Below are 72,089 nucleotides of genomic sequence, written 5' to 3'. Positions count from 1 at the left end.
TGAGTTAGGAAACGTTTTTTTTTCCTTCCAAACTGTTACAGCAATATTTATTGTATTTGGTATTCTGTTTTAATTAAATTGATCAATCACGTATTATTTCTGCTCGACTTAAAAATTTAAACCTATTTAGAAATCAATTAGTTTGATTATTATTAACCCTGGTCGATACAGTTAGTGCTGAAGAAGAGGAAGAATATTAGGGAATAGAAAATACGATTTATAAGTTAATGGAATCTGATATCAATCAAGTAAACAAACTAGCTTGACTGGTTAAGCGTGTTTTCGGGTTAGCCATGGACCGGGGTTCGAACCTAGGCTCAGGAACTTATTTTGAGGTAGCCTTTATATATTTATTATTATTATCATTATTTTTAATATTTATTATTATTATTATTTGTTGTGATTATTCTTATTAATTGTTAATGTTGTTAGTATGATTATAATTATTACTATTATGAATGTTATTAATATTGTTATTATTAGAATTATAATACTTATCATTTTTATTATTATCATAGTCATAAGTATTATAACTAATATTATTATTATTGTAAATATTACTAATATTATTATCAATACCATTATTATTATTAAGTAGTATTAATATTGACATTATCATTTGTATTAATATTATTATTATTATTATTATTATTATTATTATTATTATTATTATTATTACTATTAATTTTATCATTTTAGTATTATTATCATTACTACGATATTGATTATTATTATTACGATTATTATCAAAATAATACAACTTATTATAATTTTCATAAGTATTAGCACTGGGGCCATTTTTAGCACTATTACTATTATCAACATTATCATTTGTATTAATAGTATCAATATATTTTTATAAAATAATAGGAGTGTTAATATTGACATAAGTAAGAATATTATCACGAGTATTATTATTATGTAATTAATAAAATCACTATCATAACTATCATTAACAGTAAAACTAATATTTTTACAATATCATTATTATTATCATTAATAGAATTATTAACATTATTACCTTTATTAGTAATATTAAGTATTATAATTAATATCACTTTAACCATTATTAATATTATATTAGTGTTATTACAATTACTATATTTTTTAACAAACAAACTATATATATTTAAATACATATAACATAACAAAAATAATATTTTCATATACAAAATGAATATACGAAACATACATATATTATTAAGATAAAAATGATATAATTAATAAAGTAAATATATATAAATTTATTCGATTACGATTATGTGTATTAATAAATATCCTAATAATATAGGTTCGTGAATCTGAGGCCAACCCTGCATTGTTCAATATAGTCATATGTATTTTTACTACAAAATACATTTGGTGAGTTCATTTGCTCCCTTTTACTCTTTACATTTTTGGAACTGAGAATACATGCGCTGTTTTTACAACTGCTTTATTAAATGCTTTTGAAATATGTTTTGAACTGCGAATACATGAAATGTTTTTATAAATGTTTGACGAGATAGACACAAGCAAAACATTCCTCGAACGAATTATTATGCAGACAGAAGTTCTGCGGATTATTATTGAATTATGTGGACATGATAATTGCCACCATTGAATTATGTGGACATGATAATTGCTACCATTGAATTATGTGGACATGATAATTGCCACCTGTTGATGTGAATGTTATATATCGAGAGAATGATTTTTTACACAGGTTATGTGTATGTTATTTTTGTGCACAAGATATGTGTACGGTTACTATGATTTATGAAAATGGTTTCGTACACGAGAAAGATGTACTGTATTTAAAAATATAGCATGTACATTACAGGTGGGTATAAGATTCGGGCTCATTTGTACCATGCAGCACTTAAATTTTGTGGTCTATCAAAATGATGAATTTTATTGTTTTAAGATAAACCTATGAACTCACCAACTTTTTGGTTGACACTTGAAAGCATGTTTATTCTCAGGTATGAAAGAAATCTTCCGCTGTGCATTTGCTCATTTTAAGGACATTACTTGGAGTCGATCATCGCTCTGGGATCAAATGTTGATGACTTCATCCAGATGGATTAGGACGGGGCATTTCAGTTGGTATCAGAGCAGTGGTCTTAGTGAACCAGATCTTGCATTAGTGTGTCTAACTGATAGTTGTTTAGATGCATTAGTGAGTCTGGACTTCGACCGTGTCTGCATGTCAAAAGTTTTGCTTATCATTTCGTGTCGAAAATTACCTGCTTATCATTCTTAGGGAATCACTTGCTTATCATCCTTAGTCTAGACACATCTTATTGCATTGATTGCATGTTTAGTGTATAGACAAAATTCATATCTTAGAATATCTGTAACTGTACACTTTGCCTGACAACTTCCGTAGATTCCTCCGTAACTTATGGGATTTTAGTATTATATATGGATATGTAAATTATGTATTTCAGGGTACTAATCTACATCCTATAATCTGTTTCTTATCGAAAATCCTTCATCTGATCGTACGAGGTGAATCCCTCAACTAGTTCGAGTCCCTCAGATTCCGATAGCTATTCCGATAGTTATTCCGACAGCTATTCCGACATGGATATTCACCTAAGCTCCGAAAGTAGTGTAAACGAAATGGATCAACCAACTAGTCATCTTCAATTCATTTGATGGGTTCGTAGTCGACTGAATCAATGGAGACGCGAAGAAGGCGATCCTTTCTATCAACCGAATTCACCTCTTGGTGAAGAACCTGAAACACTTACCGGCGAACTAGTCCGAAACACCATTTTCACTCTCATTTCCCGAATATCTCGCCAAGATTATATTCTATCAAAAATTTTAAACCTTATTCATTCGCTCGTTCCAACCGACAATCATCCCGGAATAATAAAAGAAGTCAACAAATTTCGCGCTCGAAAAATAAATTTGGAGAATATGGTGCAAAATTTACCAGCTTCAGCAACATCACCGGCACCAACAGTACCATCAATAACAGCACCACTATCATCAACAATCCATGCCTCAATTTCACCATCTGTACTTCAAGTATGATCTTCGTTCTACGTATCGTTCTACCTCATTTATCTTCGTTCGACATGACGATTATGTAATCTCTAATGTTTTAAAGATTATATATTCTTGTTCTAACGGTAAATCAAATGAGTTTAATATCATATTGACTCATTAAATCCATGATTACATCTGAAGAAAATATATATGTATATATATTTTCATAAGGATTGTAATTAAAAATTCTTTTGTACAAACTGTTAATGGTGAAAATATTTTAACGGGTAGGTAATACCCGAGAAATATTTAGATTTCACATTAATAAGTTACATTGTACATTCTTTGAATCTGATTCAATAGTCATTTTACTATCCTACTTACAACCACAGAAATACGAATCCGATCATCACAGAATAACCTTTTTCATTCAATTTCATATTTGAATTTTGACCTATCAGAATCCAACAAGTGGCATAATGAAGAAAACATTGGGCAAAATAAAATTTGTTAGAAACAAACAAATTAACTATGAGAAATTTTGTTAAGAATCCACGCTAACTGTTCCTAGCTAATTGTTCCTAGCTAACTGATTACATTTTATATTATCGTAATTTAATTATCGCAATTTACATTCTCGCAATTTTATTTATCGCCATTTAATTTCTGTTATTTACTTTACGCACCTTATTTATCGTTATTTAATTTCTGTATTTATTTTACGCACTTTAAATATCGGGACACGTATACAAGGTTTTGACATATCATATCGACGCATTTATATATATTATTTGGAATAACCATAGACACTCTATATGCAGTTTTGATCGAGTTCTCTATACAGGGTTGAGGTTGATTCTATAATAATATATATAATTTGAGTTGTGATCGAGTCTGAGACATGTACACGGGTCACGATACATATTAATTAATTCTAATATTATAAATTAAACTATATATGAATTATTGGACTGTTAACTGTGGACTATCGACTGTGGACTAAAAACATTGGACAATTAAAATGAATTAAAATACTGATTATAACATATGAAACTAAACATTTCTTCAAGTTTGCCACTTGATTTCATCCTAAACCTCATTTGTATCTTCACGATTACATTATGCATTCAAACCTTTCATGATTCTTGAAAACACCTCAATCGAGAGGATGAACCAACCGCACTTCATCTACGGAAGGAAAGATTTATGTATATAGTATTGCACCTGAGAAACTCTCGGCAACTGAGTAAAAGTTTAACACGTAGCCGCGTCAGATCCTTTGGCATTTATTAGCAAAAAAAAATAACTTTACAATTTCTTTTCAAATTAGCTAATTTTGTCACAGCTCCAGCAAATTAACATCGACCTTTCATTCGAATAAGTCTTATTACAACTTTGTTATATAAGTCTACCTTTCGTCATCATTACCGGAGAACCGTTTATATTCCACCACATTAGCAGTAAACTTACCAGCAACATCATTACTCATTGACTTAAGTCTCTCCGGAGAACTATTATATTTGCTCATTAAAAACCCTATCTTATACCCATCCGCATCTTGTAACGAGAATTGCCATACCAATTACCGGGAATCAGTAAATCTGTAATGTGAGTCTCACAACGTTTTCACATCAACAGTTATATGTATCCATATAACATTTATCTCTTAGAACTATGATCTTCCATTCTGAAATTCTGAAAAGCACCCAGTCTGTGAATTAATACTATGAATTTTGAAAAGTTGAATGAAGCAACAAAAACAGTAAACGACCTTAATCATCAGAAGTTTGATGATAAAGAATAGTATATTGGAAAAACTCAGAAAAAGTTTGAAACTGAAAAACTGATTGAGCAAACTACGAAGGAGTCTCTGAACAAATCACAAGGACTAAACTTGTACATTAAGAATCCTGATGATTCTATTTCTGATGAAATCTTTAGCGAATACCTTGCTTCTGACTCCAAACTCTTGCGGACAAGTTTTCTTCACCATCCTTCGATATTATAAATTCCAAGATATCATCGTATCTTTCATTATAAATATCCTCCATATTTCTGAAGATATTTTCATAACTATTCTTATCTGAAATCATTAATCTCTTCGCGCTATCAGTGTTACATCATATAGAAACTGTTAGTTTCTATATTCTGTAAACTTTCGAATTTAAAATATGAATGTTATTGAAGTAATGTTGGGAACTGATGCATGAGTTAGTATAATATAATGACACTTGATCAACGTGATTATATTACAGTAAGTCATGTTGAGTTTCTAAATGGAACATGATGATTCACAGATTATAACATCATCATGTGTCATATTACATAACTCTTTCATTCTGTTTAACTTCTGAACATATCAAGAAAATATGTTCTTGATAGTTATATTCTCAGTGATTCTGGTAATTTGACAAATCAAATCATGTGATCACGTTCTTTCTTGTTTGGAACATGGAGTTCATTCGAAACTCCATATTTATGAATTCTGGACCATTACTTGCGAAAAGAAAACAAAAGCATGAAGCTCCGAAATAGAAAGGGTGTATAAATCGCAGCAAAAAGAGAGAGCATTAACTGTGAATGACGATGATTATAGAAGACGGAAGCGGGGACTTCAAGGTATAAAGGAAAATATAAAACCCAACGACTCAGAAATTACAAACCGTGGATATTAATACGAATAGCAATATAAAGACACGGTATAATTAAGAATGGTATCACCCCAAGGTAAAAGTTGAAGTTAACAGATTTTTCTAGTGGAAGATTGAAAAGAAGGATGACAGAAATGGTAATTAGAAAAATATCAAGGATTAGAACGGAATTAAGCATTTTTCATAATCTTTTGGATGTATGAATTAAGAATGAAAGTATAGAAAATGGGAGTGGTGGAAAATAATGGAATGGAAAAAGTTTAATTTATAATGGAAATATCAGACAGAGTAATCGATACAGATCACCGTATTTAATTATAGAGATCTTAATTTCCTTACTTGCCGAAGAGTCAAATCTTTTAGGTTTCGAAGATTTTCTTAAAATCCCATGAATTCCGGAATTCAACCATGACTAGTCAAAAATTATGATGAAACATGTCTTTCTCATTTTACTATTTAGTGATAGCTTCACTCGTACTCTTCGAGTAATCGAACTATCTTATCCATATTACTCAACAGTAATAAAACTCTATTTATCAGCTCAAATTCATCATGAAAACATTTTTAATGTTAACTATGACGACCACGATCAAATTTTAGGACGAAATTTCTTTAACGGGTAGGTACTGTGACGACCCAGAAATTTCCGACCAAATTTAAACCTAATCTCTATATGAAATCGACACGATAAGCAATGTCTATTTAATTGAATCTCAAAATCTTTGAACATTATCATGTATTTATTTAAACTTTTAGCTGTGCCCGACGATTCACGAACATTTAGTTGTAAGTAAATGTGTATATATGTGTAAATGTAATAATGTGAAATAATAAAATACAAGATAATTAGTAGAGTTAAATATGTAATAAGATATATAGTAAAATTATTATTAAAAGAATCTATATATATATATATATATATATATATATATATATATATATATATATATATATATATATATATATATATATAAACATACATGATTACTACATATAATTATTATTATACATATATAAAAGATATAAACATTATGTGATGAAATTTATAATATCTATTTCTATTATAAAATAATACAATATAGTAAATAGATGTATAATACTCAAAGTTATAAAAATTATTAATATATTTATATTTACATATATAATATATGTTGTAACTAAAATGCAAACACAAATATATAATAACAAAATGTATAAATATTAAATATTATTAAACCTAGTATTTTCATTAAAGAGATCATTATTTTTTATTATTAATATTACCATATTAGTATTATTATTTATCTGTATCAATAATATTATTATTAATATTATTATTATTTATTATTATTATTATTATTAATATATTATTATTAACTAAACTACTGAAAATTTAATCAGTTAAAAAGTCAAGTTGGTTTAGCATCGCTATCATCTTTTTTCTACTTGTCTATGATTCGGCCACAATTAGGAAAATTAAGCCACAATAGAAACAAAAGTTGTTAGCACTCACAATCAACTTTTACTTCTTTATTATTTTTATTTATGTATTTACTTTGTCTGATTAATGGATGTTGTTGATTACTTATGCTATAATTCAACCAGTTTTAAATTGAGAAAGGAAATTCATACAACCTCACTTTCAACTTTTTATTTTTATTTTTTTTATTTTTTTTCCTGCTTGTCGTGACTATCTGTCGATCCATACCTATACTATATATCAATCAATAGCCTGAGGATATGTTAAAAACCATTCGATTAAACATCACCATTATCAGCTTTAATCACTTTAGTTTCCATAAGTTGAAGAATTAAACAGAAAACTCATTATTTTTTTTACGACCCCTGTTCTTCAGCCTTTGGACCATATATCGATTTGAAACGAATTTTCAAAAAGTAATATTGCTGTTGTGTTACGAATCTTTTAAACAAACTATCTGTGAAATCTCAGCTTTTAATTCCTTCTTTTCATTACGAATTTTGGAGTCAAAGTTCATATTTAAAAAGTCAACCAATCTGTTCTTCAAGAAATTCGATTGTTTTTTGTTGTTTCTGAACAAATTAAGTATTCACAAAGTTACTAGCAAGGATTTAAAACCTTTTTCAAGCAGAAAGTGTTGTCTAAAACATTCGAAAATGTCAATTTGATGTTTGAGTTAGGAAACGTTTTTTTTTCTTCCAAACTGTTACAGCAATATTTATTGTATTTGGTATTCTGTTTTAATTAAATTGATCAATCACGTATTATTTATGCTAGACTTAAAAATCTAAACCTGTTTAGAAATCAATTAGTTTGATTATTATTAACCCTGGTCGATACAGTTAGTGCTGAAGAAGAGGAAGAATATTAGGGAATAGAAAATACGATTTATAAGTTAATGAAATCTGATATCAATCAAGTAAACAAACTAGCTTGACTGGTTAAGCGTGTTTTCGGGTTAGCCATAGACCGGGGTTCGAACCTAGGCTCAGGAACTTATTTTTTTGTGGAGCTTATTTTGAGGTAGCCTTTATATATTTATTATTATTATCATTATTTTTAATATTTATTATTATTATTATTATTATTTGTTGTGATTATTCTTATTAATTGTTAATGTTGTTAGTATGATTATAATTATTACTATTATGAATGTTATTAATATTGTTATTATTAGAATTATAATACTTATCATTTTTATTATTATTATAGTCATAAGTATTATAACTAATATTATTATTATTGTAAATATTACTAATATTATTATCAATACCAGTATTATTATTAAGTAGTATTAATATTGACATTATCATTTGTATTAATATTATTATTATTATTATTACTATTAATTTTATCATTTTAGTATTATTATCATTCCTACGATATTGATTATTATTATTACGATTATTATCAAAATAATACAACTTATTATAATTTTCATAAGTATTAGCACTAGGGCCATTTTTAGCACTATTACTATTATCAACAATTGTGTTATTACAATGATTATCAATATTAGTATTATCAAAAATTATTATCATTTTAGTAAATAATAGTATCAATATATTTTTATAAAATAATAGGAGTGTTAATATTGACATAAGTAAGAATATTATCACGAGTATTATTATTATGTAATTAATAAAATCACCATCATAACTATCATTAATAGTAAAACTAATATTTTTACGATATCATTATTATTATCATTAATAGAATTATTAACATTATTACCTCTATTAGTAATATTAAGTATTATAATTAATATCACTTTAACCATTATTAATATTATATTAGTGTTATTACAATTACTATATTTTTTAACAAACAAACTATATATATTTAAATACATATAACATAACAAAAATAATATTTTCATATACAAAATGAATATACGAAACATACATATATTATTAAGATAAAAATGATATAATTAATAAAGTAAATATATATAAATTTATTCGATTATGATTATGTGTATTAATAAATATCCAAATAATATAGGTTCGTGAATCCGAGGCCAACCCTGCATTGTTCAATATAGTCATATGTATTTTTACTACAAAATACATTTGGTGAGTTCATTTGCTCCCTTTTACTCTTTACATTTTTGGAACTGAGAATACATGCGCTGTTTTTACAACTGCTTTATTAAATGCTTTTGAAATATGTTTTGAACTGCGAATACATGAAATATTTTTATAAATGTTTGACGAGATAGACACAAGCAAAACATTTCTCAAACGAATTATTATGCAGACAGAAGTTCTGCGGATTATTATTGAATTATGTGGAAATGATAATTGCCACCATTGAATTATGTGGACATGATAATTGCCACCATTGAATTATGTGGACATGATAATTGCCACCATTGAATTATGTGGTCATGATAATTGCCACATGTTGATGTGAATGTTATATATCGAGAGAATGATTTTTTACACAGGTTATGTGTATGTCATTTTTGTGCACAAGATATGTGTACGGTTACTATGATTTATGAAAATGGTTTCGTACACGAGAAAGATGTACTGTATTTAAAAAATATAGCATGTACATTACAGGTGGGTATAGGATTTGGGCCCATTTGTACCATGCAGCACTTAAATTTTGGGGTCTATCAAAATGATGAATTTTATTATTTTAAGATAAACCTATGAACTCACCGACCTTTTGGTTGACACTTGAAAGCATGTTTATTCTCAGGTATGAAAGAAATCTTTCGTTGTGCATTTGCTCATTTTAAGGACATTACTTGGAGTCGATCATCGCTCTGGGATCAAATGTTGATGACTTCGTCCAGATGGATTAGGACGGGGCATTTCACCTACAAACCCCGTCACTATTCAAAAAGACACGATTTTTTGAGCCCTAGTATAAACACCACGTCCCTATAAGAAAATGAAACCTCGAGCTGCTCAATCAGTTCATAAGCAGTCACTGCTTCCCCAATACCTTTCCCTTCCTAGCTTACGTTTATAATTTTTCACTTGCATCCAGAATCCACATTGGCGATTCATGATAGTAGATGTGACAGAATGATTGGTTGTTTTTAAGCTTGAATTGCTTAGTTTGTGGCCATAAGCAAGTCGTTTAACCATTATCAGTAATAATATGCCAAATATGATAAAAAGGAAGGTTAAAGTACATAAAAGATATATCACATGTGATTCACTCTTCTTATAGTCTTGACCAATCAGCCTGATAAAATCAAGAGTGTTAGATAGATGTTTTCTTTTTTGTAACGTGCACCCGTTTTGAAGTTTCAAATTCCTCATTTTAAGCAAAGCATCCTTGCAATTGAGTTGATATTGAATGTGATTTTAGCTGTTATCAGAATATATACGTATAAGATATATGCCACATCGATTTATGAAATTATAAAAAACAGGGCACTCAAAATATCTTATTACCTTCTGTTACCCTTCTGCTTTCTGCGGGTTGAACAAAAAATCTTTACCATTAGCCTAAAAGCACAATTAACTTAGTCATGCACTAAACCATGCAAAAAGGCTCGAGTTAAAAACAACAATATCAACTGTGTCAACACCTGAACAGAAAAACAATAAATTAGAACACAAAACTCACATTCCTTGAGATCTATTAGTGTCCTATTATAGTCTCGCTCGAATACATAAACTCACAATCTATGTAAAATTTTAGGAATTATCCATCCAAACAGTCTATCAATTATGTCGACTAAAAACGTATTATTTGAATAATACCTTTTTTCCCATGTCGACTTCTTTGTACTCATCCTCTTAATATCATGTGATTGTTATCCTTCTGTCCATACCATGCTGCACAAATAGAATCACAGAAGATGAATATCTTAATATCATAAACGAAGACAAAACAAATAAATGTGTGGAAACAATTGCTAAGCAGGATCTAAATAATGATTAAGAAATTAAATCCAAAAATAATACATTAATAATCTTCAGTAGGTTACCTGATCCTCCTTGTTAACCAAATAAAGAATCAAACGTGAAGAACCGTCATGTTAATAGATTTTCCAATGTTTGTAGGGTTTCAGGATCAAATTGATACATTATTTGGGAATCTCCTAAACAAAATTATATCTCTAGAGTTAAACTTATTTATATCGTCATATTCAGTCAATCAAAATAGCCCATCAAAACACCTAATTCTAAACTTAAATAAAAAGAAGATGTAATAATAATAATAAGAAAAAATACAACAAAATCCCTAATTACATATCGATGATGGCTATTTAAATACCGTGGAGAAGAGAAATAGAACCACCGATTATTTGACTAAAATCTTCATCAAATAATTTTTGCCCTAATTTTTTGAGAGGAACGTACGGGTAATTTTTTGGGTTGAGTATCCATTTGAAGGTGAAGGTCTACCCAATCTAGTTCTTTTACAATTATAAGTGAAGGTAACCCAATCTGTTTCTTTTACAATTGTAGGTGAAGGTATAACCTTCACTTGATTTCGTTAATGTCGCATGAATTTGACGGTGTGGAAGAAAAGACGATAAAGAGAGGAAACCCTAATTGAAATCTATACATACATCTATACGTATATAATTATTAAATTATAATTAAAAAAGAAATTAATTCTAATAATGACACATCATCTTAGATTAGTAAAAATCCGCGACATAAGCAAAATACTTTTTTGTATATATATATATATATATATATATATATATATATATATATATATATATATATATATATATATATATATATATATATATATAGTAAAGGGATCAAATGAGAACTTTTTGACCCTGAGAACCCTGAGAACTCTAAAATACACTGAAATTCGAACAAAAAAAATGTTGGTAAACAAAAAAGGTGAAATTCGAACAAAAAAAAGGCGGGCAAACATAAATATGAAATTAGAACAATTTTCTGTTCTACATTTTTGAAATTCGAACAAAAAATTGTAGAACATGTGAAATTCGAACAAAAAAATGAAATTCGAACAATTTTTTGTTCTACATTTTTGTAATTCGAACAAAAAAAAATGGCTCGCCCGTGTTTTTTTTGTGCTCGAATTCCTTGTTTTTTGCACGCCCGCCTCTTTTATGCTCGAATTTCAGTGTATTTTGGAGTTTTAGAGTTCTCACACTAAAAAAATTCTCACTAGATCCTCTCCCAATATATATATATATATATATATATATATATATATATATATATATATATATATATATATATATATATATATATATATTCCATGACTCACACTATTACTTGAACTCACAACATTTTCATCTACATGTGGACAAAAAACGCAAAAGTTTCATCTTTAAAGTTGATTTTGAAAAGGCGTTCGATAGCTTAAATTGGGATTTTCTATTGGAAGTTATGAAAAGTGTAGGTTTTGGTACAAGATGGATCACATGGATATTCGCTTGTATTAAATCGGCCTCGGTTTCGATCCTAATAAAATGATCTCCTACTAAAGAATTCTCACTTGAAAGGGGTGTTAGACAAAGAGATCCGTTGTCACCTTTTCTTTTCATTCTTTCCGCGGAAGGTCTATACATCCTAACAAAAGCCGCAATCGAAAATGGGATGTTCAAAGGGGTTGAGATTGGTGTTGAAAGGTATTGATCTCGCATCTTCAATATGTGGACGATACCATTTTCTTTGGGGATTGGAGTAAAGAAAATATTTTTAATCTTATGAAATTACTTAAGTGCTTCGAGTTAGCGTCGGGACTAAAAGTGAACTTCCAAAAAAGTTCCTTAATTGGTATTGGTACCACAAATGAAGAGGCCAGTATTTTGTCAAATCGAATTGGTTGTAAGTTAGATGCATTCCCTTTTATTTATTTAGGGATCCCGATTGGGGCAAAAATGAATAAATTGAATGCGTGGAATCCGGTAGTAGATAAAATAAAGGCCAAACTCTCAGATTGGAGGATGAAATCGATGTCGTATGGGGGAAGACTAGTCCTTTTAAAATCGGTTCTTTCGACTATCCCGTTGTACTATTTCTCACTCTATCGTGCTCCGCCTTGTGTCATCAAAATACTTGAGCGTGTGAGGAGGAAATTCTTTTGGGGCAGGTCGGGGTTGGGTTCCTACATGTCTTGGGTTAAATGAGATCACGTTTTATCTCCTTATGGGTCGGGCGGGTTGAATATTGGGTCTTTAAAGGGTAAAAATTTAGCTTTACTCAGAAATTGGAGGTGGAGGTTTTTAACTGAACCCGACACTTTATGGGTAAAACTAATCAAAAGTTTATACGGTTCACATGGTGGTTTCTCCCCAGGAAATTCCATCTCTAACCTTCGATGTACAGGAACTTGGTTCAATATTATATCCGCAGGTCAAGCCATCAAGGAATTGCAGGTAGCTTTTGATTCTTCGTTTATCTGCAAGATTGGGAATGGAGCTGACGTGCTGTTCTGGGAAGATAACTGGGTAGGTAATGAGAAATTTTGCACTCTTTTCCCTCGACTATTCAGACTCGAAAAATCGAGGAATGCTTCTGTCCAAGCCCGTTTACCAGGAGATCAATTCGTGGGGGACTAGATCAGAGATCCCACTGGACGAACTCGAGACGAATTAGTTTAGCTACTACAGATTGTTGCAACAGTTTCTTTGGATTCAAACAGGAAAGATAGCTGGTGTGATGACCCGGAAATTTCTGACCAAATTTAAACTTTATCTTTAAATGATTTAATGTTTCCGACACGATAAGCAAAGTCTATGAAGTTGAATCTCAAAATTTTAGAACTGTTTCATGTATTAAATTATATTTGAATGCTCTCGACGATTCATGAACAATTATATGTATGTATGTGTGTATATATATATATATATATATATATATATATATATATATATATATATATATATATATATATATATATATATGTACAAGTAAAAATGACTTTCCTACAGTAAAACACTATTTTCTCCATATTTCTGAAGATATTTTCATAACTATTCTTATCTGAAATCATTCATCTCTTCGCGCTATCTGTGTTATATCATAAAAGAAACTGTTTCAGTTTCTAAATTCTGAAAATTTCGAAAAATGAATGTCTTTGAAGTAGTGTTGGGAACTGAAGCATGAGTTAGTATAATATAATGACATTTGATCAACGTGATTATATTACAGTAAGTCATGCTGAGTTTTTAATGGAACGTGATAAAGGTTCACAGATCATACCCTCATCATGAACCATGTTACATAACTCTTTCATTCTATATAATCTCTAAATATATCAAGAAAATATATTTCTTGATGATTCGGTCTTTTTCGAGGTATTCTGGTAATTTGACAAGTCAGACTGTACTATTACCATTTCTTTCTTAGAACATTAGTTATGTTCATCTGAAACTTCATACCTACGAATTCTGGACCATTATCCGATTGACTTAAGGTCGGGAAGAGAAAACGAAAGCATGAAGCTCCGAAATATAATGGAGAATATAAAGCCCGATAACAACCCCGAAATTACAAACCGTGTATATCAATGCGTATAGCAATATAAAGACACGGGAGAATGAAAAACACTATAACCCTAAGGTAATAGTAGAAGAAAATAACTTCCTCTGGTGGCAGATGAAAAAGAAGAATGAAGGATACGATAGCTAGGAAAATATCAAGAATCAGAACTGGATTAAGCATTTTCACAATCTATTTGGATGTATGAAATAAGAAAGAAGATTATAGGAGTGGTGAAAATAAATGAAACGGGAGAGGTCAATTTATAGCGAAATATCAGACATAGCAATCGACGCAGATTACGCATTTAATCAAAGAAAATCCTAATTTCCGCAAATTCCGAAGAATCAAATTTTATTTAGATTATGAAGATTTTCTATTCCTTAAATTCCGGAAATCAATCGTAACTACGTCAAAAGTTAAGACGAATCTCTATTCTTTCATTTCACTCTTTTACGATAACTTCTCTCATACGCTTCGAGAAATCGGATTGTTTTATCCATATAATTCAACGGTGATAAAATTCTATTTATCAACTCATATTCGTCATGAAAACATTTCTATTCTTAGCCATGATGACCTCACTTAAATTTCGGGACGAAATTTCTTTAACGGGTAGGTACTGTGATGACCCGGAAATTTCTGACCAAATTTAAACTTTATCTTTAAATGATTTAATGTTTCCGACACGATAAGCAAAGTCTATGAAGTTGAATCTCAAAATTTTAGAACTGTTTCATGTATTAAATTACATTTGACTGCTCTCGACGATTCATGAACAATTATATGTATGTATATATATATATATATATAAGTAAAAATGACTTTCCTACAGTAAAACACTATTTGCTACAGTAAACACTATTTGCTACAGCGAAACCGTATTTTGCTACAGTGCTACAGTGAAAACAACTTTGCTACAGTGAAACACTATTTGCTACAGTAAACACTATTTGCTACAGTACACACTATTTGTTACAGTAAAACACTATTTGATGTCGACGAACTAGCAAACAAAAACAGGATAAGGCGGCCATGCGATCGCATGGCAAAAACACTGAAACCTCATACGATCGCATGAGGTACTGTAGCAGGCCAGAATCCTATAAAAGCTCGAGCTGGTCTCCACATTCCTCTGTATTATTTTTTATATTTATATTATTATTATTATTATTATTATTATTATTATTAAGATTAATATTATTATTATTAATCTTATTATTATTAGTAGTATTAATATTATACATAAAATACTACGACGAGGTATTGAGCGTATCACTTTCAAAATGGTTTTTCGAGCGGGATAGAACTAAGGAAATTATGGGTTATTGCCAAGGAGGTTATGGGTAATGTTCGGGGGTATATTTAACCTAGTGTTTATCATCTCCGTTACGTCTACGTACTTTTCTGAAATATTGAATCACAATATTGATACGTAAGCATTTATATTTTATCTTTTATAAATTAATAGTGTATACATGTCTAGTGCTCGAGTATATATATTTATACATGCTTGTATACTAAATTTCGTCGTTAAACAGTTTATAATAAATCACGAATTAAATACATATATGACGGGTAAAAGGTATATGATATACATGTTTTCGGAAAGCTGGCGAAAAATTAATAACTTTTCATTTAGATATCGAATAGTTTCGAGGAACGAATCAAAAGATATGGTCAACTGAATTATAATTGACATTAATTGAAATTGCTTTTTGAATCTGCAATTAATACTTAAACAACTTGTTTACGAGATTGATAAAATGGATTTTTGAATATTACCAACCGAGTAAATGAATCCTTATATAAGGTACGTCTCGTTTGTTGAACTATTGTCAAAATTGACTTTTTGAAACAACTTTGAATAACTTTTGTATGTCAATTTCGAGCATTAGGATTGTGATACACTATGACCTGACCTAGCTTGATAGACATTTATTGACCAACATATATTCTCTAGGTTGAGATCTACGGTTATTTGGTAATCCGAGTTTCAGTCACATTTTGGTGAACGACTTTATATGCTGCTAAGGTGAGTTTCATTTGCTCTCTTTTTAATTGCTTTTGCAATATATATTTTTGGGTTGAGAATAAATGCACTTTATTTTAAACGCAATGGATACAAGTACATACTAAATTCTACACTGAGTTTGAACTGAAAATCCCTTAACTTTGGTAACTAGTAACTGCCGGTTATAAGAACTGGTGGGCGCGAATAGTTGTATATGGATCCATAGGGCTTGATATCCCCGTCCGAGCTAGAGCACTAGCCTTTTAACGGACGTATGCTATTTGAGAATCGTACACGTTGGTTTGCGTGTATTTTTAAGATGATTATACAAAGGGTACAAATTATATATACGTTAAGTTTAGTTACCAGGGTGCTCAATTTCGTAGAATATTTTGATAAACGTTTCTGGATGAAACAACTGAAATCTTGTGATCCACCTTTATGTACAGATTATGCAAAACATTAAAACTATGAACTCACCAACCTTTGTGTTGAAACTTGTTAGCATGTTTATTCTCAGGTTTCCTAGAAGTCTTCCGCTGTTTGCTTATATGATAGAAAAGCTATGTACATGGAGTCTTATATGGCATATTTTTCAAGAAAATGTTGCATTCACCAATTTATCATCATGTACCTTATTTTGACTGCATTGTCAACGGAAGTACTATTATAAACTATTATATACGATGATTGTCTATATGTAGAAATCATCAGATGTCGAAAACCTTTGATTTAAATATTCATTTATGGTGTGCCTTTTCAAAAGAATGCAATGTTTACAAAACGTATCATATAGAGGTCAAATACCTCACAATGAAATCAATGAATGACGTGTTCGTCCATATGGATTTGGAGCGATCGTCACAGCTGGCGATGGTCATTCTCTTCGGATGGCCTCTTTACAGTGAGTATCCTTTCCAAATTAATTTATAAGAAATTGCTTGGTCTAAACAATGCGGCACAAGTGACCCTACGAAATAAACTAGTCCCAAGAAAAGTCGAGCTATTCGTGTGGAGAGCTTCAAAGGAAAGAATACCGGTAAGAATAGAGTTAGACAAAAGAGGGGTGGATCTAGATAGTGTCAGGTGTCCAGTTTGTGACGACGACGTAGAAACGGTCATCCATTCTATCGCGCTTTGTAAATGTGTAAGTGATGTTTGGTCGAGAGTGTTCAAATGGTGGAACCTAGGTAACGTTACACCTCGCGGTATCTCTGACCTCTTCATGATAGACAACGGGGTTCAAGGTTCGAAGCAAGGCAATCTCATTTGGCAAGCAACTCGTTGGATATGCTCGTATCTCATTTGGAGTTCGCGTAATAAACTCGTGTTCCAAAGGAAACAATGGAATGTCCCATGTATGCTAAATGAAATTTAATCCAAGTCCTTCGATTGGATTTCGCATAGATTGAAGGGCACAAAACTCGATTGGCATATTTGGCTCGCCAATCCGAATTGCTACTTCACAAAGGGTTAGGAATGACTTGGGTTGCATCCTTTGCACCTCATGTTTGCTTTAGTTTTCGTGTATTTTAGCTTTGGTATTAGATCTTGTGTAATTTTGTGTGTATATCGTGTTACTTCGAGCTATATTTTATATGAGATGAAAAAAGGTTAGATCGGCGGGGAACCTTTAACCCCGTGCACCCTTTGGATGCCAACTGCCTACCGGGTCGTGTGCAGTCCCAGGCAAGTGTGGTCGGAACCAACCCCTGTTCCAGCGCCAAGCACAAATGGTGGCCGATTCAAGAATCGAACCTTCGCCTTATATGAGATGAACAGCCATTTGACTTGGTCAACTGGACGTTTGCGGGGCACCCTGGCCACCCAGGCTATGCCTGGTGTTACTTCGAGCTATGTTTTGGCTCGTGAAACATTCGTGTACCTTTCATATTGATTCAATATTAGCTTGCTTTTCAAAAAAATAAAAAAATAATTGTTACTCGTAAATATAAGACATTTATTTATTATCTATACTATACAAATATATAAATAAATATAATATAATATAATATAATATACATAGATAGGTAGTTGTTACTCGTCATTATTAGAAGCCGTAAAACGTTATTTTTGATTTTAGACTTTGAATTTAATTAATATCTTATCTAAAAATTATACATATTTGATCAATAAATAGCTTTTTTTATTTTGTGTTTTTAATTAGAATTAATTAATTATTTTTAGCTAATTAATAACGACATCCTGATTAATTAATATATATAGATAGATAGCTGTTACGCGTCGTTTATACATATTCATTTATAAATAGCTTTCCTTTTTTATTTTGTGTTTTTTTAATTAGAATTGATTAATTAATTATTTTTAATTAATTAATAAAGACATTATGATTAAGTAAAATTAAAAGATAATTAGTGAAATGATGAAATCATCATTTAGTATTATATATATATATAGTCGTTTATACATATTCATTTATAAATAGCTTTCCTTTTTTATTTTGTGTTTTTTTAATTAGAATTGATTAATTAATTATTTTTAATTAATTAATAAAGACATTATGATTAAGTAAAATTAAAAGATAATTAGTGAAATGATGAAATCATCATTTAGTATTATATATATATATATATATATATATATATATATATATATATATATATATATATATATATATATATATATATATATATATATATATATATATATATCAGCCGACCTTCTTAATTGACAAAGATCTTTCAAAACATTTTTGTATATGTATGCGACAATTGCTTTATGTTGGGAAAATGAACATGTTTCTATCACAAGAGCATGTCATACGGAAGATTCAATCCGGATTGTATATACAAAAGCGTGTTAAAAGAGTAAAACAACGGGAATAAAATAAGAGACTCGTATTAGATTAGTACAAATAATATTAGGAGTGGTGTGATGTGGTGGTGGGAATTTCAAGGTATTCCAACAAATATTCTAACTTGTCATTATCTGTCAGACCCAAATAAACAAACAATCATTCATTCCACTCAAATCTTCCTTGGATCCTATCAAATTTGGCTCTTTGTTTTTTGCATACCGTATTTTATTCTATAAATCAAATTTTAAATTAATATATTTGTTTTCCATTATAACTGTTGTACTAATTATTAATTAATAATCAATTAATTGAGTAATTACTAGTACTCTAGTAGTACACTACTAGTAACCAAACAAGAACCAATCGTTAGTTTATCGTATAAGCGAAATTTTCATGAAACATAGAAATGGAAATGTTTTATCATATCAATCTTGTAAAGTTAGCTATTACTGTATAAATTACATTATATATAACCGTTATCTAGTATAAAAACCGTATAACATATAACCCCGACTATGTTTTGGCAAACTTCTTGCTAAATTGTTTTTAATACATTTTAACCACAAAGAAATACATATAACCATTGGTTAACATCCACATTTTCATATAAAACATTATATTCTGGATTTGAAGTCGAATAACCAACCGTTGCTAACTTTGCTATCTTCAGGCACTAGTGCATTACTCAATTGTATTATTCCATCCTTCTCAATAAAATAAAAAAGGTCATTATAGTATGATCTTGCCAAAATTTTAACAGCGGGATATCGCTTGAAGATTATACTTGTGTAACCGTTCTCATCAATTCAGTTAGATTATCATGTTCGGTAGCATCCATTATCTCAATTAGCGGCGAATAAGGGATCTAAATGGGTGGATCTTGGGTTGCTTTGTGGTTGAAAATTCAGCACTGTAATCCTTGACTTGCTCAGCTTGTTTTTCAAGTCAGTTCCTCTCTGGAATAAAGCCTTAAAAAAGATGTCTCGTTTTCTCTCCCACCCTATCCCACCCATTCCGACGTCTCCTTTCACGCCGGCAACCGCAAATCACCGGCAGTCGATCAATAATCACTACTATAATCGTGTTAAGACTAATCTATTCCATAATCAACCAAACAAACCCACGCGTTCTCAAGCGGATCAATCGACAAACCCTAACCCTATTAACGCCACTGAAGATGGTTGGAATCTGGTACAGCGACGGCGCAAAAACAATCAATCGTCTTCATCACCATCAACAAGAGCAAGAAAGTTAATCCATCAATTCGACGGCTGGAACAATAACCGATCAGATAAAAGCCAGCAGTGGGTCCCTAAATCCAATTTCAACCAAGCCGATCCTTTGAATTCCAAACGTCCCATTCCGGCTACAGATCCAAACAATATCCCTTTGAATCACAAAGGGACCAGATCAGCCTCTGCAAGCCCTCTTCAACCAGACAATGATAACGTGATGTCAATAATGTGTTTCGGATTCCCTGAACATTGGGAAAAACTTGACCTTCGTTCCTTCTTAAGCAGATATGGTAAGGTTACTGATATTTTCATTCCTTATTTTAAGAGATTGAAGAATGGTAGTAGATTCGGTTTTGCTAGATTCAAAGATGTGGATGATGTTGATTTCCTGTTAAAAAAATTGGGTTCCATTAATCTCGGGAATGGTTGGTTCAGGGCCTTTAAAGCGCTAGATAAAAAGTGTAACCAAAGGTCGATCCTGTGAATGACCACCCCCCTTCTAAACCGGAAACTGTGAAACATAATGAGGGTTGGACTAATGGCAGGAGTTACAATGACGTGGTTAGTAACAAAGGAAAACAACCTCTTGGCATACAGAATCTGGAAGAGTTCGGATGGTTCAACAGGTGGGACCATAATGGTAAATTCAGAGTGGTATCGGTTGATGAAAAAGATATTAATGTGAATCTTCTTAATAAGGCTATTATCGGTACGATTACCAAATTCGAGTACCTAGAGCACATAATGTTCTTATGTGACATGGAGAATCTACACAACGTTGAGGTCAAATACCTCGGGGGAATGGAAATAATGATCATATTCGATTCGGTTGAACAAGTAAATCAAATTATTAATGCTAAAAACCATTGTATCCACAAATGGATGACGAACATTCGACAGTGGAACACGAATCATAGTTTCCAAGGGAGAATTACATGGTTAAATATTACGGGCATCCCGGTCCAGTTTTGGAATGAAAAGACGTTCAAAGCTATTGCCGAGTGGTGGGGACAACCCCTAGATTTTGCTAATTGCTCGCTCAAGGGTAATCAAAACTTAGTGGTGGGAAAAGTCCTGGTGAAACTTACGGACGCACACTTAGTTCATGACATTGTTCGTGTTACTTCAGATTCGTCCATCTTTTTTACTTATTTCTCGGAAGAAGTGAATGGTATATTCGAAATAAATACTAAATATGATTGCGAAGGCGGGGATGGTAGCGATGGAATATCCGAGTCAGATGATTTTAAATCTATCGATTTAGCTAATGTTAGTGACGAGGAGAATATAGATTTTTTCGACGAATTGCTATTTAGCCGATTAAAAAGGAAAGATTATGTGGACAATGTGGAGGATTTACACTCTAAGTGCAGGGTATCTGAAAGTAATTTCATGGATAATGACACGGTTTCAGACGCAAACAATATTTCCCCTCCGACTCCAACTGTTGAGGTTCCTAATGATCACACATATTCAACAGAGGGCACGAAATATGTCAAGGGGAATGATGTGGAAAATGGGCAGAAGGTGAAAATCATGGGTGCCGGTGGGCCAATGCTGAAGAACAACCCAAGTCCGGCCCAAGATGATGATGGTCCTCCCCCTATCCCTAATTATGCTGGTAGCGATTATGTGCCTTGCAATACAAATACCGAACAAAATGGAACGACTGCTTCGAAACAAAACACGACACCAATTAACTCTGAAAAACAAAAATCGTGTAATTCCAGTGACGTCCCTCCAGGATATCAACCTCCTTCGTTATATAAGGATGATATACGTATATTCCTACCCAATTCTCAAGCGGATCAGGCGGGCGAGAAAAGTGCACCTCCAAACATATGCGATTGTAATAATATTCAGGTGCAGGTTTCGACGGTTGTGGACGAGATAAACAACAGGGTTAAAGACATACATAGTAATGGTAAGGTGAAGGTTCCTTGTAAGCCAAGTCTAAGCAACGATCGTGAACTCTCAAATGGTAGCTCAGGGTTAAAGGAATTCGGGATTGATATTGGGCTTGAATGGATCGAGCCACCGTCAGGGAAGTAACTCTTCTCCCACTTCGTTTTCTTTTTTAATTAATTATTTAAAATGAAGATAATCTCTCTAAATGTACGTGGGCTCGGGAAACTTGAAAAAGAAAAGTTTAATTGGTTAAAAAAATTAATTCATTTTCATAATCCGGACATCTTTGCCATCCAAGAGTCAAAAAGGAAAAATGTCACTGATTTTATGATTGAATCGCTATGGGGTAACAAAAACTTCGAGTATATATTTAAACCTTCGATGGGACTATCGGGTGGGTCAATAATGATATGGGACCCTTCTAGATTTCGTGTATCCGGGGCGGTTGAAAAAGAATTTTTCCTGGGGATTCGGGGTCGTTGGGCGGGCAAAAATGTTGACTCTATTATACTGAATGTCTATGGGCCACATAATGATACTTTGAAACAATTGTTCTGGGAAAGTCTTGATAATATTATGCAGGTTGATGTTGATGACTGGACTATTTGCGGGGATTTTAATGAAGTAAGGCGCAGGTCTGAAAGGAAAAATTGTGAGTTTATCGAAAATAGAGCAAAGATGTTCAATGATTTCATCGACAAGGCGAATCTTATTGAAATTCCGTTAGGGGGCATGAAGTTTACGAGAATCGGCGATGACGGGTTAAAATACAGTAAATTGGATAGGTTCTTGGTCTCGGAATCATGTTATGCATCCTGGGTTGGAATTACTGCGTGCACTCTTGACAGGGATTATTCCGATCACTGCCCCATCATCTTGAAAGATGCGAACATTGATTTTGGGCCAAAACCGACCAGGATCTTTAATAATTGGTTCGAGGATGAGAATTGTGTCGACTTGATAAAAGATGCATGGAATACCGACACTCGTAACCCAAGGGCGGATTGTGTATTCCGTGATAAACTAAAGAATGTCAAAACGGTGCTGAAAGGAAAATGCAACCCAAATTTTAACAGTCTAAATGTCGAAATCGACACCCTTCACAAAGAAATCTCTGATTGGAAAAATCTCATTGGCACTCGAGACCTCTCGGATGTGGAGATCGCTTCGTGGTTAAACTCAAAAAAAAAGTGGGCTCTTAAGGATAAGGAAAAAGCGGCCATATTAAAGCAAAAGGCTAGGATCAAATGGATTGTTGAAGGGGACGGAAACAACAAGTATTTCCACTCGTGTATTAAAAGGAGGCAAAACAAAAACAACATCAGGGGTATTAATCTAAATGGCTTATGGACGGAGAACCCAAATGAAATCAAGCTTGCTGCCTTCTCATATTTTAAAAATCATTTTAGCAACACAAATGAGCGTAGTTTCAAAATTCGAGGTCCATTAGAAAAAACGCTCAATATTGACGAGGCATCGAGCCTTGAAGTTCCATTCACACTCTCAGAAATACACGATGCCATTAAATATTGTGGTGGTGAAAAGGCCCCGGGACCCGACGGCTTCACTCTGAAATTTTTTACAACACATTGGGACGTAATAAAAGAGGACCTTCTTGCGGTATTTGCTCATTTTTGGGAGGTCGGTGAAATCTCTAAAGGTTGTAACTCTTCTTTTGTCGCTCTAATACCGAAAAAGAACGATCCACAAGGATTTGGGGACTATCGACCAATCAGCTTAAGCGGGTGCATATATAAAATTCTATCAAAAGTTCTGACTAAAAGACTTCAAAGAGTGATATCTTCTGTCATTGGTTTCGAACAAAGTGCTTATATTAAAAACCGGTATATTCTTGATGGGGTCCTAATCGCAAATGAAGTTCTCCATGACGTTAAGGTTCGTAAAAGGAAAGGCTTCTTATTTAAAGTTGATTTTGAGAAGGCCTTTGATAGTATCAGCTGGGACTTCTCGTTAGAAATCATGGAACTAATAGGGTTTGGTCATCGTTGGCGGAAATGGATTCACACATGTCTTTCATCCGCTTCTATCTCAATTTTAGTCAACGGGACCCCAACAAAAGAATTTCCTCTTCAGAAAGGTGTGAGACAAGGGGATCCCCTATCCCCATATCTTTTCATTATGGTCGCGGAAGGTCTAAACCACCTCACTAAATTGGCCGCCTCTCATGACCGGTTCTCGGGTATTCCTATTGGGCGGGGGGATGCTCGTGTCACGCACCTGCAATACGCGGATGATACCTTATTCTTCGGTGAATGGAACAGACGAAACGTGCAAAACCTTACTAAAATTCTCAAATGCTTTGAAGCGACTTCGGGATTAAAAATTAATTTCCATAAGAGTTGTGTGTACGGTCTCGGGGTATCCAATTCAGAAACTGAGAATATGGCAGCATGGCTTGGCTGTGTAGCAGGCACTTTCCCGATCACCTATCTTGGTCTTCCACTTGGTTCGTCTATGAAACAGTCAAAAGCTTGGGAACCGGTTTTCGAGAAGTTCGGTAAGCGGCTAGCGGATTGGAAAGCAAGATCACTTTCATATGGTGGGAGGCTCACTCTAATTAAAGCGGTATTATCTAGTCTACCCCTTTATTTTTTTCATTATATCTATCCCCATCATGTGTCATTGAAAAACTGGAGGGTATGAGAAGACGTTTCTTTTGGGGCGGGTCCTCTGAGGCATCAAAAATGGCATGGATTAAATGGGATTCATGTCTTTTGCCTCGTGAGCATGGTGGGTTGTACATTGCACCTCTTGCTCTTAAAAATCGTGCTTTGTTGTCAAAATGGTGGTGGCGATTTTATAATGAAAAAGACTCGCTTTGGGTGTCAATTATAAAAAACATCTACGGGGAGGACGGGGGCCTACTGTCTCCATCCTCTTCTCGGGTTTCTTCCACCTGGGCGGGTATCCTCAATGTGGGTAAAAGCATCTCTTTTAATAACTCAACTTTTGCTCATTCGTTTAAAAAAAGGATTGTTGATGGAGCTAGTACTCGTTTTTGGGGCGATTTTTGGGTTGGGGATTTTTTACTTAAAGATAAATTCAATAGACTTTTCCGACTAGATTCTAATAGAGATGCCACCGTCCTCGACCGCATCCGCTGGGTGGATACTAATATCCATACTTCCTGGTGCTGGTCAAGCGATCTCTCGGGGAGATTGGTGGGGGACCTCACCAACCTTACTAACCTTTTATCTTGTTTTGTTCCATGTAGCTCAGGTTGTGAAGAATGGTCATGGTCTTGGGGCAAGGACGGGTCGTTTTCGGTTAAGAAGCTCACCGACCTCTTAGTTCGGGCAAACCTACCAAACACCCCTCGTGCATTATGACGCTTCGTAACTACCTTGTCCCGCTAAAAGTCGAACTGTTTATTTGGCGCATTCGTCACAAACGGTTACCTACGCATGTGGAACTTGATAAGCGCGGGGTAGATTTGGGTACGGTTCGATGTCCGGTCTGTGACAACGGGCTAGAAACGGTGGAGCACTCCATTATATCATGCAGTTTTGCTAAAGAGGTGTGGATTAAGGTCTTCGATTGGTGGAATCTGGGTTCCCTTCCTAACTTGACTATTAATGAAGCATTTCTCGGGAATGGTCATAGTTTTACCACCGATGTTGGTAAACAATTGTGGCAAGCTACTGAATGGGTTACTGGTTATTCGATTTGGAAGAATAGAAACGCTTTCACCTTCACAAAAGCTAAACCGACAAGCACTATGATTTTTAAAGAAATCCAACTTAATTGTTTTGAATGGTTCTCCAACCGGGTAAAAGTGAAATGTCCCGTTCTTATTGATTAAAAACGTTCCATATTAATTGATTTCGTTGCGAGGTTTTGACCTCTATATGAGACGTTTTTCAAAGACTGCATTCATTTTAAAACAAACCATAACCTTTATTTCATCAATAAAGGTTTAAAAAGCTTTACGTAGATTATCAAATAATAATAATCTAAAATATCCTGTTTACACACGACCATTACATAATGGTTTACAATACAAATATGTTACAACAAAATAAGTTTCTTGAATGCAGTTTTTACACAATATCATACAAGCATGGACTCCAAATCTCGTCCTTATTTAAGTATGCGACAGCGGAAGCTCTTAATAATCACCTGAGAATAAACATGCTTAAAACGTCAACAAAAATGTTGGTGAGTTATAGGTTTAACCTATATATATCAAATCATAATAATAATAGACCACAAGATTTCATATTTCAATACACATCCCATACATAGAGATAAAAATCATTCATATGGTGAACACCTGGTAACCGACATTAACAAGATGCATATATAAGAATATCCCCATCATTCCGGGACACCCTTCGGATATGATATAAATTTCGAAGTACTAAAGCATCCGGTACTTTGGATGGGGCTTGTTGGGCCCGATAGATCTATCTTTAGGATTCGCGTCAATTAGGGTGTCTGTTCCCTAATTCTTAGATTACCAGACTTAATAAAAAGGGGCATATTCGATTTCGATAATTCAACCATAGAATGTAGTTTCACGTACTTGTGTCTATTTTGTAAATCATTTATAAAACCTGCATGTATTCTCATCCCAAAAATATTAGATTTTAAAAGTGGGACTATAACTCACTTTTACAGATTTTTACTTCGTCGGGAAGTAAGACTTGGCCACTGGTTGATTCACGAACCTATAACAATATATACATATATATATATATCAAAGTATGTTCAAAATATATTTACAACACTTTTAATATATTTTGATGTTTTAAGTTTATTAAGTCAGCTGTCCTCGTTAGTAACCTACAACTAGTTGTCCACAGTTAGATGTACAGAAATAAATTTGATAAATATTATCTTGAATCAATCCACGACCCAGTGTATACGTATCTCAGTATTGATCACAACTCAAACTATATATATTTTGGAATCAACCTCAACCCTGTATAGCTAACTCCAACATTCACATATAGAGTGTCTATGGTTGTTCCGAAATATATATAGATGTGTCGACATGATAGGTCGAAACATTGTATACGTGTCTATGGTATCTCAATATTACATAATATACAATACAAGTTGATTAAGTTATGGTTGGAATAGATTTGTTACCAATTTTCACGTAGCTAAAATGAGAAAAATTATCCAATCTTGTTTTACCCATAACTTCTTCATTTTAAATCCGTTTTGAGTGAATCAAATTGCTATGGTTTCATATTGAACTCTATTTTATGAATCTAAACAGAAAAAGTATAGGTTTATAGTCGGAAAAATAAGTTACAAGTCGTTTTTGTAAAGGTAGTCATTTCAGTCGAAAGAACGACGTCTAGATGACCATTTTAGAAAACATACTTCCACTTTGAGTTTAACCATAATTTTTGGATATAGTTTCATGTTCATAATAAAAATCATTTTCTAAGAATAACAACTTTTAAATCAAAGTTTATCATAGTTTTTAATTAACTAACCCAAAACAGCCCGCGGTGTTACTACGACGGCGTAAATCCGGTTTTACGGTGTTTTTCGTGTTTCCAGGTTTTAAATCATTAAGTTAGCATATCATATAGATATAGAACATGTGTTTAGTTGATTTTAAAAGTCAAGTTAGAAGGATTAACTTTTGTTTGCGAACAAGTTTAGAATTAACTAAACTATGTTCTAGTGATTACAAGTTTAAACCTTCGAATAAGATAGCTTTATATGTATGAATCGAATGATGTTATGAACATCATTACTACCTTAAGTTCCTTGGATAAACCTACTGGAAAAGAGAAAAATGGATCTAGCTTCAACGGATCCTTGGATGGCTCGAAGTTCTTGAAGCAGAATCATGACACGAAAACAAGTTCAAGTAAGATCATCACTTGAAATAAGATTGTTATAGTTATATAAATTGAACCAAAGTTTGAATATGATTATTACCTTGTATTAGAATGATAACCTACTGTAATAAATAAAGATTTCTTGAGGTTGGATGATCACCTTACAAGATTGGAAGTGAGCTAGCAAACTTGAAAGTATTCTTGATTTTATGTAACTAGAACTTGTAGAATATATGAAAAATACTTAGAACTTGAAGATAGAACTTGAGAGAGATTAATTAGATGAAGAAAATTGAAGAATGAAAGTGTTTGTAGGTGTTTTTGGTCGTTGGTGTATGGATTAGATATAAAGGATATGTAATTTTGTTTTCATGTAAATAAGTCATGAATGATTACTCATATTTTTGTAATTTTATGAGATATTTCATGCTAGTTGCCAAATGATGGTTCCCACATGTGTTAGGTGACTCACATGGGCTGCTAAGAGCTAATCATTGGAGTGTATATACCAATAGTACATACATCTAAAAGCTGTGTATTGTACGAGTACGAATACGGGTGCATACGAGTAGAATTGTTGATGAAACTGAACGAGGATGTAATTGTAAGCATTTTTGTTAAGTAGAAGTATTTTGATAAGTGTATTGAAGTCTTTCAAAAGTGTATAAATACATATTAAAACACTACATGTATATACATTTTAACTGAGTCGTTAAGTCATCGTTAGTCGTTACATGTAAGTGTTGTTTTGAAACCTTTAGGTTAACGATCTTGTTAAATGTTGTTAACCCAATGTTTATAATATCAAATGAGATTTTAAATTATTATATTATCATGATATTATGATATATTAATATATCTTAATATGATATATATTCATTTAAATGTCGTTACAACGATAATCGTTACATATATGTCTCGTTTCGAAATCTTTAAGTTAGTAGTCTTGTTTATATGTATGTAACTCATTGTTAATATACTTATGGAGATACTTACTTATCATAATCTCATGTTAACCATATGTACATCCATATATATATCGTCATGTCGTTTTTACAAGTTTTAACGTTCGTGAATCGCCGGTCAACTTGGGTGGTCAATTGTCTATATGAAACATATTTCAATTAATCAAGTCTTAACAAGTTTAATTGCTTAACATGTTGGAAACATTTAATCATGTAAATATCAATCTCAATTAATATATATAAACATGGAAAAGTTCGGGTCACTACAGTACCTACCCGTTAAATAAATTTCGTCCCGAAATTTTAAGCTGTTGAAGGTGTTGACGAATCTTCTGGAAATAGATGCGGGTATTTCTTCTTCATCTGATCTTCACGCTCCCAGGTGAACTCGGGTCCTCTACGAGCATTCCATCGAACCTTAACAATTGGTATCTTGTTTTGCTTAAGTCTTTTAACCTCACGATCCATTATTTCGACGGGTTCTTCGATGAATTGGAGTTTTTCGTTGATTTGGATTTCATCTAACGGAATAGTGAGATCTTCTTTAGCAAAACATTTCTTCAAATTCGAGATGTGGAAAGTGTTATGTACAGCCGCGAGTTGTTGAGGTAACTCAAGTCGGTAAGCTACTGGTCCGACACGATCAATAATCTTGAATGGTCCAATATACCTTGGATTTAATTTCCCTCGTTTACCAAATCGAACAACGCCTTTCCAAGGTGCAACTTTAAGCATGACCATCTCTCCAATTTCAAATTCTATATCTTTTCTTTTAATGTCAGCGTAGCTCTTTTGTCGACTTTGGGCGGTTTTCAACCGTTGTTGAATTTGGATGATCTTCTCGGTAGTTTCTTGTATAATCTCCGGACCCGTAATCTGTCTATCCCCCACTTCACTCCAACAAATCGGAGACCTGCACTTTCTACCATAAAGTGCTTCAAATGGCGCCATCTCAATGCTTGAATGATAGCTGTTGTTGTAGGAAAATTCTGCTAACGGTAGATGTCGATCCCAACTGTTTCCGAAATCAATAACACATGCTCGTAGCATGTCTTTAAGCGTTTGTATCGTCCTTTCGCTCTGCCCATTGGTTTGTGGATGATAGGCAGTACTCATGTCTAGACGAGTTCCTAATGCTTGCTGTAATGTCTGCCAGAATCTTGAAATAAATCTGCCATCCCTATCAGAGATAATAGAGATTGGTATTCCATGTCTGGAGACGACTTCCTTCAAATACAGTCGTGCTAACTTCTCCATCTTGTCATCTTCTCTTATTGGCAGAAAGTGTGCTGATTTGGTGAGACGATCAACTATTACCCAAATAGTATCAAAACCACTTGCAGTCCTTGGCAATTTAGTGATGAAATCCATGGTAATGTTTTCCCATTTCCATTCCGGGATTTCAGGTTGTTGAAGTAGACCTGATGGTTTTTGATGCTCAGCTTTGACCTTAGAACACGTCAAACATTCTCCTACATATTTAGCAACATCGGCTTTCATACCCGGCCACCAAAAATGTTTCTTGAGATCCTTGTACATCTTCCCCGTTCCAGGATGTATTGAGTATCTGGTTTTATGAGCTTCTCTAAGTACCATTTCTCTCATATCTCCAAATTTTGGTACCCAAATCCTTTCATCCCTATACCGGGTTCCGTCTTCCCGAATATTAAGATGCTTCTCCGATCCTTTGGGTATTTCATCCTTTAAATTTCCCTCTTTTAAAACTCCTTGTTGCGCCTCCTTTATTTGAGTAGTAAGGTTATTATGAATCATTATATTCATAGATTTTACTCGAATGGGTTCTCTGTCCTTCTTGCTCAAGGCATCGGCTACCACATTTGCCTTCCCCGGGTGGTAACGAATCTCAAAGTCGTAATCATTCAATAATTCAATCCACCTACGCTGCCTCATATTCAGTTGTTTCTGATTAAATATGTGTTGAAGACTTTTGTGGTCGGTATATATAATACTTTTGACCCCATATAAGTAGTGCCTCCAAGTCTTTAATGCAAAAACAACCGCGCCTAATTCCAAATCATGCGTCGTATAATTTTGTTCGTGAATCTTCAATTTTCTAGACGCATAAGCAATCACCTTCGTTCGTTGCATTAATACACAACCGAGACCTTGCTTTGATGCGTCACAATAAATCACAAAATCATCATTCCCTTCAGGCAATGACAATATAGGTGCCGTAGTTAGCTTTTTCTTCAATAACTGAAACGCTTTCTCTTGTTCATCATTCCATTCAAATTTCTTCCCTTTATGCGTTAATGCAGTCAAGGGTTTTGCTATTCTGGAAAAGTCTTGGATGAACCATCTGTAGTAACCAGCTAGTCCTAAAAACTGGCGTATGTGTTTCGGAGTTTTCGGGGTTTCCCCCTTTTCAACAGTTTCTATCTTTGCCGGATCCACCTTAATACCTTCTTTGTTCACTATGTGACCGAGGAATTGAACTTCTTCCAACCAAAATGCACACTTTGAAAACTTAGCGTACAATTCTTCTTTCCTCAATACTTCTAACACCTTTCTCAAATGTTCACCGTGTTCTTGGTCATTCTTTGAGTAAATAAGTATGTCATCAATGAAAACAATGACAAACTTGTCAAGGTATGGTCCACACACTCGGTTCATAAGGTCCATGAACACAGCTGGTGCATTAGTTAAACCAAACGGCATGACCATAAACTCGTAATGACCGTAACGTGTTCTGAAAGCAGTCTTTGGAATATCATCTTCTTTCACCCGCATTTGATGATACCCGGAACGTAAGTCAATCTTTGAATAAACAGACGAGCCTTGTAGTTGATCAAATAAGTCGTCGATTCTCGGTAGTGGGTAGCGGTTCTTGATGGTAAGTTTGTTCAACTCTCGGTAGTCGATACACAACCTGAATGTACCATCTTTCTTCTTGACAAACAAAACAGGAGCTCCCCACGGTGATGTACTTGGTCGAATGAAACCACGCTCTAAAAGTTCTTGTAATTGGCTTTGTAGTTCTTTCATCTCGTTGGGTGCGATTCTGTAAGGAGCACGAGCTATTGGTGCAGCTCCTCGTACAAGATCTATTTGAAATTCAACGGATCGATGTGGGGGTAATCCCGGTAATTCTTTCGGAAATACATCGGGAAATTCTTTTGCGACGGGAACATCATTGATGCTCTTTTATTCAGTTTGTACTTTCTCGACGTGTGCTAGAACAGCATAGCAACCTTTTCTTATTAGTTTTTGTGCCTTCAAATTACTAATAAGATGTAGCTTCGTGTTGCCCTTTTCTCCGTACACCATTAAGGGTTTTCCTTTTTCTCGTATAATGCGAATTGCATTTTTGTAACAAATGATCTCTGCTTTCACTTCTTTCAACCAGTCCATACCGATTATCACATCAAAACTCCCTAACTCTACTGGTATCAAATCAATCTTAAATGTTTCGCTAACCAGTTTAATTTCTCGGTTCCGGCATATATTATCTGCTGAAATTAATTTACCATTTGCTAATTCGAGTAAAAATTTACTATCCAAAGGCGTCAATGGACAACTTAATTTAGCACAAAAATCTCTACTCATATAGCTTCTATCCGCACCCGAATCAAATAAAACGTAAGCAGATTTATTGTCAATAAGAAACGTACCCGTAACAAGCTCCGGGTCTTCCTGTGCCTCTGCCGCATTAATATTGAAAACTCTTCCGCGGCCTTGTCCATTCGTGTTCTCCTGGTTCGGGCAATTTCTAATAATGTGGCCCGGTTTTCCACATTTATAACAAACTACATTGGCATAACTTGCTCCGACACTACTTGCTCCGCCATTACTCGTTCCGACACCATTTGTTCCTTTCGTTCTATTAACCCCTGGTCCGTAGACCTCACACTTCGCCGCGCTATGACCATTTCTTTTACACTTGTTACAAAATTTGGTGCAGAACCCCGAGTGATACTTTTCACACCTTTGGCATAGCTGCTTCTGATTGTTGTTGTTGTTGCGGTTGTTATTGTTGTTGGGATGATTGTTGTAGTTGATGTTGTTGTTATTGTTGTTGTTGTTGTTGTTGTTGGGCCGTTTGTTGTAGTTGCGATTGATGTTGCGATTGTTGGGATAATTGTTGCGATTATTGTTGTAATTGCTGTTGTTGTTGTATTGGTGATTCTTATCACCGTTTTCCTCCCACTTTCTTTTGACTTGCTTCACATTGGCCTCTTCAGCAGTCTGTTCTTTAATTCTTTCTTCAATCTAGTTCACTAGTTTGTGAGCCATTCTACATGCCTGTTGTATGGAGGTGGGCTCGTGTGAACTTATATCTTCTTGGATTCTTTCCGGTAATCCTTTCACAAACGCGTCGATCTTCTCTTCCTCATCTTCGAATGCTCCCGGACACAATAGGCACAATTCTGTGAATCGTCTTTCGTACGTGGTAATATCAAATCCTTGGGTTCGTAACCCTCTAAGTTCTGTCTTGAGCTTATTGACCTCGGTTCTGGGACGGTACTTCTCGTTCATCAAGTGCTTGAATGCTGACCACGGTAGTGCGTACGCATCATCTTGTCCCACTTGCTCTAGATAGGTATTCCACCATGTTAATGCAGAACCTGTGAAGGTATGCGTAGCGTACTTCACTTTGTCTTCTTCAGTACACTTACTTATGGCAAACACCGATTCAACCTTCTCGGTCCACCGTTTCAATCCGACCGGTCCTTCGGTTCCATTAAATTCCAAAGGTTTGCAGGTAGTGAATTCTTTGTAGGTACATCCTACACGATTTCCTGTACTGCCAGATCCAAGGTTATTGTTGGTATGTAGCGCAGCCTGTACTGCGGCTATGTTTGAAGCTAGAAAAGTACGGAATTCCTCTTCATTCATATTCACGGTGTGTCGAGTAGTCGGTGCCATTTCCTTCAAAATAGTCAAATGGAACAAGTTAATCATACAGAATATTAAGAGTAGTTAATAGTATTTCGTAGCATAATATGAACTCATTTATAAAAGCTTTTTCTTCATATTAGCATTTTATAAGTTTAAATTCGGGTAGTACCTACCCGTTAAGTTCATACTTAGTAGCTAATATACAATTCAACTACTACAATTCTATATGAAAAACTGATTATAATAATATTTCGCGTTCAAACTTTTACACAATATTTTACAAATTTACAATACCGCTTATTTTACATATAGCATGAAATATAGCACACAATAAATTTGATACAAGATGGTTGTGAAGATAATTCTAGCTAGTACACAAGTCGTTCAGCAAAGGCAATAAAGACACGTAATTCATACATCCAGAAACAAGTCATGCATTCTGGTTTTACTAGGATTACTTCCCATCCTTGGTCTTGTGGAACATAACCGTTATGGCCGTTGATAAGACAGCGTGTTGTAACGTCGTCAAAGGAACGAGGGTTACGTAATGTCCAACAATCCCGTAACAATCTAAAAACCTCATTTCTTACCCCAATTACCGACTCCATCACTTGTGGGAACGTTTTGTTTAATAGTTGTAGCCCGATGTTCTTGTTCTCACTTTGGTGAGAAGCGAACAATACTAATCCGTAAGCATAACATGCTTCTTTATGTTGCATGTTAGCCGCTTTTTCTAAATCACGAAGTCCAATATTCGGATATATTGAGTCAAAATAATTTCTTAACCCATTGCGTAAAATAGCATTTGGGTTCCCCGCAATATATGCGTCAAAGTAAACACATCGTAACTTATGGGTTTCCCAATGTGATATCCCCCATCTTTCAAACGAAATCCTTTTATAAACCAAGGCATTCTTGGAACGTTCTTCGAATGTCTTACAAACTGATCTCGCCTTAAATAGTTATGCCGAGGAATTCTGACCGACTCTAGACAAGATTTCATCAATCATGTCTCCGGGTAGGTCTCTTAAAATATTGGGTTGTCTATCCATTTTGTGTTTTTATACTGTAAAATAGACAAGAGTTAGATTCATAAAAAAAATACTTATTAATACAAGCAATTTTTACATATATCATAAAGCATACGCACACTATATTACATATATTACACCACACGAATATAACTATCTTATTCCGACTCGCTCGTTTCTTCTTGTTCGATTTTGGTTCGTTTTGCCAAGTTTCTAGGGATATATGATGTTCCCCTAATACGAGCCGTCGTTGTCCACATTGGTTTAGAAAAACCTGGTGGTTTAGAGGTTCCCGGGTCATTGTTACAACTTAAGGACTTCGGGAGTTGACGATACATATAAAGTTCATCGGGATTGGAATTAGATTTCTCTATTTTTATGCCCTTTCCCTTATTATTTTCTTTTGCCTTTTTAAATTCAGTTGGGGTAATTTCTATAACATCATCAGAATTCTCGTCGGAATTCGATTCATCGGAGAATTGGTAATCCTCCCAATATTTTGCTTCCTTGGTGGAAACACCATTGACCATAATTAACCTTGGTCGGTTGGTTGAGGATTCTCTTTTACTTAACCGTTTTATTATTTCCCCCACCGGTTCTATTTCTTCTTCCGGTTCCGATTCTTCTTCCGGTTCTGATTCTTCTTCCGGTTCCGACTCTTCTTCCGGTTCCGACTCGGGAACTTGTGAATCAGTCCACGAATCATTCCAATTTACATTTGACTCTTCATTATTATTAGGTGAGTCAATGGGACTTGTTCTAGAGGTAGACATCTATCACATAATATCAAACACGTTAAGAGATTAATATATCACATAATATTCATATGTTAAAAATATATAGTTTCCAACAAAAATGTTAAGCAATCATTTTTAAAGAAAACACGGTCGAAGTCCAGACTCACTAATGCATCCTAACAAACTCGATAAGACACACTAATGCAAATTTTCTGGTTCTCTAAGACCAACGCTCGGATACCAACTGAAATGTCCCGTTCTTATTGATTAAAAACATTCAATATTAATTGATTTCGTTGCGAGGTTTTGACCTCTATATGAGACGTTTTTCAAAGACTGCATTCATTTTAAAACAAACCATAACCTTTATTTCATCAATAAAGGTTTAAAAAGCTTTACGTAGATTATCAAATAATGATAATCTAAAATATCCTGTTTACACACGACCATTACATAATGGTTTACAATACAAATATGTTACAACAAAATAAGTTTCTTGAATGCAGTTTTTACACAATATCATACAAGCATGGACTCCAAATCTCGTCCTTATTTAAGTATGCGACAGCGGAAGCTCTTAATAATCACCTGAGAATAAACATGCTTAAAACGTCAACAAAAATGTTGGTGAGTTATAGGTTTAACCTATATATATCAAATCATAATAATAATAGACCACAAGATTTCATATTTCAATACACATCCCATACATAGAGATAAAAATCATTCATATGGTGAACACCTGGTAACCGACATTAACAAGATGCATATATAAGAATATCCCCATCATTCCGGGACACCCTTCGGATATGATATAAATTTCGAAGTACTAAAGCATCCGGTACTTTGGATGGGGCTTGTTGGGCCCGATAGATCTATCTTTAGGATTCGCTTCAATTAGGGTGTCTGTTCCCTAATTCTTAGATTACCAGACTTAATAAAAAGGGGCATATTCAATTTCGATAATTCAACCATAGAATGTAGTTTCACGTACTTGTGTCTATTTTGTAAATCATTTATAAAACCTGCATGTATTCTCATCCCAAAAATATTAGATTTTAAAAGTGGGACTATAACTCACTTTTACAGATTTTTACTTCGTCGGGAAGTAAGACTTGGCCACTGGTTGATTCACGAACCTATAACAATATATACATATATATATATATATATATATATATATATATATATATATATATATATATATATATATCAAAGTATGTTCAAAATATATTTACAACACTTTTAATATATTTTGATGTTTTAAGTTTATTAAGTCAGCTGTCCTCGTTAGTAACCTACAACTAGTTGTCCACAGTTAGATGTACAGAAATAAATTGATAAATATTATCTTGAATCAATCCACGACCCAGTGTATACGTATCTCAGTATTGATCACAACTCAAACTATATATATTTTGGAATCAACCTCAACCCTGTATAGCTAACTCCAACATTCACATATAGAGTGTCTATGGTTGTTTCGAAATATATATAGATGTGTCGACATGATAGGTCGAAACATTGTATACGTGTCTATGGTATCTCAAGATTACATAATATACAATACAAGTTGATTAAGTTATGGTTGGAATAGATTTGTTACCAATTTTCACGTAGCTAAAATGAGAAAAATTATCCAATCTTGTTTTACCCATAACTTCTTCATTTTAAATCCGTTTTGAGTGAATCAAATTGCTATGGTTTCATATTGAACTCTATTTTATGAATCTAAACAGAAAAAGTATAGGTTTATAGTCGGAAAAATAAGTTACAAGTCGTTTTTGTAAAGGTAGTCATTTCAGTCGAAAGAACGACGTCTAGATGACCATTTTAGAAAACATACTTCCACTTTGAGTTTAACCATAATTTTTGGATATAGTTTCATGTTCATAATAAAAATCATTTTCTCAGAATAACAACTTTTAAATCAAAGTTTATCATAGTTTTTAATTAACTAACCCAAAACAGCCCGCGGTGTTACTACGACGGCGTAAATCCGGTTTTACGGTGTTTTTCGTGTTTCCAGGTTTTAAATCATTAAGTTAGCATATCATATAGATATAGAACATGTGTTTAGTTGATTTTAAAAGTCGAGTTAGAAGGATTAACTTTTGTTTGCGAACAAGTTTAGAATTAACTAAACTATGTTCTAGTGATTACAAGTTTAAACCTTCGAATAAGATAGCTTTATATGTATGAATCGAATGATGTTATGAACATCATTACTACCTTAAGTTCCTTGGATAAACCTACTGGAAAAGAGAAAAATGGATCTAGCTTCAACGGATCCTTGGATGGCTCGAAGTTCTTGAAGCAGAATCATGACACGAAAACAAGTTCAAGTAAGATCATCACTTGAAATAAGATTGTTATAGTTATAGAAATTGAACCAAAGTTTGAATATGATTATTACCTTGTATTAGAATGATAACCTACTGTAATAAATAAAGATTTCTTGAGGTTGGATGATCACCTTACAAGATTGGAAGTGAGCTAGCAAACTTGAAAGTATTCTTGATTTTATGTAACTAGAACTTGTAGAATATATGAAGAACACTTAGAACTTGAAGATAGAACTTGAGAGAGATTAATTAGATGAAAAAAATTGAAGAATGAAAGTGTTTGTAGGTGTTTTTGGTCGTTGGTGTATGGATTAGATATAAAGGATATGTAATTTTGTTTTCATGTAAATAAGTCATGAATGATTACTCATATTTTTGTAATTTTATGAGATATTTCATGCTAGTTGCCAAATGATGGTTCCCACATGTGTTAGGTGACTCACATGGGCTGCTAAGAGCTGATCATTGGAGTGTATATACCAATAGTACATACATCTAAAAGCTGTGTATTGTACGAGTACGAATACAGGTGCATACGAGTAGAATTGTTGATGAAACTGAACGAGGATGTAATTGTAAGCATTTTTGTTAAGTAGAAGTATTTTGATAAGTGTATTGAAGTCTTTCAAAGGTGTATAAATACATATTAAAACACTACATGTATATACATTTTAACTGAGTCGTTAAGTCATCGTTAGTCGTTACATGTAAGTGTTGTTTTGAAACCTTTAGGTTAACGATCTTGTTAAATGTTGTTAACCCAATGTTTATAATATCAAATGAGATTTTAAATTATTATATTATCATGATATTATGATATATTAATATATCTTAATATGATATATATTCATTTAAATGTCGTTACAACGATAATCGTTACATATATGTCTCGTTTCGAAATCTTTAAGTTAGTAGTCTTGTTTATATGTATGTAACTCATTGTTAATATACTTATGGAGATACTTACTTATCATAATCTCATGTTAACCATATGTATATCCATATATATATCGTCATGTCGTTTTTACAAGTTTTAACGTTCGTGAATCGCCGGTCAACTTGGGTGGTCAATTGTCTATATGAAACATATTTCAATTAATCAAGTCTTAACAAGTTTAATTGCTTAACATGTTGGAAACATTTAATCATGTAAATATCAATCTCAATTAATATATATAAACATGGAAAAGTTCGGGTCACTACAAAAAGGCCCTAAAATCGAATGGGATATATGGTTAGAAAATCCACGTGCTTATGACTCGCTAGCTTACTCATCAAAAAGATCCGGGATAGGTTAATATGTTGTACTCCACGCAGGTTTTTTGCCCCACTCCAGGAGTAGTCGTTTTGGTCGGGAGAATTTGGGGTGGTTCGAGGTGCTTTGTCGTTGAATTGCCAACACTGTACCCCGTTCTCACTCCAGCTTGTTAAGTTAATTCTTCTCAAGTCCAATCCCGCCCTTAATGATAATGAACGGACTACGGCGTTTTCCTGCCATTCGTGGAGTCTATACATCTCGGTCTCTCTTTCTTATTTCTCTCGTTTTTTCGTCTCTTACCTATATAGATGATTGTAGGTGTTCATTTGTAATTTGGAACTCCTTGTAAATGTGTCGTTTTTTATATATATAATATATACTGTTTTGCCGTTAAAAAAAAAAAAAAAAGTCAGTTCCTCTCTGTGATTTCTTAAATTTTGTGTTGTGTTGATTGTAAAATATGTATTCTGCTGAACTGTATACATTCCATACTTTTAATAAACATTTCTTGTCTTTAAAAAAATAAAAATAATGATAGTAACAAACTTCAAACCTTACATATTTACAGGAATAAAAAAGGCACAAAACCCAGAGAGTGTTGCCTTTCAATCGGAAGGATGTTGTGGGGACATGATCCATGATACATATATGTGTGTTGGGATGAGCAGTCCAGTTTATTGACTGGTCAAACCATATTATTATTAGTCAGAGAAAACAATGTCACAAAAGTGAAAGCAAGTCAAGTGTAACATTTGTATGTAAACATGTTTTAAAAGATACACATAACTACAGTAATTTATTTTATATTTACATAAACCAGTCAAAATAATAAATATGTGATTTTTTACAACTTGTAACTGTAAATATATTGGGCCTGTCAAATTTCAGTCTATAAATCCAAGAAATTCTGTTGTAAGTAACAGAACATCTTCACATGGAAACTTCTTCAGCTTTGTCTCATTTTCAAATATAGACTTATTACTTTATTTTTCTGACATTTTTGTCCCTACACCTTCTCATGCTTCAAATATCAAATAATAAATAATAATAATAAATAATTAATAACTGATAATAAGAATATAAGAATAATTTAAAATAGGAAGCTAAAATATTTGGAGAAATCTCTGACAAGGGTCCAGATCTTAAGAGGTGATCTTGATTTCTTGAAAGTATACATGTTACAATTACTTTATTTAAGGTTATCTGGCTTATATAAAACTGTTATAAATGAGACACCAAAATTATTTATGCAATCTCTCTTTTTCGTATAACTTATTGGTATGGCATTTTGCTAAATCAAAATTGTTATAAAATACTACTCCGTATAATATAAATGATATTCACCCTATCCTTGTTAAAGAGAAAAGTAACAAATAATTTTCCAGACTATTATATACTTATATAAACAAAAGGATATAGCTGGTAATATATACTAATGATACTCTAACTATTATAATGGTTAGGCTTTTGTTCCCGATTTTTTATTTGAAATGAAGTGAAAGGAATATAAAGAGAATATGTGTTTCAGAGTTCTTTTATATGCTGAAAAGAAGAGAAAAAAATTGAAGGTATTATTTAGTGTAATTTTTCTTCCAAGACTTCCTCCAAAATTAAAAGGATCATCTTTTTTTTTTTTTTTTTTTCATTCATTTCATTTGTTTTTCTTCTCAAACAAACTCGGGAATAAAACCTAAAAGTGTTCGTTTTTCATATCATGCTAAAAATTTGTAACGTGGCTAAAGTACTTAAAACTTATATGCAGTGAACAATTTACAGTAACAAGGGTTGTCATTAACAATAAATTTAATGTAAAAAATGATGGTACATGAGGTGGTTATTTTCTAGAGAATGGTTAATTTTTATTAATGTACAAGTGCAACTTGCATGTCCTAACCTCTTAATGACAATCCTTATAATTGTCATTAGAAAAATTTCTTATTTTATATAACAAAATTACGAGTAAAAATTTACATGCTCCCACTTGACGTACATATATATGCACAAGGGGGCTAGTCTGGCATCTGGAATGGTCCTTGGCCCAAAAATTGGTGTGATTCATAATGGGCCTGATTTTCTAAAAGCACTCAAATCCAAAGTTGTGGGTCGGTGTATCTAATAACCGATAGGTATCGGTTCTCTAATGAACTAGTCCATCTTTTTCTGACAGATTTAACAAATAGTAAAAAGAATAAGAAACAGAAGTGCCCCCAACAGCCCAATAATAAGGCAGCCGAAAGAGGCCCAACAATAAACAAACATAATAAATTTGAGTAAAAACAATTTTTAAGGAGTTTTTTATTTAATAACAATAACAATAACAATAACAATATGTATGTTGTATATTAAATTTGTAGAAAGTAGTTATTGTGGACAGTGAATATTTATCATTGATGTACAAACAATTGTGTACCTATTTATTTTTAAAAATATCCCTAATAAAAGATGAATAATTTTTCAATAGCATTGTTAGCTTTAGTTTTGAACGAATTTTCGATGATTGTAATGATGTAAGTCTATACATGCACTACTTCTTAATAGTCGATATCACGTGGACGTGGTAAGAGATACGATAGTCTCATTTATTCATTTATTTTCATTTATTTATATATCTTCATTCGTTTAAGTTGTTCATAATTTTATTTTTGTCCTAAATAAACATTCAGTTTCACTTTTAGCCAATCAGTAATATTTAAGTGAAAAATGAGATCTAATTAGTTACAACGGTACCTTTTTTTTTTAAGAAAAAGTGAATTTGTAGTGAACTTTCAAATTTGAACAGACTAAGTAACTGAGTATATTAAGTTAATATAATAACAACAACAACAACATCCAATTGCATGTAAGTGTTTGTAATATGTATTGTAATGTTATTACCTAGTTCATTTAAAAAAAATAGAAAATCAAAAAATGAAGTTCTTATTTACAGGGCCGGTTCTGAGATTTTGAGTGCCCCGAACGAGACGAAAAAAAATGCCCTAAGACTAACGAATAATATAATAGAAGCTATTATAACAATTAACGACGTTAACAATTATATAATAATCCATGAGACTATATATCATATTAGAGGCGGACCCAGAAATTAAGATCGATGGTGGTTCAATCACATAAGTTTATGTCTAAAATCCATTAGTCAATTCCTAAATATTAATTTAGTAGAATTAATGTTAGAAAAAAATATTGATGTATACATGAGATATTATATTACAATAATATTAAAATGTTATAATATTGATTCCTTGTAAGTTAATCTATCCCACATTGGTGGACAACTAAATATAAAAAGACTAAAAACAAAAGTCATGGATAATTATCAATAATAAGTTAGTTAACTGGGCTTGATATATGTATACATTCTAAACATTTTGGGCTTAGTATTTAAATTTTGTAACTTTGTTTATATAGATAAAAATATTGGCCCCTAAAATTATTGGGCCTGAACAAATGTACATGTAGTACCCCTTCTAGGCTGGGCCTGCTTATTTACTTGGGCTTAATATTAAAATTTTGTAACTTTGTGTATATAGATAAAAATATTGGGCCCTGAGCGAATGTACATATTGTACTCCTTTTGGGCCGGACCGGCTTATTTACTTGTTTGTGTTATGCACATTACTTACCAAATTCCTAACGACCCTCATGTTGCGAGCTTTAACGAAACAAGGTCCTATTATTAGGATTAAGCCACTCTCTACAGCCCGTCACCCACTTCGCCACCTGTCGCCACTCTCTCATAATTGTATGCAACAACTGGTTATTTGCTCCGTTTGTTAAGCCTGCAACGGCTCTCTAACGAACCTTGTGGGACCCAATTGCTATTACTTTTCGATTTTGTGTGTTTTTCAAACGGTAATATACTCGTTTGATTTTTTATTTATTTTTATTTTTTTATAAATCAATTATTTTACCCTTTAAATATACATACTCTTATAACCATTTTTCTCACTCTATACTCTGTTTTAACCATTTCATACAATCTATTCTTCCATTTCATTTAATACAACAAAAATGTCTCAACCAAACAATAATGATTTTTTCAACCACATCATCAATAATCCAATCCAGTCACTAAAAAATTCATCATCGAATCAAGCTAGCAATTCTTCACCAAATCAAACTAGTTTTTCGCAATTCACACCAAATCAAATTGCATTTTATCAACAACAATTCATTCCACCACAATAACAACTACCATTTCACCACCCATATTATTCACAACAACAACAACCATTCTCATACCAACAATAACAACAATTTTATTCAAAACAAACACCATACATTCCACAATCTTTAACACAACCGACTATTGAAATCGTACCCGAAACACAACCCGAAACCGAACAACAAAAAACAAAAAGAAAAGGTAAGAATAAAGTAATTGTAGGCGAAACAAGTGAACGTTCGACATGTCAACTTATGCGTTGGACTCCAAAAGAAAAAAAATCTTGGCGGAAGGCTAACTTGATGCTACGAAAAATCCGCATATCGGAACCGCGCAAACTCACGAATCATTTTGGAATACGGTTGTGGTCAACTATAATCGTGACGATGATCGCAAAAGAAACAAGGATCAAATAACTGGCAAATGGTGGGACATGGCAAAACAAGTCAAACTTTTTGCTGCTATTTACAAACAATTCAAAAAAAAGAATGGCGAAGTGGAGCTAATGACTCAGATGTCATTGAAGTTGTGCATGTATAATATCGATCACGTCAGGGTGTCAGTTTTACACATGATGAAGCATGAAAAGTACTTCGTGAGTGCCCAAAATTTAATATGCCGGAAGGCGTAATGAATAATCGAAGACGTCAACAACTGGAACCACTGATCATTTGCAAGACGAGGAACCTTTAAGGGTTGATCCAAACCCGAATCAAACAGAATTATTTAAGGATAACCAGATATGTCATCCACCCAGTCGACTAGCTAGTCAAAAAATTCGTAAAAGTGAAGGTTCGTTCGACGCCGCTTCTTCACATTGCTCATCCAATGAGGTTCGCTCTCAAATCTTGGTAGCCCATCAAGAAATTTTTCGAACCAACAAGAAAAACGTTAAGGGTCAATTATGAAACGAATGAGTAAAGTGTTTAAAATTCCCAACACAACCATCAACCCATTGTTGCCTAAGCGAGAAATAAAAATTGTTCAAAAATACCGTTCAAAAACTTCTTCAAAAATTCTTCGAATAATTTTATTTATTATAATAATAATGTTCGTCTTATTAATTTATTTTATTTATTTATGTAGTGTTTTTTTATTTAATGTAATGTCCTTGTTTAAATAATGTAATGTTTATTTTTATTTATTAATTTAGAAATGTTATTTATATTTTTATTTTGTATTTAAATGATAATTAAAATGGGTTAAAGTTGGATGGTGGAGTTTATGATAGAGTTAAAGGTGTTTGTGCTGATATGACGCTGATGTGAGGGAGAAGCGTTCTGTGAAAGAAGTGAATAATATGGAGTGGTCTTACTTTTAGACAATCTTTAACGCGCCCATCAACCACCCTCGGTGCCACCAACACGCCACCAGCACGCCATTAATGTGGCGTGCTTGTGGCAATTTTCCCTAGCGTTCTGGAATGTTGCACGGAAAAGACAACCGCACTATCAGCTAACGCACGAATAAACATGGAATCATATTGTTATTAGCATACCAAACAATTCCATCTATAGGTTCTAGCATGGTTAATTTCAATCAACCAAACATACTAAAAGGCATGATATTCACACTAGACCCACTATCAGCTAACGCACGAATAAACATGGAATCATTGATCTCACAAAGGATATGAAATTCCCCTGGATCAGCACGAATTATGGGAAAGTCATAAATTGAAATTTTCATTGCATCTAATGGGATCTTACTAACATTTCTCTCCCTACCAAACACCTTATCCTCTTGAGTTCTATCATTACGAGGGGGAATATACTCCCAATGCTTATCTCCTTTTAGTGACTCAACAAACTTTACAACTTCCTCAGTTACATCATTAAATTCTTCAACTTTACGAGTTATTTCTTCTACTATTTTATCCACATATTCATCTAAGTCAACATCCTTCTCCTTGACGGATTTGGATTCAGTAACGATATTCGTTTTATCGGAATCGGAGTATCCACCATTCATCTCTTCTATTTCTTTGGACAATTCTTCCTCAGTTAATTCATATTCCCACATTATATCAGCTCCTCTAGAAGCTACATATTCACGAATTGCTTCTTTTCCTAGATGTTCTCTTTCAGCTATACCCTTAACAGTTTCTCTAAACTCATTATATTCTGGGTCATTCTCTCTAGGTCCTTTATCAAAATCATATTCAGACTCATCAGAACCGTCACTGTCATCTTCAGGATCATAACTAACAGATTTTATCGAACGAGAAATATCTAAGTCTTGATGCCATTCATGGGAATGAGGAGCCAACTTATTAATCAATGTTTCAGCTTCTTCGGCAGTTTTACTCATAATGTTTCCTCCAGCAGATGTATCAATCTATCTTCTTGTAGCAATATCACAACCTTTATAGAAAGTGGTTACCTTTTTAAACTTATCCAAACCATGTTGTGGACAACCTCTAAGCATTTGACCAAATCGAACCCAAGCAGAATAAAGAGACTCATTAGTTTTCTGACGAAAATTAGCAATTTCAGTTTGAAGGGTGACAGTTTTGGATGCAGGAAAGAATCGAGTGAGAAATTTTTCAACCATCGTATCCCAACTAGTAATATCTCCTTCAGGTAACGAGTTTAACCATTCCCCAGCTTCATCTTTTAGTGACCATGGGAAGAGACGAAGATAGATGACATTACTTTCCACATTATTAATGTTAAACAAATTACAAATATCTTTAAAATTCCGAATGTGAGCATTAACATCTTCCTTTTCCGTACCCCTAAATTGGTTATCCTTAAGCAAATGAAAAATAGGACCTTTAATATCAATATTTTCTTTTATAACAGGCTGAGTAATAGCATGATCTAATCCTTCCCTACCCGCTTTCATTAATGCTTCCATTGAATCAGTCATTTTAATTTCTGAACCAAAAAGAGATCCCAAATTAGAATCAGGACTAGACGGTGGACTAGATAATGAATCATCATTAGAAGTAGTTCCTTCATTGAAATTTAATTTTTTAACAATATTCGAATCCTCAGAAGGTTTAAATAATATATCGGGATTTGGTAACATATCTTGTAAGACTGGTTTCTTGGATCGAGTATTCATGTGATCTAAAATCATAAAAAGAAATGTTTTAGGCGAAAATCTTTTAGACCTTAAAGGATATATATAATTAAGTTTTGAGTTTATTCTAATTCCTCTTGTAATATTTAATAAGTATATTATTATATTAGTAAACTTTAAATTAATAAATATTAATGACATAATTAATAACATAAATATTAACTAACAACTTTTATCGCATAACAACGAATAATCAAACATACACGGCCTATTGAATCTTTCAATACTTAAGTGACCCGTCAGCGTCTAGGTTTGAGCAGGTGCCTTTAAATCGGAACCCCAAAAACCCTCCCCTAAAGGAAGACAGTCATCACCCTTTTTCAAGAAATATCAATAACCAAAGTATATCCAATTTCCGCATTTACCGCGCTCCTCGGCAGCGGCGCCAAAAAGTTGATATGTTAAAAGTGTGTGCAGTAGTGCTTAACTTATTCTTCAACTTTTAAATTTATAAAACCTTTTATTATTACACTTTAACACCCTAACAAGCAACAAAAACCGATCAAATGTAGTAATTTAGGTTATCATCCCAAGAGAGCATAGATGCGGATAAGAGTTGTCTTATTATTTAATTCTTATTAAAGAATTAAAGATATATTTTTATGTCTTTTTATGGGATAGATTCTTATCTCTTAGGAAAGAGATGCTTTAAAGATAAACAAAACAATAAAGTAAGGCAAGGAATTGAAGATTCAAAATAAATAAATAAAAGTAAAAGCAAAAGCAGTTACATGAACAACCAACTCATACGGGAATCATATTAGGCAAGTTTCATAACGTATATTAACACAAAGCAAAATAACAATCATAGACCAATTATTATCCCTTAATAGGTTAAGCTAGTGTTGCATATCATTCAACGAGTAGGACTTAAAGCATATGCTAGATATGTGATGTGCATAACTGTGACAACCCGGAAATTTTTGACCAAATTTAAACTTTATCTTTAAATGATTTAACGTTTCCGACACGATAAGCAAAGTCTATGAAGTTGAATCTCAAAATTTTAGAACTGTTTCATTACATTTGACTGCTCTCGACGATTCATGAACAATTATATGTATGTATATATATATATTTGTACAAGTAAAAACGACTTTCCTACAGTAAAACACTATTTGCTACAGTAAAATGACTTTCCTACAGTAAAACACTATTTGCTACAGTAAAATGACTTTGCTACAGTAAAACACTATTTGCTACAGTGAACACTATTTTGCTACAGTGAAACCGTATTTTGCTACAGTGCTACAGTGAAACCGTATATATACCTAAAATACTACGATGAGGTCATGAGCGTGTCACTTTCAAAATATGTTTTCGAGCGGGATAGTGCTAAGGAAATTATGGGTTATTGCCAAGGAGGTTATGGGTAATGTTCGGGGGTATATTTGTGAATCAAATTTAGTGTTTATCATCTCTGTTGCGTCTACGTACTTTCCTACAATATTGAATCTCAATATTGATACGTAAGCACTCATATTTTATCTTTTATATATTAATTGTGTATCCATGTCTAGTGCTCGAGTATATATATATTTATATATGCTTGTATGCTAAATTTCGTCGTTAAATAGTTATAATGAATCACGAATTAAATACATATATTACTGGTAAAAAGTATATGATATACATGTTTTTGGAAAGCTGGCGAAAAATCAATAACTTTTCATTTAGATATCGAATAATTTCGATGAACGGATTAAAAGATATGATCAACTGAATTATAATTGACGTTAATTGAAATTGCTTTTGAATCTACAATTAAGATTTAAACAACTCGTTTACGAGATTGATAATTTAGATTTTTGAATATTACCAACCGAGTAAATGAATCCTTATATAAGGTACGTCTCGTTTTGTTAAACAACTGTCAAAATTGACTTTTTGAAATGACATTGGATAACTTTTGTATGTCGATCTCGAGCATTAGGATTGTTATACACTATGACCTGACCTAGCTTGATAGACATTTATTGACCAACATATGTTCTCTAGGTTGAGATCTACGGTTATTTGGTAATCCGAGTTTCGATCACATTTTGGTGAACGACTTTATATGCTGCTAAGGTGAGTTTCATATGCTCCCTTTTTAATTGCTTTTGCAATCTATATTTTTGGGCTGAGAATACATGCACTTTATTTTAAACGCAATGGATACAAGTACATACTAAATTCTACACTGAGTTTGAACCGAAAATCCCTTAGCTTTGGTAACTAGTAACTGCCATTTATAAGAACTGGTGGGCGCGAGTAGTTGTATATGGATCCATAGGGCTTGATATCCCCGTCCGAGCTAGAGCACTAGTGATAATGCTAAAAACGAACATATATTTCATAGCATTATCCCTCAAGAAAGACAAGCTTTTAGTTGCAATTGTTCTATTTACAAGTGATATTCGTTTAAATAATAAAAGGTGAAGACAAAAGACAGATTCGACAAATTGAAGATGCAAACGACCAAAAAGCTCAAAAGTACAAAATACAATCAAAGTGGTTCTAATTATTGATAAGAAACGTCTCAAAATTACAAGAGTACAAGACGCAAAACGCAAAGTACAAGATATTAAATTATACGCAAGGACGTTCGAAAATCCGGAACCGGGACCAAAGTCAACTCTCAATGCTCGACGCAACGGACTAAAAATTACAAGTCAACTATGCACATAAATATAATATAATATTTAAATAATTCTTATAATTATTTATATATTATATTTATTTATAAAAACCGTCGGCATACAAAGAAACAAAAATATGTGAGCTGCTACCTACCCCCATGCGATCGCATGGCCTGGAGGCACAAAAGCCATGCGATCGCATGGCACACCTTTTCAGCCCACATGCCTATAAATTTCGCTGTCTTGATCGATGTTAAACACATCTTTTTCTTCTTTCTCTCATACGTAAGATATATATATATATATATATATATATATATATATATATATATATATATATATATATATATTAATTTTAATTTTAATTTCTAATAATAAGGGTATGTTAGCGAATGTTGTAAGGGTGTAAGACGAAATTCTGTCCGTGTAACGCTACGCTATTTTTAAATCACTGTAAGTTATGATTAATGTTATTTTTAATTTAATGTCTCGTAGCTAAGTTATTATTATGCTTATTTAAGACGAAGTAATCATGATGTTGGGCTAAATTATTAAGATTGGGTAATTGGGCTTTGTACCATAATTGGGGTTTGGACAAAAGAACGACACTTGTGGAAATTAGATTATGGGCTATTAATGGGCTTTATATTTGTTTAATTAAATGATAGTTTGTTAATTTAATATAAAGATTTACAATTGGACGTACCTATAAATAACCATATACACTCGATCAGACACGATGGGCGGGATATTTATAAGCACTAATAATCGTTCATTTAACCGTACACGGGAATGGATTAATAGTCAATGGACTTATTAAAACAGAGGTGAATTATATACAAGGAAAATTGGTGTAATTATAGTTTAAATCCCCAATTAGTTGGAATATTTGACTACAGATATAATAATAATTTGACGAGGACACTCGCACTTTATATTTATTACTGATGGACTGTTATGGACAAAAACTAGACGGACATATTAAATAATCCAAGACAAAGGACAATTAACCCATGGGAATAAACTAAAATCAACACGTCAAACATCATGATTACGGAAGTTTAAATAAGCATAATGAAATGTCCCGTTCATATTGATTATAAACGTTCCATATTAATTGATTTCGTCGCGAGGTTTTGACATCTATATGAAACGTTTTTCAAAGACTGCATTCATTTTTAAAACAACCATAACCTTTATTTTATCGATAAAGGTTTAAAAAGCATTACGTAGATTATCAAATAATGATAATCTAAAATGTACCGTTTACACATGACCATTACATAATGGTTTACAATAAGAATATATTACATCAAAAATAAGTTTCTTGAATGCAGTTTTTACATAATATCATACAAGCATGGACTCCAAATCTTGTCCTTATTTTAGTATGCAACAGCGGAAGCTCTTAATAATCACCCGAGAATAAATATGCTTAAAACGTCAACAAAAATGTTGGTGAGTTATAGGTTTAACCTATATATTATCAAATCATAATAATAGACCACAAGATTTCATATTTCAATATACATCCCATACATAGAGATAAAATTCATTCATATGGTGAACACCTGGTAACTGACATTAACAAGATGCATATATAAGAATATCCCCATCATTCCGGGACACCCTTCGGATATGATATAAATTTCGAAGTACTAAAGCATCCGGTACTTTGGATGGGGTTTGTTAGGCCCAATAGATCTATTTTTAGGATTCGCGTCAATTAGGGTGTCTGTTCCCTAATTCTTAGATTACCAGACTTAATAAAAAGGGGCATATTCGATTTCGATAATTCAACCATAGAATGTAGTTTCACGTACTTGTGTCTATTTTGTAAATCATTTATAAAACCTGCATGTATTCTCATCCCAAAAATATTAGATTTTAAAAGTGGGACTATAACTCACTTTCACAGATTTTTACTTCGTCGGGAAGTAAGACTTGGCCACTGGTCGATTCACGAACCTATAACAAATATGTACATATATATCAAAGTATATTCAAAATATATTTACAACACTTTTAATACATTTTGATGTTTTAAGTTTATTAAGTCAGCTGTCCTCGTTAGTAACCTACAACTAGTTGTCCAACGTTAGATGTACAGAAAAAAATTTATATATATTATCTTGAATCAATCCACGACCCAGTGTATACATGTCTCAGGCTAGATCACAACTCAAAGTATATATATTTTTGGAATCAACCTCAACTCTGTATAGCTAACTCCCACATTACTGCATATAGAGTGTCTATGGTTGTTCCAAATAATATATACACATGGGTCGATATGATATGTCAAAACATTTGCATACGTGTATATGGTATCCCAAGATTACATAATATATTAGAATACATGTATAATACAATATAAATTAGCTAGGATATGATTAATATAGATTTGTTACCAATTTTCACGTTGCTACAACAAGAAAAATTATCCAATCTTGTTTTACCCATAACTTCTTCATTTTAAATCCGTTTTGAGTGAATCAAATTGCTATGGTTTCATATTGAACTCTATTTTATGAATCTAAACAGAAAAATTATAGGTTTACAGTCATAAATATAAGTTACAAGTCATTTTTGTAAAGGTAGTTATTTCAGTCGAAAGAGCGACGTCTAGATGACCATTTTAGAAAACATACTTCCACTTTGAGTTTAATCATGATTTTTGGATATAGTTTCATGTTCATAAGAAAAATCATTTTCCCAGAAGAACAACTTTTAAATCAAAGTTTATCATAGTTTTTAATTAACTAACCCAAAACAGCCCGCGGTGTTACTACGACGGCGTATGTCCGGTTTTATAGTGTTCTTCGTGTTTTCAGGTTTTAAATCATTAAGTTAGCATATCATATAGATATAGAACATGTGTTTAGTTGATTTTAAAAGTAAAGTTAAAAGGATTAACTTTTGTTTGCGAACAAGTTTAGAATTAACTAAACTATGTTCTAATGATTACAAGTTTAAACCTTCTAATAAGATAGCTTTATATGTATGAATCGAATGATGTTATGAACATTATTGCTACCCCAAGTTTTCTGGATAAATCTACTGGAAATTAGAAAAATAGATCTAGATTCAAAGGATCCTTGGATGGCTTGAAAGTTCTTGAAGCAGAATCATGACACGAAAACAAGTTCAAGTAAGATTTTCACCCGAAATAAGATTGTAATAGTTATAGAAATTGAATAAAAGTTTGAATATGAGTATTACCTTGTATTAGAAAGATATCTTACTGTAAATAAGAAAGATTTCTTGAGGTTGGATGATCACTCTACAAGATTGGAAGTAAGCTAGCAAACTTGGAAGTATTCTTGATTTTATGAAACTAGAACTTGTGAATTTATGAAGAACACTTAGAACTTGAAGATAGAACTTGAGTGAGATTAATTAGATGAATAAAATTGAAGAATGAAAGTGTTTGTAGGTGTTTTTGGTCGTTGGTGTATGGATTAGATATAAAGGATATGTAATTTTATTTTCATGTAAATAAGTCATGAATGATTACTCATATTTTTGTAATTTTATGAGATATTTCATGCTAGTTGCCAAATGATGGTTCCCACATGTGTTAGGTGACTCACATGGGCTGCTAAGAGCTGATAATTGGAGTGTATATACCAATAGTACATACATCTAAAAGCTGTGTATTGTACCAGTACAAATACGGTTGCATACGAGTAGAATTGTTGATGAAACTGAACGAGGATGTAATTGTAAGCATTTTTATTAAGTAGAAGTATTTTGATAAATGTATTGAAGTCTTTAAAAAGTGTATGAATACATATTAAAACACTACATGTATATACACTTTAACTGAGTCGTTAAGTCATCGTTAGTCGTTACATGTAAGTGTTGTTTTGAAACCTTTAGGTTAACGATCTTGTTAAATGTTGTTAACCCAATGTTTATAATATTAAATGAGATTTTAAATTATTATATTATCATGATATTATGATGTATGAATATCTCTTAATATGATATATATACATTAAATGTCGTTACAACGATAATCGTTACATATATGTCTCGTTTCAAAATCATTAAGTTAGTAGTCTTGTTTTTACATATGTAGTTCATTGTTAATATACTTAATGATATGTTTACTTATCATAATATCATGTTAACTATATATATATCCATATATATGTCATCATATAGTTTTTACAAGTTTTAACGTTCGTGAATCACCGGTCAACTTGGGTGGTCAATTGTCTATATGAAACCTATTTCAATTAATCAAGTCTTAACAAGTTTGATTGCTTAACATGTTGGAAACATTTAATCATGTAAATAACAATTTCATTTAATATATATATAAACATGGAAAAGTTCGGGTCACTACACATAATTCTTTTATTTCATATTTAATTGCACTTTTAATTATCGCACTTTTATTTATTGTTATTGTATTTAATTGCACTTTTTATCGTACTCTTTAATTATCGCACTTTTATTTATCGTAATTTCATTATCGTTATTTACTTACGCTTTAAAGTTAAGTTATATTTATTTTTAATATTTTACATTAGGTTTTAACTGCGACTAAATTTTTAAAATCGACAAACCGGTCATTAAACGGTAAAAACCCCCTTTTATAATAATAATATTACTTATATATATATTTGTATTTTTATAAGTTAAAACTAATATAGCGTTAAGCTTGTTTAATTTTCCATGTGGAACGAACCGGACTTACTAAAAACTACACTACTGTACGATTAGGTACACTGCCTATAAGTGTTGTAGCAAGGTTTAGGTATATCCATTCTATAAATAAATAAATATCTTGTGTAAAATTGTATCGTATTTAATAGTATTTCGTTGTAAAAATAATACTATTTCCTAGTACCCCTCGCACACATCAAGTATTTTTGGCGCCGCTGCCGGGGAGATTCTTGTTTAAACGCCGGAAGCGCAATGCTATATAAAAAAAAAGATTTTTATTAATTTTTTTAGTTTACTTTTATAAAAATACGCTTTTGTAAAAATACGTTTTAAATATTCGAAAATATAAAAAGAAAAATAAAATATTTATATATTTTTAATAGTTTGTTATATATATATATATATATATATATATATATATATATATATATATATATATATATATATATATATATATATAACTATAAGGTTTCTTTATTTTTATTTTATAAAAATATAAGTTTTATTTAATTTATATAAATATATTATATAAATATATAAAATAGAAAACTAAAAAAAAATAATAATAAAAACATTCGGGCCACTACACTGTAGCAGCCCAACAACTGAACTGGATCCGAGGCCCATGCGATCGCATGGCTGTATAACTGAGTTTTCATGCGATCGCATGATTAGAAAAGACAGGTCTGAAACATCTGATCCATCGAATTAGGGTTTAATTATTATTATTATTATTATTAATTAAAAACCCTAATTAGGGTTTAGTTTTTAATATTATTTAGTTTTAGTTTTTATTTACTAAGTTTAATTAGTTTATTTAAATTACAAAATTAATAGTTTTATAAAATAAATAATATAAAAATAATATTTTACTTTTTACAACTTTAAGTATATTTTTATATTTTGTTTCTTTTTATTTGTTTTAGCGTAATATTTGTATTTTTCGCTCGTTTTTAGTTTCAAGTCATAGTTTTTGCCATAGTTATTTTTACTTCTAGATTTTTAGGCTTTGCCGTAAAATCTCTTAAGTGCTTTTTCTTTAGACTAAGATTTAAGTGCTTTAGAATTTTGCGACGCTGTTTTTATATTTTAGTACCTTTTTAAGTTATTGCCATTTGGGATATAGAATTTCTTTTAAGCTTTAATATTTTTAGACGCAACTTTTAATTCTTAGTTTTTAATTCCTTTTTAAGTTTCGACGCGCTACATTCTTATTTTTATTTTTCGACCTTTTATTTTTTTTCGACGTTTTTCGATGCGCTCTTTTTCTTTCTTATTTCTCGACACTCTAGTTTTTAGGACATAGAATTTTCTATATCTTCTCTAAATTTCTTTAAAATTTCAAACGAAAAAATTATTTTAAGTGGTTAAATTGATAGACATCAAAATTTTCTGGTTTGTAGTAATAGTTGGATTTGTACGTGGACAGGGTTATTGGAGCCAAACAGTACTCAATTATATTGAGACCAAACGAATCTTGCCCCTCTGCTGCATCTTTTGGCTATTCGAAACGTGGGCAAAATCAGTGAATGCATCTTATAACTAATAGAATATTCAGTGAATGCACCGAGCAAAACGTTCACCACCTTTTGTACGTTCACCACCTGTAACTCGATCAAGACATCTAGCAAATATTGTCGCCGTTGATTTTTCTTTAGAATCGTCATCCAGTCGACCAAGTACTCCAATTCAAATTTCCGATAATCCATTTTTTGAACCCGACCTCACAATTGAGAATCCGGAGAATCTTCAGGGACAATTCAGAGATCCTGAACCATTAATCTTTCCTCCGGAACCACCAATGATTCAAACAGAGATTGTCGAGGAACCAACCATTAAATCAGAATCCTCTAGTGATTCAGATTCAACAAATTCAATAATGGAGAATCTGGAACCTCTAAGTATGGAAGACCGAATGAGAGCTAAACGCACTGGCCAAGGTCACGCAATTACTCAACCAGATATTAATGCGCCAGATTATGAAATCAAAGGACAAATTCTACACATGGTAACTAATCAATGCCAATTTAGTGGTGCGCCGAAGAAAGATCCAAATGAACATCTTAGTACATTTAATAGGATCTGTACTTTATTTAAAATTCGAGAAGTTGAGGATGAACAGATATATCTCATGTTATTTCCCTGGACTTTAAAGGGAGAAGCCAAAGATTGGTTAGAATCGTTACCTGAAGGGGCGATTGATACATGGGACGTTTTAGTTGAAAAATTTCTCAAACAATTCTTTCCGGCATCTAAAGCCGCGAGACTTCAAGGAGAAATTGTTACGTTCACACAGAAGCCAAATGAAACTCTATATGAGGCGTGGACCAGATTTGGAAAGTTATTAAGAGGATGTCCGCAACAAGGTTTAGACACTTGTCAAATAGTACAAATATTCTACCAAGGATGCGACATCACTACAAGAAAAAACATAGACATAGCAGCTGGTGGTTCCGTTATGAAGAAAACATCAACTGATGCTTACAAAATTATTGATAACACTGCTTCCCACTCACATGAGTGGCACCAAGAAAAAGATATCGTTAGATCATCTAAAGCAGCTAGAGCCGATTCTAGCCATGACTTAGATTCCATTTCTGCAAAGATAGATGCTGTCGAGAGACGAATGGAAAAGATGACTAAAGATATCCACTCAATACGAATTAGTTGTGAGCAGTGTGGAGGACCACATTTAACAAAAGATTGTCTCAGTATTGAACTAACAATAGAACAAAGAGAGAATGTTTCATACATAAACCAAAGGCCTGGAAATAATTATCAGAATAATTATCAACCGCCAAGACCAATCTACAATCAAAACCAGAATTATAACCGAAATGTTCCATACAACAACCAACAAGGTCCTAGCAATCAACAAGTATCCAACAATACTTACAATCAGCAAAGACCTAATTTTCAAAACAAACCACCACAAACCGATGATAAAAAGCCAAATTTAGAAGATATGATGTCAAAGCTAGTTGATTCTCAAACGCAGTTTTTCACATCTCAGAAACAAATGAATGAACAAAATGCTCAAGCATTTAGAAATCAACAAGCTTCTATTCAAAATCTGGAACAAGAAGTAAGTAACCTAGCAAGGTTGATAGGTGAAAGAAAACCGGGAAGTTTACCTAGTGATACAAATGCTAACCCCCGGAATGAAACAGCTAAAACCATTACCACAAGAAGTGGTATTACACTTAAACCACCAGAAATACCTGTAATTTCTAATGAAACTATTCCTACTCCACAAGAACCACAATCTGAACAAGATAAGGAAAAAGAACCGGTAGTTGAAAAAGGTTAATGAAGATAACACAGTTAAGGCTAAACCTTATGTTAAACCATACCAACCACCACTTCCTTACCCGAGTAAAATGAGAAAAGAGAGACTTGAAGCCGAGAAATCCAAATTATTGGATATGTTTAAACAGATAAATGTCAATCTTCCTTTCATTGATGTGATTTCAGGAATGCCTAGATATGCTAAATTTCTGAAAGATCTAATCACAAATAGAAAGAAAATGGAAGAACTCTCGGCTGTTACTATGAATGCTAATTGCTCTGCAGTGCTGTTGAATAAGATACCAGAAAAACTATCTGATCCAGGAAGTTTCACAATTCCATGTTTTCTGGGTAGTCTTAGTTCAATAGAAGCATTGGCAGACTTAGGTGCTAGTATAAATTTAATTCCGTATTCACTATACACTAAACTAGGCCTTGGAGAATTGAAACCAACACGAATAAGCATACAACTAGTTGATCGATCAGTAAAATATCCTAGAGGGATAATGGAGAACATGCTAGTTAAAGTTGGTACTTTAGTATTTCCAGTAGATTTTGTTATTCTGGACATGGAAGAAGATTCTCGAGTACCTCTCATATTAGGAAGACCATTCTTAAACACGGCCAAAGCAATAATAGACGTGTTTGGTATGAAACTGACCCTAAGTATAGAGGACGAGAGTGTTACCTTTTCAGTTGATAGAGCAATGCAACAACCGCAATCTGCAGATGATACATGTTATTATATTCAAACTATAGAATCACATGCAGAATTGTTAGAAGAATTTCCAGAATTACAAGGAACAGAAGAATGTTCTTTAGGAGAAAGTACTGAACCAATTGATGAAACTGAAATGTTAGCTACACTTATGGCTAATGGATATGAACCAACAACAGAAGAAATTCAAATGCTAAAAGAAGAAGACAGATATCGATACAAATCATCGATAGAAGAACCACCGACATTAGAGTTAAAGCCACTTCCAAACCATTTGGAATACGCTTATTTACATGGTGAGTCTGAATTACCTGTAATAATATCGTCTTCTCTTACTGAAAATGAAAAATCTCAACTCATTTATGTGCTAAAAGCTCATAAACCAGCCATTGCATGGAAAATTCATGATATTAAAGGAATAAGTCCTTAGTATTGCACACATAAAATCCTTATGGAAGAAGGTCATAAAACGTATGTGCAACGCCAACGAAGACTAAATCCTAATATACAGGATGTTGTTAAGAAAGAAATTATTAAACTGCTTGATGCAGGTTTAATTTATCCAATTTATGATAGTCCATGGGTAAGCCCAGTTCAATGCGTGCCTAAGAAGGGTGGCATGACTGTTATCACAAATGAGAAAAATGAGCTTATTCCTACTAGGACTGTAACAGGATGGCGTGTTTGTATTGATTAAAGAAAATTAAATGACGCCACCAGAAAAGATCACTTTCCCTTACCTTTCATTGATCAAATGTTGGAAAGATTAGCCGGAAATAGTTACTATTGTTTTCTTGATGGTTTTTCCGAATATTTTCAAATTCCAATAGCACCCGAGGATCAAGAGAAAACCACATTCACGTGCCCTTATGGTACTTTTGCTTACAAACGCATGCCATTTGGACTTTGCAACGCCCCTGCAACCTCTCAAAGGTGCATGATGGCGATTTTTCACGACATGATAGAAGAATGCATGGAAGTTTTCATGGATGACTTTTCAATCTTCGGTGATACATTTGAATCATGTGTAGTTAATCTTGAACGAATGCTTATTAGATGCGAACAATCAAATCTAGTACTTAATTGGGAGAAATGCCATTTCATGGTTAAAGAAGGCATTGTTCTTGGTCATAAAATTTCAAAGGAAGGAATTGAAGTGGATAGAGCTAAAGTAGATGTAATTGCTAAACTTCCACATCCGACCAATGTTAGAGGAGTTAGGAGTTTTCTAGGGCATGCCAGTTTTTACCGACGTTTCATAAAAGATTTTTCTAAAATTGCCACTCCTATGAATAAACTCCTAGAAAAAGATGCTCCATTCATCTTTTCAGATGAATGCATCAAATCTTTTAATATTCTTAAAGAAAAACTCACTAATGCGCCGATCATGATAACTCCAAATTGGAATCTACCATTCGAACTTATGTGCGATGCAAGTGATTTTGCAATGGGAGCCGTTTTAGGACAAAGGATTGAAAAACAATTTCAACCTATTTATTATGCTAGTAAGACATTACAAAGAGCACAAACGAACTATACAACTACTGAAAAAGAACTCCTTGCTATTGTCTTTGCTTTTGACAAATTTCGTTCATATCTCGTTCTAGCTAAAACGGTGGTCTATACCGACCATTCTGCTCTTAGATACCTATTTTCGAAACAAGATGCCAAACCACGATTAATCCGTTGGATCTTACTCTTACAAGAGTTCGATATTGAAATTCGAGACAAAAAGGGAGCAGAAAATCTCGCCGCTGATCATCTTTCTCGTCTTGAAAATCCCGAATTAGAAGTTCTAAATGAATCGGCCATACAAGACAACTTTCCTGATGAATATCTATTGAAGATAGATTATAATGAAATTCCATAGTTTGCAGACTATGCAAACTACTTAGTATGTGGATTCCTTGAAAAAGGATTATCGTATCAAAAATGAAAGAAATTCTTTAGTGATATAAAACACTATTTCTGGGAAGATCCACATTTGTTTAAAAGTTGTCCCGATGGAATAATACGCCGATGTGTATTTTGAGACGAAGCTAGTCAAATCTTAAACCATTGTCACACAGGACCAACAGGAGGGCATTATGGGCCTCAACTCACAGCAAGAAAAGTTTATGATGCTGGATTCTATTGTCCTACCATTTTCAAAGACGCACACCTTCTTTGCAAATCCTGTGATGCTTGTCAAAGGGCCGGAAAAATAAGTCAACGTGATGAAATGACACAAAATGTCATTCAAGTATGTGAAGTATTTGACATTTGGGGTATTGACTTTATGGGTCCATTTCCAAAATCTCATAATAATCTCTACATTCTCGTTGCCATTGATTATGTATCTAAATGGGCGGAAGCACAAGCTCTTCCAACTAACGATGCACGAGTTGTAGTCAACTTTTTAAAACGTCTTTTTGCAAGGTTTGGAACACCGAAAGCTTTAATAAGTGATCGGGGTACTCATTTTTGTAATAATCAACTTGAGAAAGTTCTTAAAAGATATGGAGTAACTCATAAAATCTCCACCGCTTATCATCCACAAACAAGTAGACAAGTTGAAAATACCAACCGAGCTTTAAAACGTATTCTAGAAAAAAACCGTAGGATCAAATCCGAAGGAATGGTCCATTAAATTGGAGGATGTACTCTGGGCTTTTAGAACAGCCTACAAAACTCCAATTGGTACCACACCTTTTAGACTCGTTTACGGAAAAGCATGTCATCTTCCAGTAGAAATTGAACACAAAGCATTTTGGGCTTTGAAGACATGTAATCTTGATTTACATGAAGCTGGACGTCTACGATTAAGTCAACTAAACGAATTAGAAGAATTAAGACATGAAGCATACGAAAATTCGTTAATCTATAAGGAAAGAATGAAGAAATGACATGATAAAAGAATCAGAAGTTCAAAAGAATTTAAAGAAGGAGACATAGTTCTTCTTTTCAATTCACGATTCAAGCTATTTTCTGGAAAATTGAAATCAAGATGGTCTGGACCATTCATAGTCAAAAGAGTTTTCCCGTACGGAATGGTAGAATTAATAAATTCAAATGGGATTGAGTTTAAAGTTAATGGTCACAGAGTTAAACATTACATAGATAGTCCAATGGAAGTTGACAACGAAGTTAATCACAATTTCGACACCACAGCTAACTAAGTGTGGGGAGAATCAAGTCTTTAAAGGATAATATGTATTTCTGTTAGAGTTAGATGTTCTGTTTTCATGAGAATAGAATCCGAATGGTCTTTCCCTAACAGACCCTAAAGAACTAGTCTTCTCCCCCCATTCTGAATTTTTATTTTTTTTAGGTTTTACGAGATGAAGACTTCCTGTGAACTAAACCATGGTCTAATGCTACACGCTTTAATCACTAAACGTAATAATGACACCCTTCCAAGTGAAATAGTATCATTAATCAGAGGTAAATTGGACGGAGTAAGAAAAGAATCCAGAAACGAAAATAATAAGTTACAGTTAGGTAAAGGAAAATCAAAATCCGCAGCGAAAAGAAGAGCACGACACCTTGAAAGATGTCACAAATGCGGAAAATGGTCACACGAAGGAAAATGTTCGACGAATCAGACATATTCCAATACCGAATTCTTTACTTTATGCAGAGATGGACCGTTCATATGTTTCGAAGAAAAAACGTTGAATGCTCGAGGTTACGCCTATGTAGCTATGGAAAACCAATTAGTCCGACTATCTTATGAGTGGGCTAAAGCAGGTCACTAAGAATTCTATTTCACAGGTAAGTATGTACAGTTTTTATTTCTATTTTTATTGCTTTGAACCTTTTGATAATAAACGCTAAATCGTTCGCTATAAAGTATTAAATTGGTACTCAATAAAATTATAGGTTTTGCGACCGAAATTATTGATATCATACAAAAATTTATTACATCACTGCAAAATTTACCGTTTATTCTTAAGGTATAAATATCTTTAATCAATCAACCTAAAATATTTCAAAAATTCGTCATGAGTTAAACTAGGTTATGAAACCGAAATTACTTTACCAAAAAGAGGGGCGTATGTTTTTGATAATATTTGATTGATTAAAGTGGGATAAAAGACCAAAAAGATTTTTAATTTTATTTTTACTTTGTTTTTAAAATTAATATTAAATTATTCATATAAACTTTTTAAAATCAATATATAATTAAGTTTGTAAATATTTGTTATTTGAAAAATTAATACTTTTAATATGAGTTTGTATGTATAAAAACAAAAATATAATAAAAGTTTGGTATGAATTTTTTAATTTTTAATATGAATTTTTTTATGCATTTTAAATTTATGTTTTGTGTGAATTTAAAAAAAAAATTTACTTTATTTTGCTAAGTAAAAAATATGATTTTTAAAATTCGTCGTAAGTTGAAGACTAGGTCGTTGAGCCGAAATTGCTTTACCCAAGGGAGGGACGAGAACTTTTATTACCATTATTTTTAGCCTTATTGAATTAAAGTATGCCAAAAACATTAAAGAACCCAAAAATCTTTGCTTTTAAAACCGCGCTTAAAAATTGACAAATTTTAAAATTTTGTCGAGGGACGGACTAGGACAACGATCTGAAACGCCCTCATCCTAAAAAGAAACAAATTTTTAAAAATTTTATTAATTTTATGTTTTATTAAGTATAAGGTTAAAAAAAAAACAAAAACAAAAAAAAGAAAAGGAAAAAGTCACTGTTCCCGGACTCCATGCGATCGCATGGAGTTTGGCCTTTACAGCCATGTGATCGCATGGCCCTGGAAATCAGCTCAGGAACAAAAGCAGTCGACTGGTCTGCTCTTCACCACAATACACACACACATACACGAAAATCTCTCAAAATCTCACCAAATTTCACCAAATTTTCACCGTAATTCGTCAAATTTCTTGCTCTAATCATGCCTAGGTTCGGATTCTTCAACAAAAAGGTAAAAATTACACCCCTAAACTCTAAAATTTCCTAGTTTTTGTGATAATTACCAATATTTTACCTAATGCAATTTTGTTAATTTCTAGTGTCATTAGTGTTAAATTGTTAGTATTTTATGCATGTATAACCTAGATTGATGCTATTTAACATGATTTGAAGCCAAAAACTTCAAAAAATTTAGGAATCTAGGGTTTGTGTTCTTGAACAATTTGGGGCTTTTTGATATAAACAGGTTATGGCCGATTTTTGTCATGAATTATTGCTAAATTAAGTAGTGTAACATGTTTAGGTAGCTAAATGATCCAAACATTGATCCTAAACATGATTTTTGAAGATTAAAGTGGACTTTTAAAGTACAAAATTCATGAACTTGATTAATTTGATGTAAATGCCATTTGAAACTTGTTTAATTGTTAGTAATGACTATTTTGACATGTTATTTGAGTTAAATGCTTATGAACTTTGTATACATTTTCATATGTGCTTATTTGAAAAAGTGTAAATTGTAAAAAATGTGAAAATGTGTATAAGTTTAATTTTGATTGAACGTGTTATTGTGGTTAATTTAAGTTGTTATTTTGCTAACACTAATGTATACTTGGATGCACAATTTTTTTTTTTAATGTATTTTGCATAAAATCGATACTGCTGGTGCTTCATCATCATCTAGACAACCACAACAGGAACCTAAACCCGAATATGAACCACAATACGAGCCAGAACCCGAACAAGAACCACAACAGGAACAATAACATCAGCCTGATCAACATGTACCTTATTATGATCCACTACAGTTGGATAATGAATTCATAGTAGTACCGATGCATCCGCCACTAGAATACCCAACGATTCCTGAACATACATTGCATCCTAATCTGAGATTCGACAGAAGCTGGAGAGATTACCCGGCATATCAAAGTAATAAATTCAAATTAATAACGAAAGATGTAGAGGTGCCTAGGGTAATTGATTGGAATCCTTTGGAAAGGGTTCAACTTGCTGACCGTGTTAGGGAGCATTTGATCCAAAGGTATGGCAGTTCTTCTTTTACTGATTGGGAACGCTTATTCACCATTCATAGACCAGTATATAAGGAATGGTGTGTTGAGCTGATGAGTACTATAGCGTTAAATGTAGATGTAGATAGATTAGATGATAGAAGTTTTCTTAGGTTTATACTTGGCCGTTGGATGTACAGGATGTCCATGCTGGACATGGCCAGGGCTTTGTAGAAATATACGCCCGCTGAATTACTACTACCCGATTGTATGAATTTGATTTATCGTGGTGAAAGGGTAGATAGGAATTTTGATGTGAACGCCGTCTGGAGGTGTATGTCAGATTATAATGTTTTTGGGCGGGGAGGAACACATACCTACTTACATATTAACAAAGCCGAGCTTCGTATAATTCATAGATTTTTGGCTAACTCGATTACACAGAGAGGTCACAACAAGGAGAAAATGACCTTACATGATTTATTTTACCTAAAGTGTATTCGAGACCTAAGAGGCTTTGTTAATATCCCCTACTGTGTTGGTTTTTATTTATCTAAGATGGTTGAAGGAATACAGGAAGGGGGGATAATTGGAGGAGGTATTTTTGTTACTCTCATTGGAGAGTATTTAGGTGTAGATAAGGACCAAGGGGGTCCACTTTTGGAATGTAGGGAGCAGGTTGAGCTTTTAGGATTGAGGGTTTATGCGGGTGCTAAGGTATTAAAGAGTAGACGCAACCAGGCAATACCCTATGAAGGTAGTCATCCTCAGGCAGAGAGAGGCTCAGATGAGGAGATAGAGGAAGCGAGTGATATTAGGGATGTCATTCAGGAGGCTATGACTGATGTCTACCAGCGTGTAGATGAGGTAGATATGACAAACGCGGAGAGATTTCGTCGGATGGAGCAGTGGCAAGCCCGGAAGGATTACGAGCATTCCAGGTAACGACAGCATGATAGATGGGACTATCATCAGCGTCAGATTATGAGCTGGCTGTCACCTCAGGATCACTATGTCCCGACCCGACCCGCTTACTATCCTCAACACCAGCCCGAGATGAGACCACCTTATACTCTCTTCGACCCTAACCAGGCATACCAGTACACCTATCACCAACCATGGAACCCGGACGACGACATGAACTGGAACCCCTATCCAGATTGACATAGTTCCTGTTGGTAATTTTTATGACTTTTATTTTTATTATTTCTGTTTGTTTATGTTTAAACATAATATATTGTGATACTTTTATTGTAATGTTTAATATTTTAATACTAATATTTCATATTTGATTTGAAAGTGGGATTTTAAGTCCCATTTCAAATTACCATGCATGTTTATATTTGTATTGTATATATATTGTTGATTGTACAAAACAGGGTAAAACAGCGCATTTTCAAAGACTGGCATTAAGTTCAGCAAAAGCTAATACTTTTGACGACAAAACGAAAAACAAATGTGATGTAACAACAAGACGGAATGAACAAATGATGTGCACCATTTATCATTCAACAAACAAACGCCAATATGTTTAGAAACTTTGGTAAAATTTAATCAATTTTCTACGCTAATCACCCTCAATAATTTAAATTGTTACTGATTTCTTGCAAATGAGGGCATTGCAAGATCTTAAGTGTGGGAAGGGGTTAAATTCTTTCGGATTTTTAAAAATTTTAACTTATACACTTGGTTACCATTAAAAATACTAGTAAAGCAGTAGTTGTATTAGAATCTAGTGCTCTCTGATAATAAAGAACAGCCCTAGTCTTATATACTGACTACCCAATTCTAGTAAAATTTTCAAAATTTTCAATTAAATGAACTCAAAATCATGTTTATACATATTTATGAACGATAAAACTAGGTGTTAACACCGAAATTATTGTTACCTCGGAAAGGACATAAATTGAGAAACAACCCAAAATGTTAGAATTCATTTAAAATGGAATAGAGGACAATAAAAAGAAAAATAAAAGCCAAGTGTGGGAAAAATTTACCAAGTTATTTAAAAACATATATCACATATTTTTGTACAAATAATTGAAGATACTTTTGTTTTGGATAAAATTAACCGTTTTACCCGATTTACTGTAATATATTTGAAAGAAAGATGGATCTACACGATGAATTAATTCCATCATTGAAAGGAAGTAAAGTCTTTCGAAAAAGAAACGCGCTTCTTGATTTAGGTCATGAAGTTGTCGTCCAGACCAGCTGTAGGTTGACGAAAAATCTAGAAAAGTCATCTCTAAAATCAGCGGGAAATCCACGGACCTCAGCATCAAACAGGGTGGCCAAGTGGTCAGACTTATCCTAACCATGAGAGGATCTGTCTCGTACAATGGGGAGGACGCCGTGCAAATTAGCTGGATAAGACTAATGAATCAGATCCCCAGAAAAGGATAATCTCCTTAAAGATCAAAAATCTGCTTTTAAGACTGATATTACTCAGTCCTAGAGATTGATCTTAAAGATTGAGAATTACAAACTCATGAAATTCGATGATATCTAAACTCGAGCTTGAACGAGAAAATATTTTGATCAAATTAAAACCGATTTATTTTCTGAAAACCCTATTTTCAATGCGTTCATTACCATTGAACGTAAAATCCTATGAATTTACCTAGAGTTCATTAGGTCACCTGAACCAAATCGGGTGTCAACCGTAAGAACGGTGGTTGCATAGTATGGTCGAAGATAGGACCTTGTGCCAGACCGAAAAACTATAGGGTGAGCTTTACTATTGCTCCTACAAAGGATAGTAATTGCATCCGACACGTTATATACCATAATTAAAAGCATGGCAGGGGACATTGCCTTAACAGTTGCTTGTTCAACGCTTTCCTTTACAACCGGACGGTAGTTTACCGAAAGGTAATATACGAAGCAAGTATACTGGACGTGTTGCTTTCCCAATACAAGTTTAGCAAGTGGGTGACACAAAACCACAAGCTTTGAGCTAAAATTTTCAAATCTGAAACCCACCAAACCCACAAAAATAATTTGCAAATACCGGTGAAGGGTTATTCTGGAAAACTTATCTAGGGTAAAAACTAGATTTAATTTTCAAAAGATCAAATGTTTTCATAAAGATCCAATTTCCTTAAAGGATCTAAATTTCCATAGTCATGTGGGACTGTAAACCACAACGTTACTACCATTGTTTATACCGCCGTATAGAAATCACTAATGTACAAAGTGTGAAGAATAAAGAAGTGATTCTAGTATTTTTATTTCAAGACTATATTGCTTGAGGACAAGCAATGCTCAAGTGTGGGAATATTTGATAATGCTAAAAATGAACATATATTTCATAGCATTATCCCTCAAGAAAGACAAGCTTTTAGTTGCAATTGTTCTATTTACAAGTGATATTCGTTTAAATAATAAAAGGTGAAGACAAAAGACAGATTCGACAAATTGAAAACGCAAACGACCAAAAAGCTCAAAAGTACAAAATACAATCAAAGTGGTTCCAATTATTGATAAGAAACATCTAAAAATTACAAGAGTACAAGACGCAAAATGCAAAGTACAAGATATTAAATTATACGCAAGGACGTTCGAAAATCCGGAACCGGGACTAAAGTCAACTCTCAATGCTCGACGCAACGGACTAAAAATTACAAGTCAACTATGCACATAGATATAATATAATATTTAAATAATTCTTATAATTATTTATATATTATATTTATTTATAAAAACCGTCGGCATACAAAGAAACAAAAATATGTGAGCTGCTACCTACCCCCATGCGATCGCATGGCCTGGAGACACAAAAGCCATGCGATCGCATGGCACACCTTTTCAGCCCACATGCCTATAAATTTCGCAGTTTTGATCGATGTTAAACACATCTTTTTCTTCTTTATCTCATACGTAAGATATATATATATATATATATATATATATATATATATATATATATATATATATATATATATATATATATATATATATATATATATATATATATATATATATATATATATATATATATTTTAATTTTAATTTTAATTTTAATTTTAATTTCTATTAATAAGGGTATGTTAGCGAATGTTGTAAGGGTGTAAGTCGAAATTCTGTTCGTGTAACGCTACGCTATTTTAAATCACTGTAAGTTATGATTAATGTTATTTTTAATTTAATGTCTCGTAGCTAAGTTATTATTATGCTTATTTAAGACGAAGTAATCATGATGTTGGGCTAAATTAATAAGATTGGGTAATTGGGCTTTGTACCATAATTGGGGTTTGGACAAAAGAACGACACTTGTGGAAATTAGACTATGGGATATTAATGAGCTTTATATTTGTTTAATTAAATGATAGTTTGTTAATTTAATATAAAGATTTACAATTGGACGTACCTATAAATAACCATATACACTCGATCGGACACGATGGGCGGGATATTTATAAACACTAATAATCGTTCATTTAACCGGACACGAGAATGGATTAATAGTCAATGGACTTATTAAAACAGGGGTGAATTATATACAAGGAAAATTGGTGTAATTATAGTTTAAATCCCTAATTAGTTGGAATATTTGACTTCGGATATAATAATAATTTGACGAGGACACTCGCACTTTATATTTATTACTGATGGACTGTTATGGACAAAAACCAGACGGACATATTAAATAATCCAGGACAAAGGACAATTAACTCATGGGAATAAACTAAAATCAACACGTCAAACATCATGATTACGGAAGTTTAAATAAGCATAATTCTTTTATTTCATATTTAATTGCACTTTTAATTATCGCACTTTTATTTATTGTTATTGTATTTAATTGCACTTTTTATCGTACTCTTTAATTATCGCACTTTTATTTATCGCAATTTCATTATCGTTATTTACTTACGCTTTAAAATTAAGTTATATTTATTTTTAATATTTTACATTAGGTTTTAACTGCGACTAAATTTTTAAAATCGACAAACCGGTCATTAAACGGTAAAAACCCCCTTTTATAATAATAATATTACTTATATATATATATATATATATTTGTATTTTTATAAGTTAAAACTAATATAGCGTTAAGCTTGTTTAATTTTCCCTGTGGAACGAACCGGACTTACTAAAAACTACACTACTGTACGATTAGGTACACTGCCTATAAGTGTTGTAGCAAGGTTTAGGTATATCCATTCTATAAATAAATAAATATCTTGTGTAAAATTGTATCGTATTTAATAGTATTTTATTGTAAAAATAATACTATTTCCTAGTACCCCTTGCACACATCAACTAGCCTTTTAACGGACATATGCTATTTGAGAAGCGTACACGTTGGTTTGCGTGTATTATTAAGATGATTATACAAAGGGTACAAATTATATATACGTTAAGTTTAGTTACCAGGGTGCTCAATTTCGTAGAATATTTTGATAAACGTTTCTGGATTGAACAACTGAAATCTTGTGATCCACCTTTATATACAGATTATGCGCAACATTAAAACTATGAACTCACCAACCTTTGTGTTGACACTTGTTAGCATGTTTATTCTCAGGTTCCCTAGAAGTCTTCTGCTGTTTGCTTATATGTTAGACAAGCTATGTGCATGGAGTCATACATGGCACATTTTTCAAGAAAACGTTGCATTCACCAATTCATCACCATGTACCTTATTTAGACTGCATTTTCAACGGAAGTACTGTTGTAAACTATTATATAAGGTGATTGTTTATATGTAGAAATCATCAGATGTCGAAAACCTTTGATTTAAATATTCATTTATGGTGTGCCTTTTCAAAAGAATGCAATGTTTACAAAACGTATCATATAGAGGTCAAATACCTCGTAATGAAATCGATGAATGACGTGTTCGTCCATATAGATTTGGAGCGATCGTCACAGTTGGTATCAGAGCATTGGTCCTAGCAAACCAGGTCTTGCATGAGTGTGTCTAACTGATAGTTGTTAGGATGCATTAGTAAGTCTGGACTTCGACCGTGTCTGCATGTCAAAAGTTTTGCTTATCATTTTTTGTCAGAAATTACCTGCTTATCATTCCTAGTCTAGACATGTTTTACTGCATTGATTGCATGAATAGTGTATAGACAAAATTCATATCTTAGCGTATCTGTTACTGTAAACTTTTCCTGACATCTTCCGAAAATTTCTCCGTGATTTATGGAATTTGGTATTATATATACATACGTAAATTATGTATTGAAGAATACCAAACTAAATTCTATAATCTAATTCATATAAAAAAATCATCTCCCTAATTATACAAGATGGATCCCGTATCTAGTTCAAATTCCTTAAACTCTGACAGCTATTCCGATATGGATATTCAGCTGAATTCCGAAGAGTGTGTAACCGGAATGGATCAACCAATTAGCCATCATCTATTTTGGATGAATTGGGGATGGGTTCGTAGCCTACTTAATTATTGGAGACAAGAAGAAGGCGATCCCTTCCATCCACCACATTGCCCTCTTGGCGAAGAACCTGAAGCACTTAACGGCGAACCTGTCCGTAATACCATTTTCTCTCTCATCTCCAGAATATCTCATCATGATCATATACTCTCTCAAATTCTGGATCTTATTCATCCGCTAGTCCGAACCGCCAATCATCCCGGTGTAGTAGAAGAAGTCAACGAGCTTCGCGCTAGGGTAGTGGCTTTGGAGAATACGGTGCAAAGGTTACAAGCACCAGCAGCATCACCGGCATCAACAGTACCACCGAGAACAACACCAATAGTACCATTACCACCACCAACAACATCCGCATCGCAAACGTCAACTTCACAATCTGTCCCACGAGCATCAACGTCATACGCACCATAGTTATCAAGAAAATACCAGCAACAATAACCGATGAAGTATTAACTCATTTCCCCTGAAGAAATTTTATGTATATTTAATATATATGAATTTTGAAATCAAAATAAATCTTTTCGTACTAAGCTATTACGTGTGAATCTTAACTGGTAGGTACTACTCGGTTAGTTCATATTACTAATATGCAATGATGTACATCCATCCTTAACAACTTAACCATTGTTAACTACAATCTCTGTTTTAACTTAATGAATTCCATTTCATAATAAACCAAGTGTATTATTCAATTACATAATTGATTTTACATTTTCATTTTCGATGTACTCGAAACTTTCCAGAAAACATCATCTATGCCTTGTAAGGTTCACAAAGATTCCACAAGCATCAACATCCTTCACCGAGAAATAAGAATAAATAATGAAGTATCGATTACATTAGCGAAATACTCCGCAAAGATTATGTAATCTTTAATGTTTTAGAGATTAATCATTTCTAAGTCAAGTCGAAAATCAAATGAGCTTAGTATGATATTAACTCATTAAATCTGTATTAGATTTGAAAAAAAATATACATACATATATTTTCATAAAGACGGTAATAAAAATTCTTTTGTACAACGTATTAATTGTGAAATCTTTAACGGGTAGGTACTACTCGAGAAATATTTAAGTTCACAATTAATATGTTACACTGTACATTCTTCAATTTTGATTCAAAAATTATTAACTATACTCACTATCTTCACAATGATACACAATTATTTCATACAAATTCAATCACATATTCTGATATCGACGGATCAGAATCCAAGCCATAACTCTGAACCGGTGACATCATTCTTAGATCTCTACATCTTTCAAAGCTATACTTTGACTTCAAAACTATGCAAGATCCTTTAGCATTGTTTTTACCAAAAATAACCTTGCAATTCCTTTTCAAAGTATCCAGTATTATCAACCATTCAACCAGTCAACGATGACCTTTCAGACTTGTAATTTTGGCATATACATTTTCGTTACTGGGGAACCTTTCATGTTCCACCACATTAGCAGTAAATTTACCAACAACTTCATTGATCTTTGACCTTTCGAAAAATCCTTATACTCATTGAAACCGTATCATGTACTCATCCATATCTTGTAACGGCAATTGCCATACCAACTATCGGGAATTAGCAATCAGTATTTTGAAATCTTGTAGCACGTCTACGCCAACAGTTATATGTGTACATATAACGTCTACCTCCTGGACTTACATACTTCGA

The 72,089-nt window shown here is 32.9% G+C and overlaps 1 protein-coding gene across 1 annotated transcript; it reads left to right on the top strand.

The window, feature by feature from the left end:
* The first annotated feature begins 25,858 nt into the window (after positions 1–25,858).
* Positions 25,859–44,963, top strand: LOC139888749 (uncharacterized). Its single transcript, XM_071871742.1, has 2 exons — positions 25,859–26,302; positions 44,904–44,963. The coding sequence occupies exons 1-2, from the start codon at positions 25,859–25,861 to the stop codon at positions 44,961–44,963; spliced, it is 504 nt and encodes a 167-aa protein (XP_071727843.1).
* Positions 44,964–72,089: the final 27,126 nt, after the last annotated feature.

The sequence above is a fragment of the Rutidosis leptorrhynchoides genome, chromosome 1 (genome assembly GCF_046630445.1).
Source record: "Rutidosis leptorrhynchoides isolate AG116_Rl617_1_P2 chromosome 1, CSIRO_AGI_Rlap_v1, whole genome shotgun sequence".
NCBI lineage: Eukaryota > Viridiplantae > Streptophyta > Magnoliopsida > Asterales > Asteraceae > Rutidosis > Rutidosis leptorrhynchoides.
The sequence above is the reverse complement of the archived record's forward strand: the minus strand, read 5'-3'. Positions and strand labels throughout refer to the sequence as shown.

What these genes read in the sequence shown, in the direction of transcription:
- LOC139888749 (XM_071871742.1), top strand. Translation starts at nt 25,859, where the DNA reads ATGACGCTTCGTAACTACCTTGTCCCGCTAAAAGTCGAACTGTTTATT. An exon ending in TTGAATGGTTCTCCAACCGG is followed by an intron (nt 26,303 to 44,903) that starts GTAAAAGTGAAA and finishes AATGGGTTAAAG; the next exon opens with TTGGATGGTGGAGTTTATGA.